General features: G+C 37.0%; 4 protein-coding genes and 1 non-coding gene across 5 annotated transcripts; 3 read left to right on the forward strand and 2 right to left on the reverse strand.

Moving 5' to 3' along the window:
- The first annotated feature begins 17008 nt into the window (after positions 1 to 17008).
- On the forward strand, positions 17009 to 17081 carry TRNAE-CUC. Its single transcript has one exon. It is a non-coding gene; the product is annotated as a tRNA-Glu (tRNA).
- A 304-nt stretch (positions 17082 to 17385) lies between these two features.
- LOC109193655 (auxin-responsive protein SAUR68-like) lies at positions 17386 to 17802 on the reverse strand. The gene has a single exon (XM_019344509.1). The coding sequence runs from the start codon at positions 17800 to 17802 to the stop codon at positions 17386 to 17388; it is 417 nt and encodes a 138-aa protein (XP_019200054.1).
- A 650-nt stretch (positions 17803 to 18452) lies between these two features.
- Positions 18453 to 18937, forward strand: LOC109193684 (auxin-responsive protein SAUR21-like). The gene has a single exon (XM_019344536.1). The coding sequence runs from the start codon at positions 18480 to 18482 to the stop codon at positions 18768 to 18770; it is 291 nt and encodes a 96-aa protein (XP_019200081.1). The 5' UTR covers positions 18453 to 18479; the 3' UTR covers positions 18771 to 18937.
- Positions 18938 to 34744: 15807 nt separating this feature from the next.
- On the reverse strand, positions 34745 to 43145 carry LOC109193648 (auxin-responsive protein SAUR68-like). Its single transcript, XM_019344502.1, has 2 exons — positions 42750 to 43145; positions 34745 to 34939 (listed from the first exon to the last, which is right to left on the reverse strand). The coding sequence occupies exons 1-2, from the start codon at positions 43074 to 43076 to the stop codon at positions 34850 to 34852; spliced, it is 417 nt and encodes a 138-aa protein (XP_019200047.1). The 5' UTR covers positions 43077 to 43145; the 3' UTR covers positions 34745 to 34849.
- A 580-nt stretch (positions 43146 to 43725) lies between these two features.
- LOC109193650 (auxin-responsive protein SAUR21-like) lies at positions 43726 to 44263 on the forward strand. The gene has a single exon (XM_019344503.1). It carries the CDS (start codon positions 43754 to 43756, stop codon positions 44042 to 44044), a length of 291 nt encoding a protein of 96 aa, XP_019200048.1. The 5' UTR covers positions 43726 to 43753; the 3' UTR covers positions 44045 to 44263.
- Positions 44264 to 72089: the final 27826 nt, after the last annotated feature.

Genomic DNA, 72089 nt, shown 5'->3' on the forward strand with positions numbered 1-72089 from the left:
AAAGGATAAGCTAGCCGTTGTCAGAGCTTCATCTCCATGTAAATGGTTTCCCAAACTTCATCTGATATTCCTCTGGTTTAACGTTGAGTGGGAATATCTGGGTGTAGAACGGCTTCTCTGATCAGCTCTGAAGTGGTCCTTGTATCTTTGGGATTTTAAAAAATATTCTTTAATTTAATCCCATACTAGTTAAACTAGTATTTTTCCTTGTGAGAATATTTTCATTCTCACGTCTGGGAGTTCTCAGACTTCAAACTGGCTCCCAATTTCAATTCATTTGAACTAGCTCCCAAGTGCAATTGCATCTCAATTGCCACCCAAGTGAAATTGCTTCCCAATTTCCACTTGTAATTGGCGCCCTTGTAAAATTATTGATGGTGAGTTTCGAACTTGAGACATTTTGCATAATACATCAGGCATCTTCCACTTCATCCGTACAACTTATTGGTTAAATCTTCAATTACATTTGATGTACTCCTTTCTTTCCATAGATGCTTGATCTCCAAGTCAAATTCATGCAATCTTCCAAACTTAATTTTCTTTCACGAAAATTCTTCTGGGATATCTTCTTGAGTAGCATAGACGTGAATATCATATCATTCATCTTCTTCTTCAATTTGTCATTTTCTCCAGACAAATTCTTGATTTTATATCTTCTTCTTCTATTTTCATGCATCTTCCTCTGTTTTTCTCTTTTGCAATATAACTAATTTCCCGATCATGGTCTAAGATTCTACTAGACCTATAAATAAAATTGGGGGATCTACAAATACATATTTGGCATATCAAAACCATTACACTTTATTCCTAACAGGCCTTGAAAGGGTATGGTTTCTTACAATCCTATTCCGACTACTCCTTATTCACCTTTACTCAGGGTGGAATTCAGATAAATGTACTTGTTTATGTCGATGATCTCATCATTTCTGGGAATGATTCTACTGCTCTTAAGACATTTAAGGCTTATCTCAGCGATTGTTTTCATATGAAAGATCTCGGCACTCTAAAGTACTTTCTGGGTATTGAGGTTGCTCGTAGCGCTTCTGGACAATTTTTGTGTCAAAGGAAATATACTCTTGATATTATTTCTGAAGCAGGATTATTGGGGGCCAAACCGGTTAGTGTTCCTATTGAGCAAAACCACAAACTCGGCCTAGCTAGTGGCCTAATTTTCTCTAATCCTGCAGCTTATCGGCGTCTAGTTGGAAGACTTATCTACTTAGCCGTAACTCGACCGGATCTCGCATACTCTGTTCATGTGTTGTCTCAATTCATGCAAGAACCACATGATGAGCACTGGGAGGCAGCTTTGAGAGTTGTCCGTTATTTGAAAGGTACACCAGGTCAAGGGATTCTCCTACGAGCAGACACTGATCTAACGCTACAGGGATGGTGTGATTCGGATTGGGCCACATGTCCTATTACTCGGAGATCGCTTACGGGTTGGTTGGTTTTTCTTGGCCATTCTCCAATCTCGTGGAAAACAAAGAAACAAACTATTGTTTCTCGTTCTTCTGCAGAAGCAGAATACAGATCCATGGTAGCCGTTACTTGTGAACTCAAATGGTTAAAGGGCTTGTTGTTAAGGCTGGGGGTTCATCATCCCAAAACCATAAAGTTATTTTGTGACAGTCAGTCAGCCCTTCATATTGCAAAGAATCCAGTCTTTCATGAACGCACAAAACACATTGAAGTGGATTGTCATTTTGTTCGCGATGCAATTAAAGATGGTTTGATCTTCCCTTCATACATTCCTACCAATTCGCAATTAGCTGACATCTTCACAAAGGCTCTTGCGCAAAGGCAATTTGAATTTCTTCTTCGCAAGTTGGGCATTTCAGATCCGCATGCTCCAACTTGAGGGGGGTGTTGAGATATTTGATGATATTAATCATCTATATTAATAGTCATGTGTCTCTTGGGTTTTCCATATGTCTCTTGAGTTTCCCATGTGTCTCTTGGGTTTTCCATGTGTCTCTTTGTTTTCTCATTTGTATTTATTTTTCATCATCTTGTTAGCACTATATATACAAGTGCTTGTATTGAAGTTGACACAAGACACAATATATTAGTTCTTCCTCTTCTTGTTGTTTATTTGTATTCTACACTAACTCTCATTGTGACACAAACAAAGCAAACGAAACAAGTAACTATGTCCACTAATTACAAGCATCAAACAATATTATCACAATTGCAACACAAGTATTAAACCCAAATAATAATATATTAAAGAAACTGAGAGCTCAGGCACATAGGTTCATAAACACTTTTACCCAATAATCTCTAAAGAATTTAGCCAAACATGGCTAAATTATACATAGCAAATATTAATAAAGAAAAATACAAATTATCAAAAGAGTACAAGAATAAACCAGACGATTCTCTCGAACCTCCCTTGTCTTCTTCTTGCTTCTCAAGACAACTTGTGGCTCTTGATTTCTCCATGTCTTGTCTCCAAAGATCTCTAAATTCTGAATAATAGGGTTGAACCAAGACGGGATTTTATAGCGGGATTCCAACCGGGGCAAAATCGTAATTCCCTTATTTTATTTAAGAATTTGCCATCTCTATTTTTATCAATTAGGAGAATGCTACCTATAATTAATTTTTGAAACAGCACCACCTTTCATCAATTTGGAGATTTGCACCTTAATGATTATTGGAACCCGCGCCCTTTATTTTGGAGAAGAATGCCGCCTCTTATTTGATTTTGTTTTATGGGGTGCGCCAGGCCGAAGCAATAGTGCAATGCCAAGGCAACGCTCGAAGGCCCAGACAGCAAGCTGCCTTGACGGGCCTTCCCCCTAAAAAAAGTGAGTTAATATCATGTGTACTAATAGCCCACGTATCAGATATTAAACTGATAAGAACAGATAATACACTTGATTTTGGAGTCAGCGCCATTTTGATTTTGGAATGCAGCGCCTTTAATTTCCTTCGGCGCATTCTCGATGCGTCGAGCCCTGATGATCTCGAACGCGATTGCTTCTGTAAATTTAGGCTCTACGCTCGAGTCCTCTGGGCCCCGAACTTGTCCAAAATTACTCCAAACTCATTCTTGAACTCCCCATGCTCATAACTTTGACCTACAATGGTTCGAAAACACTAACAAACACCGTAAAACATTCAAAACGAGTGTGAACCACATCTAAATAATAAAATAAAGGATTTGTGCAATTAAATTACCAAAATCATGAGCTCAAGCCTAACAAATATAACTAAATCAATACTAAAAATATGCACAATTAGGCTCACATCAGTGCATTAAAGTGTTGTGATGAGATCCAGTTAAAAATTCCTGGAAGTGTGTATTAAAGTGTTGTGATGAGATCCGGTTGAGAATTCCCGGAAGTGTGTGTTGTGTGTTAAAGTGTTGTGAGGAGAACCGGATGAGGATTCCCAGAATGTTACTTGAAAAGAGTGTGTAATATTGAATTTATGCCTAGCACTAGTTTCACCATGTGTTCCATTGGTTCATAATTTATTGTTAAGTTGTCATACCACTCGATTTCCAATACTATGCATAATGTGATATTTTACCTTCTTGCTTGGTTTTGGTTTCTCCTTTAATGGCATGTCACTCTACCTATTCCTTGATCTATTAAGTGAAACTTGACTTCATATCTTGTTAGTTTGTAGTAAGTATGTATATTTGAGTATGAATTGCATAAGTGTTTGTATATGAATTACACTTGCATGTGAGCTTAATGCCTATAAATAAGTATTACTATTATAGATGTATATTTAAATGCATGTGAACCTATTTGTCCTCTATCAATGATCTTGATTGGCTTAACGTGTCATATGATAACAAACCATTTTTCCAATCTATATCTATATGTATTTTACAAGATGGAGTGATTTATGCTTACCGTTCGTGCTTACGGGTTATTTTGGTACACTTTTTATTTAACCCATTTCTGGTCTGACTGATGATTGTTGAACGCGTTTAGATGGAACTAGATTATTATAGATTTTGTTCAAGTTAGACATCGAATAGTTGGATGTGGGCCCTTTATGATGTATTATGATTATGTTAATTTAGTTAGTTTCCCGTGTAGTTGCCCTGTTGAGGGTAGCTACGGAGTAGCATCCCCTTTTGTTTTGGTTGTTGGGTAATTAGTATTCAATTGCCCTCTCTTTATTCTGCATTTTCCTACCTTTAATTAAAGGTGTTACAGTTGGTATCAGGGACAGGTTGATGTCCTAGGGTTGTTAAGGAATGAGTGAATGACAATATCAGCCAAGGAAAGTTGACTTGATAAACCCTTAAATTTGAAACCTTAAAGTTTAGGATTTCTTTAATGGCATGTTTTGTTCATGGAATAGGTCAGGATTGGAATAACACTCCTTGGAATAGACCTATTCCATTGTTTGGTATGGTCATTTTGTCATGGGAATAATATTCATAGGAATGAGCTATTACCTTTGCAAGTGGAACAACTATTCCTAGGGGGGCCTTGGTATTAGCTATTCCCATGCTCTTGGGAATAGCTTTTGTATTACAAATACCAAACATATCCTTTGCACATTATTTAATATTTATATTTAATAAATAGAATGTATTATATAAATGTATATATACATACATACATATATATATATATATATATATATATATATATATATATATATATATATATATATATATATATATATATATAGAGAGAGAGAGAGAGAGAGGCGAGTTCAGGTGCGGCAGTGTCGGCGATTTATTACGGTGCGGCAACACCAATAGTTCAACAAATATGCACCATCAAAGTTAGGAAAATACACCACACAAAACAGAGTAAACAGAGCCCTGCATCACCAAACACACACCATTATGTGTGAGTAAAAACACCATACGCTGTTCGGAAATACACCATTGGGGGTGGTGAGTTATATGGTGTATTTTTTTGAGTCTGTTGTGTATTTTGTGATGTTTTATTGCATTTCATTGTGGTGTGTTTTTATTACACTGTTGGTGTATTATGGAATTCCGCCGCACCGCCGCACGGGAAGACCCCGCCGCATTTGAACTTTATTCTATATATATATATATATATATATATATATATATATATATATAATTATAATTTTTATCTATCAATCTATCAATAAATATATATTTAAATAAATTATATGTATATATATAAATACACAAACACACACGCACACACATTTTGCAACATTTACAATTGACATTTTGGGGAAAGAAAAGTCTTACCCCAAAACGCCATTGACATTTATATATATTTAAAAAAATTAACTGTATAAGGCTCCTTAATTATGGAGCCTTGGTTCCTAAATTTAGTTGCCTGCCCATCCACTTGCCCAGAGGATGGGCATTGCAATTGAAATTATGGAGCCTTGAGGCTCCTTTTTTAGGAGCATCAAGGCTCCATTCCCCACTTCTCCGATTGATGTGGGATAAGTGGAAAAATAAATATAAATTTAAATATGTATTTTTTATAATAATAATAAGAATTATAATAATAATAATAATAATAATAATAATAATAATAATAATATTAATAATTTTTATTATTATTATTATTATTATTGTTGTTGTTGTTGTTGTTGTTGTTGTTGTTGTTACGTTGTTGTTGTTGTTGTTGTTGTTTTTATTATTCTCTCGCTCACACACATAGGCATATACATGTACATAAATATATAGATAAATAAATATATTGTTATTATTAATTATTATTATTGATGTTGTTATATATATATATATATATATATATATATATATATATATATATATATATATATATTAACAATCATATAAGAACCCATCTTTAGGTAGGAACCTAGGAACCAATCTATACCCTTTATTTTATTTAATCTACGGCTCATGTTTAATCATTTTTAATAGTTTTTTTTCTCACATTGAATTATATTTTGGGCTAGAAGGGTTATTTTAGGTACTTCAGATGGTGTACGTGGGAGGAAGATGAGCATTTATCGCTGGGTGGACTCTTTTGTTGACGTCAAGATTCCTCACGCCCAGATTCCGATTTGCTTCTGCTTTCCCTCGTCTCTACTTCAGTTCTCCGTCTCAGATGGTCGACGGTGATGATAGGAACCCCAAACGTCCCCTTCCGGCGACGAGGTTTGAGTTTAGTACTGGTTACGATATGAGAGTACACAACGACGAAACGAACATACCCCATATTCTTGTCGACATTGGCGGCTCCGCGAAGACGTGGAATTATCGTCGGCATTATTGTGAAGCCTAGTAGAAACCAAATGTGACGCGCGGATTCTTCTGGCTCGATGAACGGCTGCCGGAAAATGGATCGTGGCCGGAAACTTCCCCGCGGTTCCAAGTTTCCCAGGACACATCCAGGTATATATATGGTTCAAGATTGTAGATTATTCTGGATTTTTGGTTTGTTGTGTGTGCACATGAACTGCAACGGCAGAATTCGTTGAATTTGTGTTCTTTTACGCGCAGAGATGTTCCGGGCGGTGCATGTTTACCGGGTAACCGGAGGGAGTGAAGAAACAGAGGAGAAAGAATACCTACTCAGCAATCGGAAATATAAAAGTTTTGGGAAATATGTGCTGTATTTTTTTTTTTCTTCCTTCTAATACGACGAAGGCTCACCCAAGTTGTCGAGGAAGCTAAAGAGCAATTGATTCTGTACATGTTGAGGCTGAAAGTGCAGCAAATGATTAAGGGTGAATGGCAAGGCTTCTAAGTCAACTACTCTTCAAGTTCACATTTCAAGGATGTTTGCTTTTGCGCTATACAAACTTTTGAATGCTTTTTAACTTCTATATTTATTCGAGAAATTCCGCTTTCATTTATGCTGGTAATTTTTGTAAGTTTGTGTAGCTCAAAGACACACGTCGTAATCATACTTGTCTGTTTTTTCACTCTCTTTATGGTTTGGAATTATTTGTTTATTTTGTATTTTAGTATTTGCATTTCCTAGTGTTATAAAATATATAGAATCATGTTGAAGTGTAAGATATTTTTTTCAGGTGTTTTTCTGTTTGTATATGGTTAAGGAGGATATTATATATATATATATATATATATATATATATATATATATATATATATATATATATATATATATATATATATATATTTTGTAATTTTTCACAACAAATGTGCACACCCTTGTCCGAAAATGCACATTTAGTTATTCTTACTTGCACAAACTGTTCTTATCTAAGTGAAAAAATGTGCGCAATATATTTATCACAAGTGGACACAGTTCACAACAAATATGCACACGCTTATGAACAAGTTCCTACCTCACATCCGTAGCGCAATTGAATACCATTATGCGATTGAATAATGCTAGATACCTGAGCTAGTTTGAACAAGTTGATTAGTACTTTTGTTTAGTTCATTTGAGCTAGTTTGAGCAAGTTGATCAGTACTTTTGTTTAGTTCATTTAGACACAGTTATGTTTTATGTTTATGTTGTTTGAGAGTTAATTCTTGGGTGTGTTGTCTCTTTTTTTTTTTAATCTTTTTTTTTTTATATGACGCTTCCTTAAAAACGTTTAGAGGGGTATTGGTGCATGCACATTTGTATATGTGTGCATGTACACATTCCTTAACTCAAGTGCACACGGTATTTCGTATAACAAGTTTCTTTGAGCATGATGGCACAACTTTGTTAACCCAAGTGCACACGGTATTTCGTATAATAGTTTTATGAAACATGATGGCACAAACTCGTTTACACAAGTGCACACGATAATTCGTATAACAGTTTTCTTGAACATGTTGGCACAAGCTCGTTAACCCAAGTGCACATGGTATTTCGTATAACAATTTTCTTGAGCATCATGGCACAAACTCGTTTATCCAAGTGCACACCCTAATCTATCTACCCAAGTGCATACAGTTCAACTCAAGTGCTCACTATCCTATTTTATGTCTTTCATACACACACTAATCATGCACATTATGGCACACACAGTGTAACCCAGGTTCACATCCCACACACTCATTCTGTACGTTATCGCACACAAATTTTTACGCAAGTGCACACCGAAGTCTATAACATCATCCTGGTTTCTGTGAATTCAATCTCAGTATTTTGGCACATTATGGCACATGCAGTTCCACCTAAGTGCACGTTAACTTGTTTTACGCCTGTTCATGGACACACTAATTTTATACATTATGGCACACATGGTGTGACCCATGTGCAGACCAACTTTTTTTACGCCTTTTTGTGCACACACTAATTCTGCACAGAATGGCACACACGGTGTAACCCAAGTACACACCATAGTCCACATCATTCTAGTTTATGAGATTTCATTTTTTCAGTAGCGCTGCACATTTTGGCACACATAGATAAACCTAGGTGCACACCAATTCTTCTTTCTATTAATAGGTTATAAACTTATAACTTATAGTCATGAAAACTTACCCATCTTCTACTAATTAAAATGCCATCTTCGTTCTATTTGCACAAAACTTGGAAATTAGGTATATGGTCAAAGATGCAAGGGATCTAATTCACTTTGCAGTTACTTCGTTTGCGTGTGATTCCCTTCACGGAAGTGCATACACCCAGATGAACTCCCGTATGAGCCGTCATGACCTGTGAAGCATTGAGTGTATATGGTAAAGCAATGTGGCACACACATCCCGCTCAAAATGCACACACACAACGTTTCTGTGGCCATCGTGACACACTTGTTATGTCGTATGTGCACACAAAGAAAACACGTCTACGGAGAATGGAGTGTGTGCAAGTTCAGATCGATTCTTTGTAGTCATGCATTTCTGCTTGTGCACATACCTTTAGTCGTTAGGGGGTACACTTAGGTTGGGCTAACTGTGCCGTACTATCCACCTAAAATACTGGACACATGAATACACAACCACTATATGGGTGTTAAAAATAGTGTGCTGCAAATTTTGATACACTGTGTGCCATAATGTATTGGTCAGTGTGCATAAATGCTAAACCCAAAACAACAGGGCATGAGGTTGTGCACTTAAGTAATGCGGTGTGTGCCATAGTGTGTGTATTAGAAGATGGTAAACATCAATATGGATGGATTCAGGAAACATGTAAAAGATAATTGTGTGCACTTGTGGTATCTTGTCTGTGCCGCAGCGTTCAGGGGAGTTTGCGACAATGACATACTACTAACGATATGATAGGGAAAATTTGAATTCATCAAAACTGTAAAAACAGGGGTGTAGGACATCTCTTCATGCAGTGCCTCTCACCAATTTGATGATGATCAACTCATATAATGGCAAGGTACAACCCAGTTCGTTACCATGAATAAGTTCAATTCAACACATAGTTCAGATATTATTATTACCTCCGTCCTCTTCACTTGCCATCTTACAACAACAAGGTTTTACTGTCGGCGGTTTATTGTGTGTATTCCAATGCACACGGACGCCAAAAGTTCGAAATCGGCGGTGGCGGTGGTTCTCCTGCACAGTGTTGGCGGACGCAGACTTGGAGTCAAATTGGATTCCTTGTTAATCTTTTCTTCCTAGATTCTAGGAATCAATTCAAATATAATATTATTCTATAATTTGTCTCCAAACAAAATTACACTAGTATCCTTTTTAATTAATTATGAAAGAGATCCAAATATAAATATTTACTTTATCTACACCGTTGATTGAGTGAATACGTAGGGCTTGGATTGGTTCTTATGTTCTTACCTAACGAAGGGTTCCTACTTGAAGATTCCCCTATATATATATATATATATATATATATATATATATATATATATATATATATATATATATATATATATAATATTCAGTATATCATAATCATATTCATTATTATTATTATTATTATTATTATTATTATTATTATTATTATTATTGTTGTTGTTGTTGTTGTTGTTGTTATTATTTTATATTAGGGTATTTATGTCTTTAAGACCTATTCTATTTCTATTCTTTTAACCAACCAAACACTGGAATACAATTACTAATGTTTATTCTTTCAACGAATCAAGCAATAATAGAATACAATTCTTACTCTATTCTTTACATATTCCATTCCTTGTGGAATATCATTCTTATTCCCTCCAAATTCATTACGTGAACCAAACATACTGTAAGTGTTTTAGAATCTCTTTAAAGTTCTAATTTCTTTAGGAATATGCGGTAAGACTGTGAGTTACTTGCGCGTGCTTGTTGTATTATGTGTTTTGCTTTATTCTCTTGATCTGTGGCTTTTGCACCCTCACAGTGTGCACCTATTTAGTAAGATCCTATATGTTGGAAAAGAGTTCGATTCTTGATTTGTTTTGTTGCCTCCCGTGCATTTTTGACTATTTGTTTATACTATTCGGGTCTAGAGCTATGTCGTATAAGTCCGTTGATTCGTTGTGAAGAACTAATTTAGATATTCCTTTGAATTATTGTTGAAATCTATGTCATAAATACTTTGTATGTCTTTCGTAACAATTCTTAGGAGTATTCTATTGACTTGCATGCTAGTAATGTTGTTTCTTTGATGCTAGTATGATCTCTTCTGATATCCTTTGCTTGATTCTTATTGAATTGTTGACTTGAGCTTATCTATTCGTTGTAACCTTTCTTTGGAATCCTTTGATATTGAGCAATCGCTTTGAGATTATATCCTTGTTGTATCTTTCCTTGGAATCCATTAATATTGTGCTATTGCCTTGATATTATTCATTGTTAAATATCTTTTTTTGTGGAATCTATTTCACTGCATTTGCTTCTTGAGATTCCTTTGGTGAATTGAATTCCTTGTTTTCTTTTGAGGTGGAATCGCTCATTTTCCTTCGTAGAATCAAATGTCTTTTGTTGAGAAATTATCCCTATCATTTCAAACTTTGTTCTTATTTTCCTCTCGAAATGATTTTGTACAGGGTGGCAACCTTATTTTCTAAGTTGTAACCTTGATAATCTCCGCATTCTTCTTGATCTATGTCACCCTTGAGTTTAAATTTAAACCCTTGATGCGTAGTATATTTGCAAACAAATAATACTCCGAGTACGAGTTATCGATCCACAGGGAAGTGGTTGTATCAAGCACTAGTTACTAATTTATTCATCAGAGCTAATCCTAACAATTGTTTAGATGATTGATTTGCATAAAATAAATAAAATAAAGCAGAGATTTAGGATTTTAAAACAATTAGAGAGAAGATGAGATTCCTGGGATTCAAGTGTCTAATCACCTAGTGCCAAATCTTAAGGACAAAATTAAAATCTGGGTTTAACAACTGTGAGGATGCAATGTGGTATAGAGCTACTCTCGTAGTCACTAACACTAGTGAATTTCCACTCTCGTGGCTTAAACACCCAATAAAACAAAATCAAGCATCATAAATCCCTAACTACTACCATCTCTCGATGCGCAATAATCAAGAATTAAATCTCCCAAATAAATTACCCTTTCTCAAGGTGCAACAATTAGGTGCAATTGTGTGTGCCCAAAATTATGCCCAACTCTCTTTGTGAGACAAGCAAAGCAAACGAAACAAGTAACTATGGCCACTAATTACAAGCATCAAACAATATTATCACAATTGCAACACCAGCTAACCCAAATAATAATATATTAAAGAAACTGAGAGCTCAAGAACATAGGTTCATAAACACTTTTACCCAAGAGTCTCTAAAGAATTTAGCCAAGCATGGCTAAATTATACATAGCAAATAATAATAAAGAAAATACAAATTATCAAAGGAGTACAAGAATGAACCAGACGATTCTCTCGAATCTCCCTAGTGTTGTTCTTGCTTCCCAAGACAACTTGTGGCTTTTGATTTCTCCCTGTCTTGTCTCCAAAGATCTCTGAATTTTGAATTCTGAATTCTGAATTCTGAATTCTTATAGGGTTGAGGAATGTGGAATTTTATAGTAGAAGTCAAATCGAGATGAAATTGGAATTTTCTTTATTTTATTTTAGAAGTTGTCGTCTCTAATCTAAATTGAAGTTAGAATATATTTGTTGCTTCTTGATTTTGGAATGGAGAATGCCACAATTGATTTTGGAAAGTGAAATGCAACCTTTAACTTTGGAAATTGCACCGCCTTCCAATTGTTGCTGCCCCCTTTCGTAAATCTGTCTTGTGCCCTTTGATTATTTTTTTTAGCGCATCGTCATTCGTAAAACAGCACCTTCGACGGTCTTGTGCAATTAGCGTCGCTCGACGCGTCGAGACCTCCTGTGCGCGAAATTAATTGTTTCGGGAAAATTTTGACGCGCTGAGTCTCCTGGTCCCGAACTTGTCCAAAATTGCTCCAAACTCATCCTTGAACTCCTCTTGCTCATACCTTTAACCTAAAATGGTTCAAAAACACTAACAAACACCGTAAAACATTCAAAACGAGTGTGAACCACAACTAAAAAATAAAATAAAAGATTATGCAATTAAATTATCACAATCATGATCCTAAGCCTAACAATTACAGATAAATCAATACTAAAAATGTGCATTATTAGGTGCACATCAACCCTTCAAGTGTGTATTCTTAAAAGTTTTATTCAACTCACCCCTACTTTGGTTCAACTAACTCTTCTTCCCTACCCCAGTCTAAACTTCGGGGACGAAGCATGTTTTTAAGGTCGGTTGAATGTAACAACCCAAAAATTCTTCTTCCCAATTAAGCATATTTCATAAATAACTGGTCAAAATCTTTTCCCAATATTTTGTTTCTAAGTTGACTAGTGAATTTTTATAAATAGAGTATTTATTAAAAAAAAAAAAACCCTTATGGTGAGTAAATAAATACAAAGGTCTATTCATGTGCCTTAGTTTTTGAGAATCAATTTGGAAAAAATATTCTTTTATTCAAAAGTCAATCTAAGAGGAACCTGGGAACCTGATAGCCAAGTTTTGTTTCAAAACATGATTTTAAAATACTCCTATCTGCTTTCTAAATTTTTTAAATTGTATTACAATCCAAGTTTAACCCAACTTTTGACCCAAAATTATAAACCAAAGTTCAAAACCTAAATTCCCAATTTTGCCCCCCAAGTTGGCGTGAATGAGTTGATGCATGGCGTAGGGATTTGTGCCCTAGGTATACAATCATACTATTCCATTGTCTTAGCTCTCAATCCCTCTCATTTCATTTTGGTTTCTCCTGAGAAAACTAAGAGAGCAAGAAGCAACCCAAGTGTAAGACTCCTTCTCTTCCATTTCCAAGACTTTCCATCCCCTTTTCTCCCCTCCTTAGCTAGAATAGATGTAGTATTGCATATTTCTTGTGCTTGTGAATGATACGTTGGGTGTATTTGTTGGGTTCTGTTGTTTATGGGAGATTAAGAGGGGGAGAAGACAATCATTCTTGAGGTGTGGAGGACGGATCATAGCTTTTGGAAGCATCAAGCTTGATGTATAACCCATGGACATCCAAAATATACTATTTTTCCTTTATTTTTCTGATAAATGCATGTTTGAATGTTATTGATGATGTGTGAGCTTTAGAAGTGATTTAATCTCTTGTTTAATGTGAGAAACATGATGGAGGATGTTGTATTGTTGATGTTTTGCTTGGTTGGCATGTTTAGAGGTGTTGTATCTGGTTGAAAGTGTACAAAATGCCCAAGTGTGGAACAGAACAAGGGAGACGATGCTACTACCTCGTCTCTGCCACGAAGGTGTGCAGGCTTGCTTCGGGTCTTGGGAAACCCGCCGGCTGGCCCTCTTGCTCAGTGGCAGGATTGGGTGGCACGAACTTTGCGGTCTGCCACTTCAATCCAGGCTGCGCGGTTGGTGCAGCGGGTCTCTTGAGACCTGCGGCCTAGGGCCTGCTAATTTATCGCGGGTCCGCCACTTGTGTTTTGCAGGTTTTCGTAACTCGTCGGGCTCGGGGACTTATTCTAAAGTGTAATGTGGTACGTGTTATGTGAACAAAATTATTTTCCACAATTAACACATGATTGTCCTATGTGTTGGTTATGAGACTTTGCATATGATCCACATTGTTTTTGACTAAACTTTAAATCCCATATGCCTATCTCGTATCTCCTATTTTCTCAAACTACATTTAGGCGAAGTATGCCACTTGTGTGTTTGATGTGAGGAAAGTCTTTATATATTGGAGGCGATGCTTGATCTTTGGTTACTTAAAAAGAATGATGAAATGAGATGCGGTTGAGAATTCCTGAAAGTGCGTGTTAAAGTAATGTGATGAGATCCGGTTGAGAATTCCCGTAAGTTTGTGTTAAAATGTCGTGATGAGATTCGGTTGAGAATTTCCGGGAGTGTGTGTTAAAGTGTTGTGATGAGATCCGATTGAGAATTCCCTGAAGTGTGTTTTAAAGGTTTGTAATGAGATCCGGTTGAGAATTCCCGGAAGTGTGTATTAAAGTCTTGTGATGAGATCCTGTTGACAATTCCCGGAAGTGTGTGTTCAAGTTTTGTGATGAGATTCGGTTGAGAATTCCTTGAAGGTTACTTGAAAAGAGTGTGTAATATTGAATTCATGCCTAACACAAGTTTCACCATGTGTTCCATTGGTTCATAATTTATTGTTAAGTTGTCATGCCACTTGATTGCCAATGTCATGCATAATGTGAACTTTTACCTTCTTGCTTGGTTTTGGTTACTCCTTTTATGGCATGTCATTCTACCTATTCCTTCATCTATTAAGCCAAACTTGACTTCATATCTTGTTAGTGTGTAGTAAGTACGCAAATTATGTTGTGGACTCGTGTCAACTATGCATTGTGGACACGAGTCTAAAACGAGTCGTTTTCAGGGAAAACGACGACATTCCAATTTTTTTAAAAAAAATTTGATTTTGTCTGGGTCGTTAAGGTATTAACGGCGTTATTCGTTTGTGCAATTATGAATGTACAGTTATGAAATTATGAATATACAGTTATGGAACTATGAATGTACACTTATGGAATTATGAACACAGAGCTCTGACATTATGAACTTTACAATTATGAACATATAGTGATAGAATTATGAACATAGAGCTCTAAAATTGTGAACATAGAGCTCCGAAAAGTATGAATGTACAGTTATTGAATTATGAATGTACAATTACGGAATTATGATGTACAGTTATGGAATTATGAATGTACAATTATGGAATTATGAACACAGAGCTATGACATTATGAACTTACAATTATGAACATATAGTGATAAAATTATGAACATAGAGCTCTAAAATTGTGAACATAGAGCTTCGAAAATTATGAATTTACAGTTATTGAATTATGAATATACAGTTACGGAATTATGAATGTACAATTATGGAATTATGAATGTATAATTATGGAATTATGAACACAGAGCTCTAACATTATGAACTTACAATCATAACATATTGTGATAAAATTATGAACATATGCTCCTATAACGAAGCGGTCTCAAAAATAAAATAAAATTGTGGAAGATAACGGTGCCACTTACGGCACCGTTCCATGTCCACAATGTATGCTGGACACTGGTCCATAGCATAACGATTGTAGTAAGTATGTATATTTGAGTGTGAATGGCATAAGTGTTTGTATATGAATTACATTTGCATGTGAGCTTAATGCCTATAAATAAGTTTTACTATTATAGATGTATATTTAAATACATGTGAACCTATTTGTCCTCTATCTATGATCTTGATTGGCTTAACATGTCATACGATACCAAACCATTTTTCCAATCTATATCAATATGTATTTTACAGGATGGAGTGGTTAATACTTAGCGTTCGTGCTTACGGGTTACGTTATTTTTGTACACTTTTTATTTAACCCATTTTAGGCCTGACTGATGATTGCTTAACGAGTTTAGATGGAACTAGATTAGCGTAGATTTTGTTCAAGTTAGACATCGAATAGTTGGATGTGGGCCCTTTATGATGTATTATGATGATGTTAATTTAGTTAGTTTCCCGTGTAGTTGCTTTGTTGAGGGTAGCTACGGAGTAGCATCCCCTTTTGTTTTGGTTGTTGGGTAATTAGTATTCAATTGCCTTTTTTTTCCGCATTTTCCTACCTTTAATTCATGTTTAGAACTAGGCTCAATTGTATAAAAATTGGAGGTGTTACAGTTGGTCTCAGAGCCAGGTTGATGTTCTAGGGTGGTTAAGGAATGACAATATCAACCAAGGAAAGTTGACTTGATAAACCCTTAAATTTGAAACCTTAAGGTTTAGAATTTCTTTAATGGCATGTTTGGTTCATGGAATAGGTCAGGATTGGAATAACATTCCTTGGAATAGACCTATTCCATTGTTTGGTATGTTCATTTTGTCATGGGAATAATATTCCTAGGAATGAGCTATTACCTTTGCAAGGGGAACAACCATTCCTAGGGGGGGTCTTGGTATTAGCTATTCCCATGCTCTTGGGAATAGCTTTTGTATTACAAATACCAAAAATATCATTTGCACATTATTTAATATTTATATTTAATAAATATAATGTATTATATATATATATATATATATATATATATATATATATATATATATATATATATATATATATATATATATATAATTAATTAATTAATTAATTAATTATAATTTTTATCTATTAATCTATCAATAAATATATATTTAAATAAATTATATAGACACACACACCGACATTTTGCAACATTTACAATTGACATTTCGGGGAAAGAAAAGTCTTACCCCAAAACGCCATTGACATATATATATATATATATATATATATATATATATATATATATATATATATATATATATATATATATATATATTTAAGTATGATAGAAATAGAAGTTAAGAAGATAATATATACAATTGAGATTTAAAAAGGTTATAAATTTTTATCTTTTTTTTTTTTTTAAAATCTTTCAAGTTCATCTATATTTCTGAGATGGGTTGATTGCCAACCTCAACCAATCTTGTGCATGCAAGAGCCTCAACGATTTTTGGAGTTAGAGAATTCCTAAAGGCATCTAGTACGTACTCATTGATACTAAATGCTGATTGAGATGCAATTGTAAATATATGCAAGGAAATTTGGCTTAGGGTCAAGGAAACACGAAACAAGGATCACCAAAGAGTTGGTCAGAGTATATTGACAAATCCGTTGTAGTCTAGTTGGTTAGGATACTCGGCTCTCACCTGAGAGACTCGGGTTCGATTCCCGGCAACGGAATTGTTGTTTTATATATCCTCAGTTTTGCCACTTTTAGCCAGCTTGATGAGCTTCTGTAGACTGAATTGCAGTGGTTGATGATCAACATGCATATGAAAAGACAACAGCTAGGTGTATTATTGCAGCAAACTGAAGATTAAGAAGTAAGAAGAATATTATAGCAGTGAATTTTGTAATAAGAATACTGAACATACATATGGGATATCAAGTATTGCTGTATTGGATTTATATATGTACATTTCACATCATGTATAGAGCTACAACTAATATATATCCTCATTTACAAAATTTATTGAGATTAATATCAGCAAACTAGCAATTCCTGATTTCGGAGTAACGGAGGAGCTGATGAACACCGATGAGAAGTAAGTGAAACAAGCAGTGCATTCTCAAGTTGTCTAGATAAACCTCGGCTAAGAAGTGAAATGATGTAGTCCATGAAGACTGCATCACATGGTAGTGTAATTGGCCCATCGCTTGGAAGTCCAAATTCTTCTTCAGACATACTTAAGAGTTGCCTAATGATATGATTCTCGAGATATGATAGAGGGACAACAAACCGCTTCTGATCAGCAGTGTAGATAGTGAAATGACCCGCAGAAGAAATACTGCAGCTATCTGAATCATCATATAGACTTGGAAATGAAATCCTCTTTCTTCGGATGGCAGCAAATTTCTGCCATCTTCTGGCCAGCTTAATGAGCCTCTTTGAACTGATCATGATATTAACTTAGAAATTAAATAGAGATCGATCAGAGAGATTGAATGGAAGAGATCGAATAAGATTTAATTTTGTAGAAAGCTTGGAAATTGGGTAGAATTGAATGAATTGAATTTCAGTGTTTGATGAATTATAAGGAAGTGATGTATTTAAAGTGATGAGGAGGCTAAGACAGTCTTTAAGCTGTTGAGGAGGCAAAACCACATGATTGACACTGATGAGGAACGTAACCACATGGTTGTATGGGGCCTTTTAGCTTCAACCAGAAATATATATATATATATATATAAATGAGGAACCACATACATGGTTATGCTTACCAAATTAAATGGCCAAATTCCATTTAATTTCTTCTCTCATTTGGCTAGTTTTCTTGGAATGACACAAGTAGTTGAGCTTTCTCTATATGTTCAATTTCATTGATGCATGTGGGGAATGATGTTCAAAGGCAGGTCTTTATCAACAAAGTTGTATGTATAATTTCATGATGACAAAAATGTGTGGTAATGTTTCTTATCTTTCTAGCTGGCTGCCCATCCATCTAAATTATTTCTCTTAAATTAGCCACTCAATCCACCTCCCAAACCATCTATATAAACACATATAGATCGAATTGAATTGGTATTCACCCCACTCAAATAATTGCTTAAAGAAGAAATTAAACATCCCAGAATATAATGGCGATTAGTATGACTCGCATTCTCCGTGCTAAGCAGGGCCTCAGAAGGTCTTCTTCAAGAACAAACAGAGAAAGTGAGGTTCCTAAGGGGCACTTTGCAGTTTATGTTGGTGAGAGCGAGAAGAAGCGTTTTGTCATTCCAGTTTCCTACTTGAAGGACCCTTCTTTCCAAGACTTGCTGTGCCAAGCTGAGGACGAATTCGGATTTGATCATCCAATGGGTGGACTCACAATACCTTGCTTGGAGGATACGTTTCTTGACATCATCTCTAGCTCCAGTAGATCTTGAGATCGAGACTACAAACAGCTTAATTAGCTAGATTAATTAGTGGAGACAAATTTTTGTAGAAAAGATCATATCAGATCGAGTTTTATTGTACAGTTACTTGTTTCCCTTAGCTTTTTGGTTGTCTCCCCAGGATAATTCTTGACAAAAATACAAACACATTATTTTAATTAGCAGATCGAGAAAATTTTAATTTTGCACAACATCAGAGATTTCTTGTAACATTTATTTCTGTCCATCGATCTTCAGATTATTTCCCTTAGAAATGATTATGGTATAGTAATACCTTAGGAGATAGAGAGAAATTGAATGGAAAAGAACTAGATCTGTAGAATCCTTAGATCTTGATGCATAAGAAAGTGATCTATTATTGAAAGTGATAAGGCTAAGACAACCAGAATTGAATTGAGGCAATAGGCAATGCCTCGTGCTGCCTAAATTGAAAGTGATCTATTATTTGGTTTTGACCCATAGTTGAACCCTCTCATTCATTTCCTTTCATATTTTCAAGTTTGGATTCCATCATTTCACATTCCATTTCACAGAGTAATAGATAAGTTTCTACTTCTTTCTATCTCTTTCATTTATGATATTCATGGATTATACTTATGTTTATGCTTAATATGTGTGGGTAATTAATTTATGGACTTGGGTATATATTCATTTACTAATAATTTTTCTTTCTAATCATGCATATGCATTCATCAAATGATCATACAGTTGATAGTACAACCCAATGTGCTCGATGGATACCCTTGATCGGGGACCCCAGTCCGGTATGCCCCAGGGCAGTCGGGTGGTTATGCTTGGTACACTTAGCGGAATGAGGAGGAGGGGCCTCAATGGACTGAGGAGTGAGGACCGCATGCATACCCCTCGTTCGGCTCGTCAGTCGGCTCGGTTTTGCAACCAGACTAGGTAGTCGGGGTGTCCCTGACCGAGTGCGTATATCAAAGGCGAGCAGGACGGATTCAGCGGAGATTCTTTCCTTGGGCAACAATGAATTTCCTTGGGCAACAATCCCTCTCATTTCATTTTGGTTTCTCCTGAGAAAGCTAAGAGCGCAACAAGCAACTCAAGTATAAGACTCCTTCTTCTCTTCTATTCCAAGACTTTCCATACCCTTCACTCCTCTCCTTAGCTAGAATAGATGTAGTATTGAATATTTTTTGTGCTTTTGAATGATAAATTGTGTGTATTTGTTGGTTATGGCCGGGAGTTTAAGAGGTGTAGAAGACAACCATTCTTGAGGTGTAGAGGAAGAATCCTAGCTTTTGGAAGCATCAAGCTTGAGGCATAACCCATGGATATCCATAATATACTATTTTTCCTCTAGTTGTCTAATAAATGCATGTTTGAATGTTAATCATGATGTGTGAGCTTTAGAAGTGATTTAATCTCTTGTTTGATGTGGGAAATGTGTTGGAGGATGTTGTATTGTTGATGTTTTTCTTGGTTGGCATGTTTGGAGGTGTTGTATTAGGTTCAAAGTGGACAAAATGCCCAAGTGTGGAACAAAAAAAGGGATACGAGGCTACTGCCTCGTCTCTGCCACGAAGGCGTGCGGCCCTGGCCAGCGGTCCTGGGAGACCCGCCGGCTGGCCTGCATGCGCAGTGGCAGGTCCTGAGCAGCTTGCCACTTCAATCCAGGCTGCGCGGTTGGTGCAGCGGTTCTCTTGAGACCCGCTGCCCAGCCCACAGCCTAGGACTGTATATTTCTCGCGGGTCCTTCACTTATGTTTTGCGGGTTTTCGTTACTCGTAGGGCTCGGGTACTTGTTCTAAAGTGCTATGTGGTACGTCTTACGTGTACAAAATTATTTTCCTCAATTAAAGCATAATTTACCTATGTGTTGGTTATGAGACTTTGCATATGATCCACATTGTTTTTTACTAAACTTTATATCCCACATGCCTATCATGTATCCCATATTTTCTCAAACTTCGTTTAGGCGTAGTATGCCACTTGTGTGTTTGATGTGAGGAAAATCGTTATATATTGGAGGAGGTGCTTGATCTTCGGTTGCTTGAAAAGAATGCTGAAATGAGATCCAGTTGAGAATTCCTGGAAGTGTGTTTTAACGTGTTGTGATGAGATCCGATTGAGAATTGCCAGAAGTGTGTGTTAAATTGTTGTGATTAGATCCGATTGAAAATTCCCGGAAGTGTGTATTAAAGTGTTGTGATGAGATCCGGTTGAGAATTCCCGGAAGTGTGTGTTAAAGTGTTGTGATGAGATCCGGTTGAAAATTCCCAGAATGTTACTTGAAAAGAGTGTGTAATATTGAATTTATGCCAAGCACTAGTTTCACCATGTGTTCCATTGGTTCATAATTTATTGTTAAGTTGTCATACCACTCGATTTCCAATACTATGCATAACGTGATATTTTTCCTCTTTGCTTGGTTTTGGTTTCTCCTTTGATGGCATGTCACTCTACTTATTCCTTGATCCATTAAGCCAAACTTGACTTCATATCTTGTTAGTGTGTAGTAAGTATGTATATTTGATTATGAATTGCATAAGTGTTTGTATATGAATAACACTTGCATGTGAGCTTAATGCCTATAAATAAGTATTACTATTACAGATGTATATTTAAATACATGTGAACCTATTTGTCCACTATCTATGATCTTGATTGACTTTGTAATTTTGCATTTCTTCATTTTACGTAAAATATCAGAAATAGTTGGCTGACTTAGAATACTGAATGATTCAGTTAAGCGCCTACTCAGTAATGATAGATCATGAAGAGAACATCAGAGAAATAAAAACAAACACACAGAACGAACACTCACAATGTTTACCCAGTTCGATACGGTGTGTATCTACGTCTGGGGGACGATCACATAGGCGTCGAATCCACTAAATCATAATCCAATGTACAAAGGTAGATATACAATAATCTTACCCAAGTGCCCCACACAAGGTACAAACCCAGTCTACATACACAGGTTTAGTGGATTGTTGAAGATGGAGAGCCATGCATACAGAAGTCCAATGAAATCCCTTCACTTGGAGAGCCCACTCTGATGCAGTCCACTTCAGTGACGCTCTATAAGGTTGTTCCCACAACAGTGTGATCTTAGTGTCCTTTCGTTTAAGCAGCAGTAACTCTTCTCAAGTTCATCATCTTAATCACCGTGAACATGTTGTATTGAGAAGGTGCATGACAATCAAGGATCTAGTCTCATAAAGCTGATATGGAGTGTTTCTTCTTCTTATTCGGCGTAACCCTAGTCCCCTTCAAGAACTGGTACTTATCGATCCTTCAATAAACACTCTCCATAGATATCTTTGATTGTAGAAAGTAGGACTATAAAAGAGGAATGTAATCTTAGCAGATTAGGTCCATTACCTTCTTTGAAGATACGCTGATCGTCTTTCCATACTGGGCTGATAATACCGCGTGAACCTCTTAAGGAAACAGCTTCCCTAAGTCAGATCTTCAGTGTCAGTTCTTCTGTTGTTGCTTCTGATTGATCAGATATCTGTAGAACCAACCGGACAAACTCTAAACCTATCTTAGTATGCCATAATAATATTGCCAATTATAATATGGGGTTTTTGAACATAAAAACACTAACAAACTCCCTCTTTGGCTATTATTTGACAAAACAACTCAACTATATAAAAAGAACTAAGATAGGTTATTAAAAAGAAGCAACCCATGTCCGATCTGAATAATAAAAAAAAAAAACAAAGCAGTCTTAGATAAAAAACAGCAGTCTAAGATCAAAAACAACATCAAAACATAACGCCCAGCCAGGGCCAGAAGGTACTCAATCACAAAAACTCCCCCTGAGTTCATACTACTCCCCCTTTTTGCCAATGGTAGCCAAAGATCAAGCATTTGTGGGAGAGTCACTGTCAGTCTTCTCAGGATCCGCAGCAGCAGCAATATCAGTCAGGCTTAGCCGGAGAAGAACAGTAGCCAGCTCAGTACGCGCACCTGTCAGTTGCTTGGCAATGATACCGTGCACCGTCTCAAGATCAGCAACTCGCGCCTTCAATTGTTCGGAAAGCTTCATATCTTTAGCATGAGGAGACTCATCATTCACAGCATTAGGTTCCGAATTGGATGGGGCAGTCACAGGAACGACATCCTTAATATGATCTCCAGAAAGGAGACGTTTATCAACAGTATAGAGCAGCGTCGGACTGATCACTTCACTGGGCATAGGCTTAAGACCCTGAGAGGTAAGGATGCCAAAAATCAGATTTGGAAACGGTAGTCTTACCTTCTGTACCTGGGGATGAATCAGAGTTAGAACATGATAATAAATCCATTTGCCCAGATCAAACTGCATTTTAGTTCCAATTCTAAATAAGAACCCTGCCAGAAGCTTGCCAACTGTGTTGAAATGAGCTGATGGAAGCCAGTTGTGCAGAGCCAGGGGATGTAGGATGACATATCTGGACGTGAGATGCGAGCTCAGCAAATAGTCCTTATCTCCTGTAGGCCAAGATGTAGTCTGTCCACCGGTAAGAGTTTTGGCCACCAAGTCCCATTTAGTAACAACTTCTTCTTGCACTGCAGGCAAGCCATAGTACTTATTTATCACATCTGGCCCAAAATCATACCACTTCCCTCTGATGAAGATCTGCATCGGTCGTGGCCCTGTGAGACTGTCAATCTCATCACTGAGATTGCAATAGAATTCATATGTGAGCAGCTTGGAGTAAGGACAAACATCTGTAACAGTTTTCAAAAGACCAACTTCATTCAGCAAGGACAGAATGTCACAAACGGAGTCCAGTTGATTCTCATCCACAGTTCTTTGAACAATAAGCTCCCTTCTGACCATAGTGGCCCATTTGGTCTGTGCAGCAGGGGATACAAACTGAGGTTTGTAAACAGTTGTGTCAAATCCTTCAACAGGTGGAACCTCAGTAGTTACACTTCGACCTCTTGACCTTGTGGTCGGTTTCCCTTTTCTGACTGAGGAGGCTGGTGCAGATGTAGCTTGAGCAGCAGTAGGTCCTTGTTGCTTATCAGATGAACATGAACACAGAGTCTTGAACACTTGACGGATAGGTGGGTCTCCTTCAGGCTTAACAGTCTCACTCGACTTTCTCTTCTTCGCAGGCTGATCCACATCAGCATTATCACCACTGGTTTCAACAACAACCTTTGTTGGAACATTCTTCCTTTTCGTCCGTCTTGTTTCTCTGGTTGGTGATTGGACTGGTGTCACACAGTGGCTAGAATCAGAAACATTTGCAGACGAGCTCCCAACAATATTCGATATCTCTCGAATTTTGAAATTCGTGGAGTCAGGATGTGCAGTTGCCTCAATAGTTGGTTCAGCAGGTGAAGGTGCTTGGGATCCATACACCTCAGCCAGTATCTTATCATCTTCGCTGGAGGATTCTGAAGGATGTATTACTCGATAAGGTTGAGGGATTGAAGCAGATGGTAGCCCAGCAAAATGTCGCACATGTTCCAGGCTCTCTCCTAAAGATGTTGCAGTGTAAATAGGGATTCCACCTGTTTTCTCAGACTTGTGGGGACTTGATAAATCAACAGTTTCAACAGTTGCAGGTAAGGCAGGAGGATCAACAGCAGGGCAAGATTCTTTAGAGACATTAACAGTCCCAGACGGAGGCAGAGCAATATTCTCAGAAGCATAAACAACTAGACTTAGTGGATTTGGCTCATTATAGGACTTTGTTTTCTCATCAGACACATGCAACGCATCAGATTTTTCACCAGCAAAATCAATCACAGGCAAAGATAGAGGATCAACAATCACAGAGGACTTCTCGGAATCCAAAGCAGATAGATTTTCAGGCATAACAGACACATACAATGGAATAGAAGAATCAACAGGTCTATCAGGAGAAATTTCAATAGGGGTTTCAGAATCATTTACCCGTTGTCGAAGAATCTCCTGTCTGTATGTCGCTTCTCTCTGAGCAGCTTCGAGATACAGAGCTTGGGACTCCTCTCGTCGTCGAGCTTCTTCAACAGATTCTAGGGCACGTTGAGTAAAAAATTGAAGGAATGCCCCGGCCCGATTTCCATCCGAGGGTTCTGGAATAGACACTGGAGAGACATCATCACTGGCTTCGGCGACCAACACAAGAAGTTCAGTTACATCATTTGCCGACCATTCAGCATAAAACTCCGGATAGTTGGACATAACAGTCACCAGAATCTCATCGCGAAGCAGAGGATCAAGCTTGAGCTTCTTCTTCATAGCCAACTGTAGAAGCGTCTGAATGTGTTTAAGGGCTGCCACCGGAGGGTGTACCTTGCTTCCGAGTTTGATGATGATGTTTCTTACGGGGTCCGCCATTGAAGATTATGAGCAAGGAGAAGAAAAGATCACTGGGGACAGATATGCAAGAGGGATAGAGAGTTGAGAGCTGAGGTGAGTTCTTTTCTTCTTGACCCGGTATCATATAGGCTTAAGGGTGATGAACCCTAATTAATGCGGCTTGTCAAATACCATGCAGACGTGATTGATTGACACAACGATATAGCTTCTTTTTAGGAACGAAACAAATCCCAAGGAAATTTGAATTTTGAAAAGGTATTGAGATCTTTTAAGATATCTTCTGAGAAGAATAAGCTTAGATAATCTTCTTAACATAAAAAGAGAGGAGTCTTTAAGGAAAGTCAAAGTCATAACACTGACCCGTAATAAACCAACTCCTCTCTGATGGACCAACTGCTTTAGTCAATCAATTCTGCAAATTCCCAGAGCAGATCTGAGAATTTCAAAACGATTAGCATCCAGTGGCTTAGTCAGAATGTCCGCCAGTTGTTTGTCAGTCTGAATGTATTCCAACTCAATTTCCTTGGATTCAACCAGGTCTCTGATGTAGTGATGCCTGATGTCAATATGCTTCGTTCTGGAATGTTAAACAGGATTCTTGGAGATGTTAATAGCACTGACATTGTCACAAAAGAGTGTCATTGTTCCTTGTGTAAGACCATAATCCAGAAACATCTGTTTCATCCAAACCAACTGAGTACAGCAACCACCTGCGGCTATGTATTCTGCCTCTGCAGTGCTTAGTGAGATAGAGTTCTGTTTCTTACTTAACCATGATACTAAGTTCTTTCCAACAAAGAAGCATCCTCCAGAAGTACTTTTCCGATCATCAATATTCCCTGCCCAATTAGCATCACAATATGCAACCAGATTCAGTTCACTGTCCTTGGAATACCAAAGTCCATACTGTATCGTTCCTTTCACGTATTTCAGACTGCGTTTTGCAGCTATCAGATGTGATTCTTTTGGGTCAGATTGATACCTTGCACAGATTCCAACACTGAACATTATGTCTGGTCGACTGGCTGTTAGATACAACAGACTGCCTATCAAGCTACGATAGACTGTGTTATCCACTGATATACCAGTTTCATCTTTCGATACTTTTGTAGAAGTGGAGATAGGTGTTCTGGATGGTTTACATGATTCCAGATCAAACTTTTTGACAAGATTCTTAGCATACTTCTCTTGTGAAATAAAGTATCCTTCAGAACTTTGCTTGACTTGTAGACCTAGGAAATATGTCAGTTGACCAACCATGGACATTTCAAACTCTTCCTCCATGACTTTTTCCAACTCATCAGTGTATTTCTGCAAGGTTGATCCAAACACAATGTCATCAACATAGATTTGAGCTATGGTTACATGACTTCCAGTCGTTTTGACAAACAGAGTTTTGTCAACACTTCCGCGTTTATACCCGTGCTGGAGCAAATACTGTGTCAGGCGTTCATACCAGGCTCGTGGGGCTTGTTTAAGGCCATAGAGAGTTTTTCGAAGCTTATAGACATAAGAAGGACGTTCTGGATCTTCAAAACCTTTAGGTTGACCCACATAGATATCTTCATGGAGATACCCATTCAGAAACGCTGTCTTGACATCCATCTGATATAGTGTAAATCCCAAAATGCATGCGACAGCCAGCAAGATTCTGATTGACTCGAGTCTAGCTACAGGAGCAAAAGTCTCGTCATAGTCAATCCCTTCAATCTGTGTATAACCTTGAGCCACCAACCGAGCTTTGTTTCTGGCTATATTCCCTGCTTCATCAGTTTTATTTTTAAAGATCCACTTCGTTCCTATTACGTTAACACCATCAGGTCTTGGTACAAGATTCCAGACATGATTCCGCTCAAACTGATGTAGCTCCCCCTGCATTGCATTTATCCACAGATCATCCTGTAGAGCTTCTTTGACATTTTTGGGTTCTATCTTTGAGGTATAGCAGTAAGATCCAGCTATTTCTGTCAGATTATTTCTTATTCTGCTCCTTGTTTTCATTCCATCTGAAGGATCTCCAATAATGTTATCTGATGGATGGTTTTTCTGAGTTCTGGTGGGTTTATCTTTACCAACATCATTCATGAGATTTATCTCTTGTTCCGAACTTTCTTGATCTTCATCTGATGATTCTTGTGGTTTGAGCTGACTGTTGTTGTTACTTGCATCTGAATCACTTAGATGATACTCTATCACAGTTGAGTCTACTGGTTCTTCTGGATTGTCATCGACAACCACGTTTACTGACTCCATCACAGACTGAGTCCTCTTGTTGTAGACTCTGTTGGCACGACTGTTCGGAGAGTATCCAAGAAAGATGCTCTCATCACTTTTGGGTTCGAACTTCCCTCTTTGTTCTCTGTCAGCCAGCACATAGCACTTTGTCCCAAACACATGAAAGTATTTCAGATTTGGCTTCTTTCCCTTCCAGATCTCATATGGAGTTTTTGTAGTTCCTGGTCGAAGATAGACCTTATTGATAGTATGACACGCTGTGTGAACTGCTTCAGCCCAGAAACGTTGTGGCAAATGTGAGGCATGTAGCATAACTCTAGCCATTTCCTGTAACGTTGGATTCTTTCTTTCCACTACTCCATTCTGTTGAGCAGTTTTAGGAGCTGAGAACTCATGTGAGATAGCATGCTCGGAGCAGAAGTCTGAATATAGTGAGTTCTTAAATTCCTTTCCATGATCACTCCTCAATCTCTGGATTTTTATAATAGGCTCATCCTTTTCCTTCTGAACTCTTATGCACAGAGTCTTAAAGGCCTTGAAAGCTTCTGTCTTTTCTCTCAGAAAGTATACCCAGCTGTATCGAGAGAAATCGTCTACACACACAAATATATATTTCTTTCATCCAATGCTTTCAGTCTGTGTTGGCCCCATGAGATCTATATGGACAAGATCTAGACATTTCTCAGTAGTGATACCTCTTACTGCTTTGTGTGGAGTTCTGATTTGTTTCCCAATAGCACATGCGCCACAAATTTTCTCTGGATCAATTCTGATCTTCGGTACACCTTTTACTGCTTCCAGTTTTATCAACTTATCCATATCTCTGAAATTTATGTGACCTAGTCTTCTATGCAAGAGTTTTGATTCATCAGATTTGGATAGGTGACAAGCAGTTTCATTTGTCAAAACATAACAGTTGTCTGAAGACCGAGTTCCTTCCACGACAAGTTGATTTGCTTTGTCACTCACTCTGCAGCAGTTACGATCGAAGCATACATTCCAATTTTGATCACACAACTGACTGATGCTAATAAGATTCGCTTTCAACCCACTGACTAGCAAGACTTCTTCTAATTGAGGTAAACCTGGTACATTTAGGATACCTTTCCCAACGATTTTACCCTTTTGTCCATCTCCAAATATTACAGCTCCACTGCTAGGTTGAACAGCCATCAGACACTTAATGTTTCCTGTCATATGTCTGGAACACCCACTGTCGAAATACCATCTAGCATCAGTTGTAGATGCAGTCAGAACAATGGTGGGATAGCAAATAACTTCTGACTTTCTGACCCAAACCTGTCTAGTGAATGGTGTAATAGTCTTATTCTGATATTTTTCCTTCCTTTGATCTCTGTAGAAAAAATAGCACTCGGGACGTGTATGACCTTTTGTCTGACAGTAGTGACAAATGGGAGTATAATATCTAACTTTGACAATCTTATTTTTGAACCTCGAATAATGAGATTGATGAGTTGATCTGTCCAGGTCAGTGTTAGTACCGTATCTCCTTTCATTGGTTTGTACTGACTGAGATGACTGTCCTTGTTCATACCTGTGATTGGCTGTGGTCTTAGACATTCCCTCTTTGATGAACTTTGGTGCGTTATTCGAAGATTCTCCTTGTTCAAATCCTAGACCCTTTTTATCATTAGGGTTTCTGCCAGAGTCTAGAATCTTATCTAAGGTAGATGTGGTGTCCATCATCTGTATATTTTTCTTCAAGCTCTCCAACTCCTTGATTAATTTACCTTCTCTGGACCGTATCTGAGTGATGAGATCTTCTTTTATGACCAGTTCAACATTCAATTTCTTTAGAAGATCATCTCTTTGCTTTAGATCGTCATTTAGATTCTTATTTACTTTCACAAGTTGTTCCCAGCTAGCGACAAGTTTTGCAAATTCTGCCTCAAGTTGAATATGTCTCTCTTCAAAATCATCTGTTGATATGTATGATTATGTGAAGTTTCCTCCTCATCATCACTAAGAGTAGCTACAGACATAGCCTTTTTCCTTTTAAGATATGTTGCACATTCAGCCTGTATGTGACTGTATCCTTCACATTCCCTACGCTGCACTGACCGATTGAGGGGTTTTCCTGTGTCTGTGGCACTGTTTCTGTTTTGTCTCGATCGCCCAGTCTGAGATTGATTGTTCTGTGAGAAGGGTGCTGTTTCAACCTTTTGATATGAGGGGTTGTTGCCTTTGTATTGTGTTCTTGTAGACTGACCTTGACCCTTTCTGTTGAAACCTTTTAGGATTTTCTTGAAGTTTTTGGTTAGGAGAGCTAGGGTTTCATCATCTATGTCGTCTGTGTCAGATTCTCGATCAGGTTCAGCCACAAAAGCTACAGACTTTCCTTTCTTGTTGCTTCCAATATCATCATCAGCAAGAACTTCCAGTTCATATGTGTGCAAGCTTCCCATGAGTTCTCCGACAGTCTTCTTTTCCCAACCTGTGTGTTCCTGAATAGCCGTTACTTTCATTCAAAAAAGTTTAGGTAAGGATCTGAGAATCTTTTTGACCACTCTCTCATCAGTGAATGGTTCCCCAAGAATTGAGGCTCGGTTCATCAAGTTCTGAACCCTACTGTGGAAGGTAGAAATGGTTTCGTCTTCAGTCATTCTGAGAGCTTCAAATTCTGACAGAACCATTTGCAACTTTGACTGTTTGACATCACTGGTTCCTTCAAATCTGGTTTCAAGAATCTCCCATACCCGTTTAGCATCTTTTACCCCTGTAACAAGCGTAAAAACAGATTGATGTAGTGATCCAACAATTGAGTTCAGTGCTTTGTTGTTCAGATCAGAGGCATTCATTTCATCGTCTGTCCACGTCTCCATGGGTTTTTCTTCAGCAACTCCTTGTGCATTCGGAGTAGTAGGTCGACTCCACCCAGTTAGGATGGTGCGATAAACCCTGGTTCCTTGTGCTTGAAGATATATCTACATACGAGCCTTCCAAAAAGAGTAGTTGTGACCATCTAGTTCTGGTGGATTCATACTTGCGTCCACCCTGAAACCAACAACCAGCCAACGAACACACAGACAGACTTCCACAAAAACAGAGGGATTGCAAAACTAAGATAGCCCTTCGGATCAAGTCACTATGTAGACTTAAAAGCTCTGATACCACATGTAATTTTGCATTTCCTCATTTTACGTAAAATATCAGAAATAGTTGGCTGACTTAGAATACTGAATGATTCAGTTAAGCGCCTACTCAGTAATGATAGATCATGAAGAGAACATCAGAGAAATAAAAACAAACACACAGAACGAACACTCACAATGTTTACCCAGTTCGATACGGTGTGTATCTACGTCTGGGGGACGATCACATAGGCGTCCAATCCACTAAATCATAATCTAATGTACAAAGGTAGATATACAATAATCTTACCCAAGTGCCCCACACAAGGTACAAACCCAGTCTACACAGGTTTAGTGGATTGTTGAAGATGGAGAGCCATGCATACAGAAGTCCAATGAAATCCCTTCACTTGGAGAGCCCACTCTGATGCAGTCCACTTCAGTGACGCTCTATAAGGTTGTTCCCACAACAGTGTGATCTTAGTGTCCTTTCGTTTAAGCAGCAGTAACTCTTCTCAAGTTCATCATCTTAATCACCGTGAACATGTTGTATTGAGAAGGTGCATGACAATCAAGGATCTAGTCTCATAAAGCTGATATGGAGTGTTTCTTCTTCTTATTCGGCGTAACCCTAGTTCCCTTCAAGAACCGGTACTTATAGATCCTTCAATAAACACTCTCCATAGATGTCTTTGATTGTAGAAGGTAGGACTATAAAAGAGGAATGTAATCTTAGCAGATTAGGTCCATTACCTTCTTTGAAGATACGCTGATCGTCTTTCCATACTGGGCTGATAATACCGCGTGAGCCTCTTAAGGAAACAGCTTCCCTAAGTCAGATCTTCAGTGTCAGTTCTTCTGTTGTTGCTTCTGATTGATCAGATATCTGTAGAACCAACCGGACAAACTCTAAACCTATCTTAGTATGCCATAATAATATTGTCAATTATAATATGGGGTTTTTGAACATAAAAACACTAACAGGCATAACGTGTCTCATAAATCAAAACATACAAATTACTCTTACTCTCTCTTGCACAACCTTTCAAACCACCAACCAACGCACTGCAAACTCTCCATGTGTTCCTTGCCACCGTTCACCTCATCCTCTTCTCCACCAAAAGTTTCCATCTCAATGCATTCATCTTCCTCTCTAAGGTCCTCATCCTCTTTTTCATTCCCATCAACCTCATGACCTTAATTGGGAAAAAGCATCTTGAACATCTTCATTAAATGAATCTTAAAGTGGCTCTTGAATTGTCAAATCTTGCCATTGAGCCGTCACGCGATCAATTTGAGCTTGTTTCTCCAGAATTTGAAAGTACAATTGCATTAACTTGTTAGTATGTATGGACTTTACCTCAATTGTTGGGTCAAGTGGTTGGCATTCTTGTTGAAACTCTTGGTATTGAGGCCCTTGAACTCGCCCTGGATATTTGTAATTGGGATCCATGATAAAGCAATTTTCTGCCTCATGAGGTCCACCACATTTCATGCACCATAAGGGTTGTGGAGTAGGTGGTGTGTATCTTTGGTAAGTGGCTTGACTCATGTTGGCACAAAATCCTTGAGTAGGTTGTTGAGGAATATGGTTGGTGGGGTTGAGCATGTAACAATTTTCCGCAAAGTGATTCCCAGCACAAAACGAGCACCATTGAGGTTGTGATGTGAATGTTTGATATGAACTTTCTTGAAAATATCCTTGTCTTGAGTTGGAAAAATTTGAGAAAGGGAATTGTTGTTCCATTCCTCCATATCCTGGGATTCAAATATTTAATCACCTAGTGCCAAATCTTAATGACAATATTAAAATCTAGGTTTAACAAGTGTGAGGATGCAAGGTGGTATAGAGCTACTCTCGTAGTCACTAAAACTAGTGAATTTCCACTCTCGTGGCTTAAACACCCAATAAAACAAGATCAAGCATCATAAATTCTTAACTACTACCATCTCTCGATGCGCAATAATCAAGAATTAAGCTCCCTAACAAAATTACCCTTTCTCAAGGTGAAATTGTGTGTGCCCTAAATTATGCCCAACTCTCGTTGTGACACAAAGATAGCAAACGAAACAAGTAACTGTGGCCACTAATTACAAGCATCAAACAATAAAATCACAATTGCAACACAAGCATTAAACCCAAATAGTAATATATTAAAAAATCTAAGAGCTCAGGCACATAGGTTCATAAACACTTTTACCCAGATTCTCTAAAGAATTTAGCCAAGCATGGCTAAATTATACATAGCAAAGATTAATAAAAAAAATAAAAATTATCAAAAGAGTACAAGAATGAACCAGACGATTCTCTCGAATCTCCCTAGTCTTCTTCTTTCTTCCCAAGACAACTTGTGGCTCTTGATTTGTCCCTGTCTTGTCTCCAAAGATCTCTGAATTCTCTTTGGGGTTGAGGAAGGTGGGATTTTATAGTAGGTACAAAGCTGGGGCGAAATTGGAATTTCCTATTTAATTTTGGAAAATGACGAATGTTGAATTCGGAAAATTCCTCAAACTAATTTCCATTATTTCATGGCATGGGGGTTAGCACCTCCAAATTTGGTAAGCATCACCTTTAATTTTGCTGAATGCCATATATTTTAATAAGAAAGAGACCAGCGCCTTAAATTTGCATTAGGAAACAATTTGCTGCTGCATCATTCTTGATTTCAATTTCAGTGCCCCCGCTCGATGGCTCGACGCGTCGAGACCTCCTGATCTCAGTTAAAATACTAGCAGGAAATTTTGGATGTAATAAAATGAACAGTTTTGGCAAGGGTTGCAATAAAAAGACTATTTTGCCTTTTAATTTTACAGGTGAGACGGGATATCTTAATGGAAGGACTACGACAGGTTGATTTCTAAACTCGGAGGATCACGAATGCTCAATTTGAACGTTTAGGACTAAAGGTGGCGAAACCACCAAACTCGGAGGACCTTGGCTGGTATTTACTCTAAAAATAAAGTGAGATAGGGTTAGTGATATACCAATTAACATTCATGATATTCAAAGATAAAGGGTCAAATTGATTACTGATTTCAATAATTTAGACTCGAATTTGAAATAAGCTAATAAGCACTTTCTTGATTTGTCCATTTCTATCTCTAGCTTACTATATAAAAGAAGACTAGCTTTCCATTTAGGGTAGTATCTTCATTAACTTGATTCAAGAGCGACTCCAATATAGAAAAGAAGATTGAATCTTTCTATCCGATATGAATACATTGGGCATGAATTCAAGATGCAAATTGAATAGGAATGAACCTCATACAAACTAATGGCGGTTAAAGGATTTGTAATATACTCTTTGTGGGTACCGGTGATCGTCTCCTCGGTTGTTAGGTTCAGTTTTCATCGTCGCTTGAGTCAAACTCCTTCATTGATTATTTTTATTTCATGTAGCTTGGCCCAATGCCTTCCACTTCACAAGCTCGGCTCGTCAAAAATCTGATCTCGCTAGGGTGGTGGCCCTGAGGCTCATCTCCTGATAGTCAACGGGAGAACCTTATCAATCAATGTCGTAGTGAGTCACATACATCAAATTTGAGTTTTTAAACTCAATGGCATCAACATTAAAAATATAATGTTGCCAAGTCATTTAGTCTTTTTCCAGCCAAGGACTAAGGGACATAACTCATAAGTATAAAGTCATACAACACAATATTAGCCTCAAATATCAAATCAAATACTTAAAATAACTGAAATACTAAATAATAGAAAAAGAATGTAGGAAATAACTCAAATAAGTATGTTAGAAATAGAAGTTAAGAAGATAATATATACAATTGAGATTTAAAAAGGATATAAATTTTTATCTTTTTTTTTTTCAAATCTTTCAAGTTCATCTATATTTCTGAGATGGGTTGATTGCCAACCTCAACCAATCTTGTAAATGCAAGAGCCTCAACGATTTTTGGAGTTAGAGAATTCCTAAAGGCATCTAGCTAGTACGTACTCATTGATACTAAATGCTGATTGAGATGCAATTGTAAATATATGCAAGGAAATTTGGCTTTGGGTCAAGGAAACACGAAACAAGGATCACCAAAGAGTTGGTCAGAGTATATTGACAAATTCGTTGTAGTCTAGTTGGCTAGGATACTCGGCTCTCTCCCGAGAGACCCGGGTGCAATTCCCGGCAACGGGCAGAATTGTTGTTTTATCCTCAGTTTTGCCACTTCTAGCCAGCTTGATGAGCTTCTGTAGAATCCTTAGATGTTGGGAAGACTGAATTGCAGTGGTTGATGATCAACATGCATATGAAAAGACAACAGCTAGGTGTATTATTGCAGCAAACTGAAGATTAAGAAGTAAGAAGAATATTATAGCAGTGAATTTTGTAATAAGAATACTGAACATACATATGGGATATCAAGTATTGCTGTATTGGATTTATATATGTACATTTCACATCATGTATAGAGCTACAACTAATATATATCCTCATTTACAAAATTTATTGAGATTAATATCAGCAAACTAGCAATTCCTGATTTCGGAGTAACGGAGGAGCTGATGAACACCGATGAGAAGTAAGTGAAACAAGCAGTGCATTCTCAAGTTGTAATACCCACAACCTTATAAATAAAATATATATATATATATATATATATATATATATATATATATATATATATATATAAATATATATATATATGTTTAGTAAATGAGGTCAACAAGTCAAAGCTTATTAAAATTTGATATTAGATAAAATTACTAAATTACCCTTCTCTACCCTTAAAGATTAAGGAATCTCTTGGTCTTGGATAAAGATCTCTTTTAAAAGAAGATAAGGAGAATTGACTAGAGAGATAGGGGAAGGAAAAATCTTGAAGCTTTGATCTCCATCTTCTTCAAGTTTAGGTCTCAGGTCTCAAGTTATTGGGAGTATTCTAGGTGAGTTTGATCTCCATTTTTTCACTCTTTTTGAGTTGGGTTTATCATTTGACCCCTAAGATTAATGTTTGAAAATATTAGGGATTTTGACAAGGAGTATTTGGGCGAGTTTAATAGCTAAGATTTGGATGTTTTTAGGTAAGTGGTTAATTCTTCTCTCCTTATTTTGCAAAACCCATATATTATCTATTTTGGAATCTCTACTACTTTGAATACCCATTTTAGGGTTAGTATGAGTTAAAAATATTTTGGACTATAATATGTTTTTTTGGGTTTGAAAAGCTAAGCTAAAGTCTGGACTGGAATTCTTATGTATTTTGGAGTTTGGACTAAAATTGTGTTTGGGTTTGTTGGAACTGTGTTTTCGGAATGAAGATTAAGCTAAAATTCTGTCTGAGATTATCACTGTGGGTACTGATGGTATATGGCTGCTGTGCTTGTGGTGGTTGGTCGTGGGTTCGATTCTGCCTGCAGTATGCCTTATGTTTGTTTTCTATATGCATTATAGAACTTATAAAGGAAAATTATTTGTTTAAAGTGAGATTCGAACTCTTAACCTCATGTATATTAATTTAAGTTCTTTCCACCTAAGCCATTTCAATCCCTTTGAAATTATTTTGGTTTAATAAACTATTATATAATTTTTAAAGAGTTATGTACTAAGAAAAAATTATTATTTTGAGAATGATTTATACCTTGCATATTTCTTAGTTTAATAAACTTATTATCTATTTTGGAAATATGTACTTTGTTATGTGATTTTAAGGAAATGATTTTTGCTACATCGGGCTATTTGATTATAAGAACTATTTTGATTATTTCATCAAACTCATGAGGCAACCTACATTTTTGTTGTTTGTTTTGTTTGGCTTGGAACGTTCCTAATTGCTCATTCTGAATCGTCGAGCTTGACTCATTCCGAATCGTCGAGTCTTTTGAATTATTTGTTGGAACGTTCCATCCGGCTCATTCCGAATCGTCGAGCCTGACTCATTTCGAATCGTCGAGTCTTTTTGGGACCATTATACTGATAATGGCATGTGCGGCCACTGAATATAATGGTGGTTGTAGGTTGCCAATGGGTCATATGGTAAAGGAATGATTGGTGCTTTTGAAAGTATTGTATTATGAAATAATATTGATGCCCATGTAGCTAAAGTTTTTCGTTTTGGGAATTTGTGTATAGTATGATGGAAGTATGTTATGATTTTGATATAATTTAAGGATTGAGTTTTACATCTAGTTATTACTCTAAAGCTTTTTGTATTATATTGGGGCTACTTGATCCGGGGTTGAGAGGAGTATCACTTACTGGGCATTAGCTCATTATTTGTATTTTTCTCATGTTTCAGAGTAGTTAAGGACATGTGAATAGCACGAGCACAAGTGGTGGGGTCTCGAAGGTGACTTTTGAAACTTGGAGACTTAGTCCTAGTTTTGGAGCTTATCATGGATTTTTGTTTATTTAGACTTTCCCTTTGACCCTTTGTATTTTTGGTAGACCATTGTGCTTGGTTTTGGTGCTTGTGATGCATTTTGGATATACTACTCTTAATTATAAATATCTAATAGTGGATTTGATGAGTTTTTGGGAAGAACAAGTCGATTATATTTTGTAATTTTGGGTTGTGGAATTATTGTATATTCAAGAGTTATTATGAAGATTCTGAGAGGTATGTATGGTTAGGCTTCGTATTGTTACAGGTCTTCACGTAACGATACGGCCGTGTCATGTCCTAAAAGTGGGGCGTGACAGAGTGGTATCAGAGCCTAGGTTTAAATCCTTAGTTGGTCAAGAAGTTAAGTTTGATTTTTTGTAAGATTAGGCTTTAACCTAGCGGATGATAAGTTTAGGCTTTGGGCAAATTTTGGATGTGGTTTCCTAAACATTTTCGCTAATGTGGTCATACTTTCTCTATTTTGAATTTAAGGAGTATTGCTTTACAAGGATCAGAGGGGGTGTTCCTAAATGTGGTTGAGCTCATCGAGTTAGGCTGTTGTTAAATGTGTCGCCTATTCGAAATGTAGTTGTAGATGTTTTTGTGTTGTGTGATTCAAGTTCTTCGCATTATTTTATTTATGAGAAGTTGCAAAGGATTTATATTTGCAAGCTAAGAAGTTGAGTGATCATTTGTATGTTAATAACCGTATGGGGAAGATGGTGGTGACAGATACTTGGTTTCAAGATTGTCATCTACAAATTAATGGGAGTGATGTGTCAATTGATTTAATTCAGCTCGATATGCAGGATTTAGATGTGATATTAGGAATGGATTGGCTATCCAGAAACTATGCCACATTGATTGCGCTCGTTGGAATGTGGTGTTTCAAATTCCTGGACAATCTATCTTTACTATTGGGACACTTTCCTAGGAGTGGAGTGTTGGTTTCGGAAGTGCCATTGAAAGTAATTTCTGCATTGAAAGCAATTTCTGCATTGAAAGCTAAGAAAGAATTGAGAAAAGGGTGTAGCGGTTTCTTGACTTATGTAATGGATACCCACCAGAAAGAAGTTGAGTTTGATGATATCCCAGTTGTTAAGGAATTTTCGGATGTGTTCCTAGAGCATTTACCTGGATTACCTCCAAATAGAGAAATTGAGTTTGAAATAGAGGTTCCCGAAACTACTCCAATCTCAAAGGCCCCTTATCGCATGTCACCGTCTGAGCTACGTGAGTTAAATGTGCAATTGCAAGAATAGCCTGATATGAGATTTATTAGACCTAGTGTATCTTTTTGGGGCGCACTAGTGTTATTTGTGAAGAAAAAGGATGGTAGCTTGCGATTGTGTATTGACTATTGGAAATTGAATAAAGTTATTGTCAAGAATAAGTATCCTCTACCTCACATAGATGATTTATTTGACCAATTCAAGGTGCTAAATACCTTTCAAAAATTGATTTGAGATTAGGGTACCATCAATGGAAGGTTAATGCTAGTGATGTACCCAAGACTACTTTTAGGACCCGGTAGGGCCATTATAATTTTTTTTGTGACGTCGTTCGGGCTAACAAATACTCCTGCTATTCTTTATGGATTTAATGAATAGGGTCCTCAAGTCATTTCTGGACAAATTTGTTGTGGTATTTATTGTTGACATTTTGCTATATTCAAAGAGTGAGGAAGAGCATGCTCAACATCTAAGTACCATCTTGCACACTTTGAAGGAAAATGAATTGCATGCCAAGCTAAGTAAGTGTGAATTTTGTAAGAAGATATCTTTTCTTTGTCATGTAATTTATGGAGACGGGATTTCTGTAGACCCAACTAAGGTTGAAGCAATAACACATTGGCCGAGACACACTAATGTTACAAAAGTAAGGAGTTTTTTGGGTTTAGCAGGTTAATAACTATGCCATTATATTGATTCGGTTAGCTCGGAAGGGTATAGAGTTTAATTGGGATGAGTAGTGTGAGAAGAACTTTCAAGAATTAAAGGAAAGATTGGTTAGTGCACCTATCTTAACCATACTATATGGGGAATAAGGATTTGTTATTTATAGTGATGCATCAAGAAGAGGATTAGGATGCGTGTTGATGCAAAATGATAAGGTGGTAGCCTATGCCTCTTGACAATTGAAGTCCCATGAAGTTAACTACCCCACTCATGACTTAGAACTAGCAGTTGTGGTATTTGATTTAAAAATTTGGAGGTACCTGTATGGAGCATCTTGGCAAATATTTACGGACTATAAGAGTTTGAAGTACCTCTTTACCCAAAAGGAATTAAACATGAGACAACGACGATGGTTGGAGCTAATAAAAGAATATGACCTTACTACTAATTATCATCCATGTACAGCTAACATGGTAGGCTGGTGCTTTAAGTCGTAAGTTTTCCACGGTTAATGTGATAGTGGTGACTACTCAAACCCAATTGTTGAAAGATTTTCAAGATTTAGAAGTTGAGGTTATTTTGCAAAATAAGCAAGGAGGGATATTGGCAACTATGATTACAAAATCGATATTGTTAGATCGCATCAAAGCGGCCCAAGTTTTAGATCCTGAGCTGATTAAGATTCGGGAAAAAAAAAATTCAAGTGGGTGACCCAAGAGAGTTCGGTATTCATGATGATGGATCCCTATATTTCAAGTCCCGACTATGCATTCCAAATGATGTTGAGATAAAGAAGGATATTTTAAAGGAGGCCTATTAGTCTCACTTCTCGGTACTTCCAGGTGCTACCAAAATGTATAAAGATATGAAAAAATAATTTCTGGTAGAGCAGTATGAATCGAGAAATTGCTGACTTGGTTGCTAGATGCATGATATGTCAATAAGTCAAAGCTGAACACCAAAGACCTGTAGGATTATTGAAATCCCTAGAGATACCTCAATGAAATTGGGAACATATATCTTTGGATTTTGCGATTGGATTACCGAACAGTCAGCATGGGGAAAATACAATTTGGGTTATTGTGGATCGACTAACTAAGGTTGCACACTTTTTACCCATTAGGAAGACAACTTCATTGAATGACCTAGCTGAGTTGTATGTGGATGAAATTGTAAAGTTACATGGTGTACCTGTTAGTATAATATCTGACTGGAACTCTATATTTATGTCAAAATTTTGGAGAAGCTTACAATGAACCATGGGGACTGAATTAAAATTAAGCACTGCATATTATCCACAAATAGATGGGCAAACAGAGAGGACTATTCTGACCTTGGAAGATGTGCTTCAAGCTTGTGTCTTGGATTTCAAAGGTAGTTGAAGTAAATACTTAACTTTGATTGAGGTTGCACATAACAATAACTACCAATCGAGTATAGGAATGACACATTTTGAAGCTTTATTTGGAAGGAAATGTAGATATCCTTTATATTGGAATGAAGTTGTAGAAAGAAAGATCTTAGGGCTAGAACTTGTACAATGCACAGTTGAGAAGATTCAATTAATTAAGAAAAGAATTAAAGCCTTGCAAGACAGAAAAAAGAGCTGGGCTTACTTGAAAAGAAGAGAATTGGAATTCAAAGTTGGGGATTTGGTGTATTTAAAGGTTTCACCAACCCGAAGAGTAATGACATTTGGAGAGAAAGGGAAATTAAGTCCACGTTACATTGGACCATTTGAGATTTTGAGTAGAATTGATAGTTTGGCATATGAGCTAGCCCTACAACTAGCTAGAGTTCATAATGTATTCCATGTATCAATGCTACGAAGGTACATTGCAGGTCCGAGTCATGTGGTGGAGTATCAACCATTGCAAGTTAGAGATGACTTAACTTATGAAGAAGTACATCCTCGCATCATTGACCAAAAGGAACAATTGTTGAGGTCCCGATTAATCCCCTTGTTAAAGTGCAATGGTAACATCATACTCCAAGAGAAGAAACATGAGAAAAAGAAGATGATATGAGGATAGATATCCAGAACTCTTCAAGTTTGAAGGTATGCAAGTTTCGAGGACGAAACTTATTTTAACGAGGAGAGATTGTAATACCCACAACCTTATAAATAAAATATATATATGTTTAGTAAATGAGGTCAACAAGTCAAAGCTTATTAAAATTTGATATTAGATAAAATTACTAAATTACCCTTCTCTACCCTTAAAGATTAAGGAATCTCTTGGTCTTGGATAAAGATCTCTTTTAAAAGAAGATAAGGAGAATTGACTAGAGAGATAGGGGAAGGAAAAATCTTGAAGCTTTGATCTCCATCTTCTTCAAGTTTAGGTCTCAGGTCTCAAGTTATTGGGAGTATTCTAGGTGAGTTTGATCTCCATTTTTTCACTCTTTTTGAGTTGGGTTTATCATTTGACCCCTAAGATTAATGTTTGAAAATATTAGGGATTTTGACAAGGAGTATTTGGGCGAGTTTAATAGCTAAGATTTGGATGTTTTTAGGTAAGTGGTTAATTCTTCTCTCCTTATTTTGCAAAACCCATATATTATCTATTTTGGAATCTCTACTACTTTGAATACCCATTTTAGGGTTAGTATGAGTAAAAAATATTTTGGACTATAATATGTTTTTTTGGGTTTGAAAAGCTAAGCTAAAGTCTGGACTGGAATTCTTATGTATTTTGGAGTTTGGACTAAAATTGTGTTTGGGTTTGTTGGAACTGTGTTTTCGGAATGAAGATTAAGCTAAAATTCTGTCTGAGATTATCACTATGGGTACTGATGGTATATGGCTGCTGTGCTTGTGGTGGTTGGTCGTGGGTTCGATTCTGCCTGCAGTATGCCTTATGTTTGTTTTCTATATGCATTATAGAACTTATAAAGCAAAATTATTTGTTTAAAGTGAGATTCAAACTCCTAACCTCATGTATATTAATTTAAGTTCTTTCCACCTAAGCCATTTCAATCCCTTTGAAATTACTTTGGTTTAATAAACTATTATATAATTTTTAAAGAGTTATGTACTAAGAAAAAATTATTATTTTGAGAATGATTTATACCTTGCATATTTCTTAGTTTAATAAACTTATTATCTATTTTGGAAATATGTACTTTGTTATGTGATTTTAAGGAAATGATTTTTGCTACATCGGGCTATTTGATTATAAGAACTATTTTGATTATTTCATCAAACTCATGAGGCAACCTACATTTTTGTTGTTTGTTTTGTTTGGCTTGGAACGTTCCTAATTGCTCATTCTGAATCGTCGAGCTTGACTCATTCCGAATCGTCGAGTCTTTTGAATTATTTGTTGGAACGTTCCATCCGGCTCATTCCGAATCGTCAAGCCTGACTCATTCCGAATCGTCGAGTCTTTTTGGGACCATTATACTGATAATGGCATGTGCGGCCACTGAATATAATGGTGGTTGTAGGTTGCCAATGGGTCATATGGTAAAGGAATGATTGGTGCTTTTGAAAGTATTGTATTATGAAATAATATTGATGCCCATGTAGCTAAAGTTTTTCGTTTTGGGAATTTGTGTATAGTATGATGGAAGTATGTTATGATTTTGATATAATTTAAGGATTGAGTTTTGCATCTAGTTATTACTCTAAAGCTTTTTGTATTATATTGGGGCTACTTGATCCGGGGTTGAGAGGAGTATCACTTACTGGGCATTAGCTCATTATTTGTATTTTTCTCATGTTTCAGAGTAGTTAAGGACATGTGAATAGCACGAGCACAAGTGGTGGGGTCTCGAAGGTGACTTTTGAAACTTGGAGACTTAGTCCTAGTTTTGGAGCTTATCATGGATTTTTGTTTATTTAGACTTTCCCTTTGACCCTTTGTATTTTTGGTAGACCATTGTGCTTGGTTTTGGTGCTTGTGATGCATTTTGGACATACTACTCTTAATTATAAATATCTAATAGTGGATTTGATGAGTTTTTGGGAAGAACAAGTCGATTATATTTTGTAATTTTGGGTTGTGGAATTATTGTATATTCAAGAGTTATTATGAAGATTCTGAGAGGTATGTATGGTTAGGCTTAGTATTGTTACAGGTCTTCACGTAACGATACGGCCGTGTCATGTCCTAAAAGTGGGGCGTGACACAAGTTGTCTAGATAAACCTCGGCTAAGAAGTGAAATGATGTAGTCCATGAAGACTGCATCACATGGTAGTGTAATTGGCCCATCGCTTGGAAGTCCAAATTCTTCTTCAGACATACTTAAGAGTTGCCTAATGATATGATTCTCGAGATATGATAGAGGGACAACAAACCGCTTCTGATCAGCAGTGTAGATAGTGAAATGACCCGCAGAAGAAATACTGCAGCTATCTGAATCATCATATAGACTTGGAAATGAAATCCTCTTTCTTCGGATGGCAGCAAATTTCTGCCATCTTCTGGCCAGCTTAATGAGCCTCTTTGAACTGATCATGATATTAACTTAGAAATTAAATAGAGATCGATCAGAGAGATTGAATGGAAGAGATCGAATAAGATTTAATTTTGTAGAAAGCTTGGAAATTGGGTAGAATTGAATGAATTGAATTTCAGTGTTTGATGAATTATAAGGAAGTGATGTATTTAAAGTGATGAGGAGGCTAAGACAGTCTTTAAGCTGTTGAGGAGGCAAAACCACATGATTGACACTGATGAGGAACGTAACCACATGGTTGTATGGGGCCTTTTAGCTTCAACCAGAAATATATATATATATATATATAAATGAGGAACCACATACATGGTTATGCTTACCAAATTAAATGGCCAAATTCCATTTAATTTCTTCTCTCATTTGGCTAGTTTTCTTGGAATGACACAAGTAGTTGAGCTTTCTCTATATGTTCAATTTCATTGATGCATGTGGGGAATGATGTTCAAAGGCAGGTCTTTATCAACAAAGTTGTATGTATAATTTCATGATGACAAAAATGTGTGGTAATGTTTCTTATCTTTCTAGCTGGCTGCCCATCCATCTAAATTATTTCTCTTAAATTAGCCACTCAATCCACCTCCCAAACCATCTATATAAACACATATAGATCGAATTGAATTGGTATTCACCCCACTCAAATAATTGCTTAAAGAAGAAATTAAACATCCCAGAATATAATGGCGATTAGTATGACTCGCATTCTCCGTGCTAAGCAGGGCCTCAGAAGGTCTTCTTCAAGAACAAACAGAGAAAGTGAGGTTCCTAAGGGGCACTTTGCAGTTTATGTTGGTGAGAGCGAGAAGAAGCGTTTTGTCATTCCAGTTTCCTACTTGAAGGACCCTTCTTTCCAAGACTTGCTGTGCCAAGCTGAGGACGAATTCGGATTTGATCATCCAATGGGTGGACTCACAATACCTTGCTTGGAGGATACGTTTCTTGACATCATCTCTAGCTCCAGTAGATCTTGAGATCGAGACTACAAACAGCTTAATTAGCTAGATTAATTAGTGGAGACAAATTTTTGTAGAAAAGATCATATCAGATCGAGTTTTATTGTACAGTTACTTGTTTCCCTTAGCTTTTTGGTTGTCTCCCCAGGATAATTATTGACAAAAATACAAACACATTATTTTAATTAGCAGATCGAGAAAATTTTAATTTTGCACAACATCAGAGATTTCTTGTAACATTTATTTCTGTCCATCGATCTTCAGATTATTTCCCTTAGAAATGATTATGGTATAGTAATACCTTAGGAGATAGAGAGAAATTGAATGGAAAAGAACTAGATCTGTAGAATCCTTAGATCTTGATGCATAAGAAAGTGATCTATTATTGAAAGTGATAAGGCTAAGACAACCAGAATTGAATTGAGGCAATAGGCAATGCCTCGTGCTGCCTAAATTGAAAGTGATCTATTATTTGGTTTTGACCCATAGTTGAACCCTCTCATTCATTTCCTTTCATATTTTCAAGTTTGGATTCCATCATTTCACATTCCATTTTACAGGGTAATAGATAAGTTTCTACTTCTTTCTATCTCATTCGTTTATGATATTCATGGATTATACTTATGTTTATGCTTAATATGTGTGGGTAATTAATTTATGCACCTGGGTATATATTCATTTACTAATAATTTTTCTTTCTAAACATGCATTTGCATTCATCAAATGATCCTACTGTTGATAGTACAACCCAATGTGCTCGATGGATACCCCTGATCGGGGACCCCAGTCCGGTATGCCCCAGGGCAGTCGGGTGGTTATGATTGGTAAACTTAGTAGTGAGGACCGCATGCATACCCCTCGTTCGGCACCTTAGTCGGCTCGGTTGTGCGACCAGACTAGGCAGTCGGGGTGTCCCTGACCGAGTGCGTATCTCAAAGGCGGTTAGGACGGATTCAGTGGAGACTCTTTCCTTGGGCAATAATGAATTTCCTTGACCGACCAGACTATATAGTTCATTCATTCTGGATATATAGTTCATTCATTCTGGATATATAGTTCAAATTATGCACAACACAACGCCGTTAACGGCAATCGAAACTGATTTTTTTTTTTAAGTCGGACGCGTCGTTTTTAATCAAAACGACGCCGTTTTTGCAACCGTGTGCACCATGCATTGTGCACACTGTCGCACGACATAATTTCCGATTGTAAAGGGTTCTGGATTCAATGCATACATTGTTACTCTATTCCACTTTTTCCTCAAATACTCTCTTGTTCACTTAGAACTTTTACGCTAGTGTTGGCCTGCTGTCCGATTGCCTTAAGCTAGCCGTAAAACCTACAGTATTGATACTATCCAATGTAGTAATACTACTGCCAAAAAGAGGGGTGTCACTCATATGAAAAAAGACACAGTTCAATTTGATGGATTGGATCCTGTTGGGTCAAACAACATCACATTTAAAAGTTATGTTGCACTGTTGGGACGGAGCAAAGTTTTTATCACAATAGAGTCAATGTCTTAAGGTCCCAGTAGAGACTAAGGACCTTATTTGGCAAGATATCCTCGTAATTATTTTTATTATTTAGATTTATAAAAAATATATAATTGCATTTCTTATTGATAAATAATTTTGTCTCGAAGAGTACTTATAATATTTCCAACAAAACCGAAATGAATGACTGTTGGGTGAAATATGCGGGTCAAAGGTGAAAAGACTTTAAAACAAAATTGACCACCACGTATGTATACGGTACTAACAAGGTTGCAAAATACGTTAGGTGCCCGATTTTTATTTTTTATTTTTAATTTTTTTTTATAAAAAATTAATTAATAATTTTAAAAATTCACTAATAAAATATAGGGTTCCTCTACTTTTTTCTTACAAACTATTTACGTAAGTGGTTGTAAAATGGTTCAAAATATTGTTGAAACCATCTAAATACATAAAAAAAACTAAAATTAACACCAAAAGACGCACTATTTTGAGAAATTGGTAGGCCAAACTGCCTATGGCTGTTTGTTTCACATAGATCTCAAAAAAATACGCGAGTTTTAAAAAAAAAAATTGTCCAAAACAGATAACCGAGTCAAAAGTTATGCCTTGCCACACTTTCTACAACTTGTTTTCAAAAAATAAAAATAAAAAATCGCCGGTTCAGCCTGCTAGGCGGCCGCCTGGCCACGGAGGAGGCCAATTCCGGCCTTCCTCCCCGTGGCCGGGCGGCGCCTAGGCGCAATTTTTGCAACATTGGGTACTAACGCAAATAAGGACCCATGTGATAAATACCCGTATCTTGACCAAGAGACATGAGAAAAGTTTGTTGAGCTTCATACATGTCCATAATATGAGGTATCATTATTTTTCTATCAATTTTTAACTCAATATATTAATTATATTTTACTAATTAATGTTTTCTTTTTATGTAGACAAAAAGAAAAAAAAAAAAAAAACATCAAAGAGATATAAGCTAAGGATCTCGATTCACATGGTTTATCTGAAGGAGGCTATAATAGGTTGGAGAATATTATGATGGAAGAGAAGTTGAAAGAACAACAAGAAGCTACAAATTAAATTCAAATCAATCATATATATTTACCCATCCAGCTCGTATACGTAGACATGAAAAGTGGAAAAAGCAAAAATGAATAAGTTCGGAAATTAAATTTCCCCACCGAAGCGACTAGAATGGTCGTGGAAAAAATTGTAAGTAAATATGTTATAATTTTCTACATTAATAGTTATGTTGAATAAATTGGATAAAATATAATTGTAATAAATTATTAAATATTGTTATGTGAGTTAGGATTCTCTCGGGTTGCAAGCTTCTCAAAGAGAATTCGTCGACGACGTCGAGTTAGGAAGACAAGATATATTGTCTGTTGCGCTAGGTACAAATGACTATCCCAGACGTGTTAGAGGCATGGGAAGAAGATATAGCATAAAAATCATCTTTGGCCATGCAAAACGTAACGTCACCAAAGCCACACGTCTATAGAAGAAGTTCAACAAATTAAATGACTCATTTTGTCATTAATTGTGGCTTTAAAGAAACAAAAAGGCGAGTTTCATGCAACCATGGCTGAGATGATGAAGCAATTTAGTAGTTTGTTACTCATATTCACCAAGCTGCACAATCAAGGTAGGAAGATAACATATGTGTGGATGTTGAGCCACAATCTCACATTGAAAAAGCTAGTTCCCCGGACTCTTTGCTGAATTACCAGCTGTAAGTAATCGTTTATAGTTAATCGCATTATTATTTGTTAAAAATATTTTCTATGATTCTTAATTAAAAATTCATGCAGTTAGGAGCACGATGTAACAACCCAAAAATTCGTCTTCCCAATTAATCCTATTTCATAAATAACTAGTCAAAATATTTTTCCAATATTTTGTTTCTAAGTTGACTATTGCCTTTTTATAAACAGAGTGTTTATTCAAAAACACTTATGGTGAATAAATAAATACAAAGGTATATTTGAACGCGTTGGAGTGGGTTACTAGCATCATTCGCTGAACATATATATTTGGCTTTCAGGCATAGATGATTAGCTACCGGAGCGCGCTAGAGGACCTCGGCTTTGATAGTTAGTCTTTCCTTTCGGCCTGCGCGCCTTGATGATGTAATGAGAATGTTTAAAGGATAGTTAGTTAGAATAGCCTGTGCATCTGAGTTCTCCAGCTCAGATGTGGCATAACACCCCAGACCTTATGTTTAGAATACCCCATTTGGGATTTATTTAATGGAATTGCTTTCATATTATAAGATTGAAAAGTTTTAAAATTTTCGGGGTGTTATATGCGTGGTTGGTGCAGCGGTTCTCTTGAGACCCGCCGCCCAGCCCATGGCCTAGGCGGTTTATTACTCGTAGGGCTCGGGTACTTGTTCTAAAGTGCTATGTGGTACGTCTTACGTGTACAAAATTATTTTCCTCAATTAAAGCATAATTTACCTATGTGTTGGTTATGAGACTTTGCATATGATCCACATTGATTTTTACTAAATTTTATATCCCACATGCCTATCATGTATCCCATATTTTCTCAAACTTCGTTTAGGCGTAGTATGCCACTTGTATGTTTGATGTGAGGAAAATCTTTATATATTGGAGGAGGTGCTTGATCTTTGGTTACTTGAAAAGAATGCTGAAATGAGATCCGGGTGAGAATTCTCGGAAGGTTATTTGAACTGTTGTGATGAAATGAGATCCGGTTGAGAATTCCCGGAAGTGTGTGTTAAAGTGTTGTGATGAGATCCGGTTGAGAATTCCCAGAAGTGTGTGTTAACGTGTTGTGATGAGATCCGATTGAGAATTGCTGAAAGTGTGTGTTAAATTGTTGTGATGAGATCCGGTTGAAAATTCCCGGAAGTGTGTGTTAAAGTGTTGTGATGAGATCCGGTTGAGAATTCCCGGAAGTGTGTGTTAAAGTGTTGTGATGAGATCCGGTTGAAAATTCCCAGAATGTTACTTGAAAAGAGTGTGTAATATTGAATTTATGCCTAGCACTAGTTTCACCATGTTTTCCATTGGTTCATAATTTATTGTTAAGTTGTCATACCACTCGATTTCCAACACTATGCATAACGTGATATTTTACCTCTTTGCTTGGTTTTGGTTTCTCCTTTGATGGCATGTCACTCTACTTATTCCTTGATCCATTAAGCCAAACTTGACTTCATATCTTGTTAGTGTGTAGTAAGTATGTATATTTGAGTATGAATTGCATAAGTGTTTGTATATGAATTACACTTGCATGTGAGCTTAATGCCTATAAATAAGTATTACTATTATAGATGTATATTTAAATACATGTGAACCTATTTGTCCTCTATCTATGATCTTGATTGGCTTAACGTGTCTCACAAATCAAAACATACAAATTTCTCCTACTCTCTCTTGCACAACCTTTCAAACCAACAACCAACTCACTGCAAAACAACAAGGTTCAAGAATCAAATTAGCTTGGCACATAAGACCCATTCTCAAGCCAATAACTAAGCACCAAGAATTTAAAGTATGTGAGGATCAAGTGTGCACAGGTACTCAGTTGAGATTATGCAAGACACGGCTCATGAATGAGATCCCATAGGCTTGCCCTTCATACTCCCCTAGATCAAATCTAAGAATGCATGCTAAGATCAACTTGGACTTTATTTAGCTTGTAATGGGGCTACGGGTGATGGCTAAAAAAAAGTGGTATGGAAAAATTAATCAAAAAGAGAGAATGCCACAATTATCTATCTTTTAAAAATATGGAAGAGATGAGACAATTACAATTTCAAGGAGCAAATTTCTTTTAAGAACTTAGCAACTCTTTGGTAAAGTGGGAGTCCAAACTCAAAAACTTTTAATCTTTTTTTTTTTCTTTTCTTTTCTCTTATTTTCTTTGGATTTCTTTTGAATATAGCAAGACAATTTTAATCCAAACTTTCATGACCCCCACACTTGAACATTTGTAACATCAGTGGCTTCTTGGCACAACTCCATAAAAACTCTTCTTACAGAAATAATAAAGATAAAAATTCAATTCTCTCAAGGGTGGAAGGGAAAATATTTGGTCAAGGGCTAAGGGTTATAAATGGGGGTAAATCAAAGAAAAACAATCACAATGAGGGAATAAGTGCTTAGCACTTATTTAAACAAACAAAAGGCACAATGGGGACACAAAGGATAAAAACATATGTATGGACAGGTTTAAAGGCTATGGCTAAACAAAAATGGTCTAAATCACTTCAAAACATGCAAAACTTAGACTTCATTTAGGGAGTAATGAGGCAAGTTCTAGCAAAACACCCATGACCGGAATCTCACATAAGCATTCACTAGCAATGCATAACACACAAGATCAAGAATTAATCCAATTATTAAGTGGTTTACAAAGCTATTGGCAAGGGAATAGATCAATTATGTGTTACACCTCAAATTATTAATCACAAATTGAGATGCAGCAAGTACCACTAAAACCAACCACAAACCAACAAGAGAGAGTAATTGTAACTGCATGCTGAGACAAGTGACTTATTCACCAAAAATAGCATATCAGTCATCCAAGCAAAAGCAAAAAATTTTAAATTATCCCCAAATTAATGACTCCTCCCCCACACTTAAAAATTTGCGTCGTCCCTGATGCAAAATAAAAGAAATGGAGAACAAGAGAAGAGAGAAAACTGAAAAGCAATAAAATAATCACGAACTAGAAATCAATAAAACTAAATAAAACGAATCTAGAAAGAAGTAAATAGGAAAGCAATAAAAGATAACATGTAAGGAACCACATTCGCCCGAATCAAGAATTGTGCCTCAAACTAATTTCCATTATTTCATGGCATGGGGGTTAGCACCTCTAAATTTGGTAAGCATCACCTTTAATTTTGCTGAATTCCATATATTTTAATAAGAAAGAGACTAACGCCTTTAATTTGTATTAGGAAACAATTTGCTGCTGCGTCATTCTCGATTTCAATTTCAGCGCCCTCGCTCGACGCGTCAAGCTATGGCTCGACGCGTCGAGACCTCCTGATCTCAGATAAAATACTTGCTGGAAATTTTGGAGGCTCGACGCGTCGAGAATGCTGTGTACACGCCATTCGGTCAACTTTTACTCCAAATTTGTCCTAAGACTTCCCTTGCTCATAACTTTGACCTACAATGGTTCAAAAATACTAACAAACACCGTAAAACATTCAAAACAAGTTTGCAAATGAACCATTAGTTCTAAATGCTATTATTGTAATTATAATTAAGGAAATATAAACTGTAATTAAGAAATAAAATTACAAATTTGACTAAATGTGTATTCATAAATATTTAGGAATTTTCTTAAATATGTACATATACTTATGTAATATATTAATTATGTTATACATTTAATATATTTTGCAATGCACCTTGTACTCAAATGACAACTATGTGGCTATCCTTGATAGAAGATCATAGGATCGAACTCCGATGGTGGGGAATTAACATCTTTTTCCAAACAAAGTTGAACAAGTAAATTGCTAAGAATTATCATGGCCATCTTAAATTCTTAAGTTAATAAATACTTAAAAATGTAAGAAACACAAAAACATACATAAAAATAATGTGAGATAGAGTTAGTGATATACCAATTAACATTCATGGCATTCAAAGATAAAGGGTCAAATTGATTACCGATTTCAATAACTTAGACTCGAATTTGAAATAAGCTAATAAGCACTTTGTTGATTTGCCTATTTCTATCTCTAGCTTACTATATAAAAGAAGACTAGCTTTCCATTTAGGGTAGTATCTTCATTAACTTGATTCAAGAGCGACTCCAATACAGAAAAGAAGATTGAATCTTTCTATCCGATATGAATACATTGGGCATGAATTCAAGATGCAAATTGAATAGGAATGAACCCCTTAAAAACTAATGGCGGTTAAAGGATTTGTAATATATTCTTCGTGCCTAGGCGCGATTTTTGCAACATTGGGTACTAACTCAAATATGGACCCATCTGATAAATACTCGTATCTTGACCAAGAGACATGAGAAAAGTTTGTTGAGCTTCATACATGTCCATAATATGAGGTATCATTATTTTTCTATCAATTATTAACTCAATATATTAATTATATTTTACTAATTGATGTTTTCTTTTTAGGGAAAATTGTAAAAAATACCCCTCTATAATTTTTCAATTATCAATGTCACCCCTGAATTATGAGTGGTGTAAATGTTGCCCCTCAATTATCAAAACGGTGCACATATAGCCCCTCCCGTAACGGACATGTGGTTCCCTGTTAGTGTACGACACCGTTAAGTCGGAGTAAATATGTAATTTAGTTGTTTTTTCCCTCCCTCGATTCGATGTACCAGTAATGGACAGCGGTGGGGAACCACAGGTCCGTTACGGGAGGGGCTATATGTGCACCATTTTGATAATTGAGGGGCAATATTTACACCACTTATAATTCAGGGGTGACATTGATAATTGGCATATTATAGAGGTGCATTTTTTACATTTTTCCCTTCTTTTTATGTAGGCAAAAAGAAAAAAAAAACATCAAAGAGATATAAGCTAAGGATCTCGATCCACATGGTTTACCTCGAGGAGGCTATAATAGGTTGGAGAATATTATGATGGAAGAGAAGTTGAAAGAACAACAAGAAGCTACAAATTAAATTCAGATCCATCATATGTATTTACTCATCCAACTCGTATACGTAGACATGAAAAGTGAAAGAAGAAAGAATGAATAAGTTGGGAAATTTCCCCACAGAAGCGACTAGAATGGTCGTGGAAAAAATTGTAAGTAAATATGTTATAATTTTCTACATTAATAGTTATGTTGAATAAATTGGACAAAATATAATTGTAATCATTATTAAATATTGTTAGGTGAGTTAGGATTCTCTCGGGTTGCAAGCTTCTCAAAGTGAATTCGTTGAGTTAGGAAGACAAGATATATTGTCTGTTGCGCTAGGTACAAATGACTATCCCAAACGTGTTAGAGGCATGGGAAGAATATATAGCATAAAAATCATCTTTGGCCATGCAAATGTAACGTCACCAAAGCCACATGTCTATAGAAGATGTTCAACAAATTAAATGACTGATTTTGTCATTAATTGTGGCTTTAAAGAAACAAAAAGGCGAGTTTCATGCAACCATGGCTGAGATGATGAAGTAATTTAGTAGTGTGTAGACTCATTTTTTAAAGAGAAAGTTTAATTCATTATATCGGTAGCAAGAATGTCAACAAGAAAAGCAGGTGGCTCATCCAACCACTCACTGCAACCTGACACAGAAAAGGCCTCCCTAGCAACAGCGTGGGCAGCACAATTCGCAGATCGCTTAACATGACAGAACTGCACATCCTCAATCTCAGATGCCAAGCTCTTTACATCATCAACTAAATTGCCAAAAACAGAAATAAATGAATCTGAAGTTAAAGCATCATAAACAATCTTACAATCAGTTTCCACATCTACAGCTCCCAAACCAGTGCCCTTTAGCCAACTCATCGCCTCTCGTATAGAAAGCACCTCTGCCTCCCGAACAGTATACAACCCGGGCACTCTGACATTTTTAGCAGCAAGGAAATTACCTCCATCATCCCGCAAGACCCATCCAAACCCCATTGCATATTCACCAAGCTGTACAATCAAGGTAGGAAGATAACATATGTGTGAATGTTGAGCCACAATCTCACATTGAAAAAGCTAGTTCCCCGGACTCTTTGCTCAATTACCAGCTCTAAGTAATCGTTTATAGTTAATCGCATTATTATTTGTTAAAAATATTTTATATGATTCTTAATTAATAATTCATGCAGTTAGGAGCACGATGTAACAACCCAAAAATTAGTCTTCCCAATTAATCCTATTTCATAAATAACTAGTCAAAATATTTTCCAAATATTTTGTTTCTAAGTAGACTATTGCCTTTTTATAAACAGAGTATTTATTCAAAAACAATTATGGTGAATAAATAAATACAAAGGTCTATTCTTGTGCCTTAGTTTTCGAGACTCAATTTGGAAAAAAATATTCTTTTATTCAAAAGTCAACACAAAAGTCAATGAGAGAAACCTGTGAACCTGATAGCCAAGTTTTCTTTAAAAACTTGATTTCAAAATACTCCTATCATCTTTCTAAAATTATTATATTGTATTATAGTCCAAGTTTAACAAAACATGTGACCCAAAATTATAAGGTAAAGTTCAAAATCCAAATTCCCAATTTTACTCCCCCAAGTTATGCATAGCCTAGGGCTTTGTGCCCTAGGTATAAAATCATACTATTCCATTGTCTTGCCTCTCAATCTCTCTCATTTCATTTTTGTTTCTCCTGAGAAAGCTAAGAGCGCAAGAAGCAACTCAAGTATAAGACTCCTTCTTCTTCTCTTCCATTTCCAAGAGTTTCCATACACTTCTCTCCTCTCCTTAGCTAGAATAGATGTAGTATTGAATATTTCATGTGCTTGTGAATGATACATTGTGTGTATTTGTTGGTTATTGGAATTTAAGAGGTGTAGAAGACAACTATTCTTGAGGTGTAGAGGAAGCTAAGGATCCTAGCTTTTGGAAGCATCAAGCTTGAGGCATAACCCATGCATATCCAAAATATACTATTTTTCCTCTATTTGTCTTATAAATGCATGTTTGAATGTTATTGATGATGTGTGAGCTTTAGAAGTGATTTAATCTCTTGTTTGATGTGGGAAATGTGTTGGAGGATGTTGTATTGTTGATGTTTTTCTTGGTTGGCGTGTTTGGAGGTGTTGTATCAGGTTCAAAGTGGACAAAATGCCCAGGTGTGGAACATAAAAAGGGATACGAGGCTACTGCCTCGTCTCTGCCTCGAAGGCGTGCGGGCCTGGCCGCGGGTCCTGGGTGACCCGCCGGCTGGCCTGCGGGCGCAGTGGCTGGATTGGGTGGCGGGTCCTAAGCAGCTTGCCACTTCAATCCAGACTGCGCAGTTGGTTCAGCGGGTCTATTGAGACCCGCCGCCCAGCCCACGGCTTAGGTGTAACACCCCAGATTTTCATGAAACTTTTAAAACTTATATAATAAAGGTAATACTATTAGTAATATCGAAATAGAGCATTACTAAACATAAGAGTTGGGGTGTTGTGCCACATCTGAGCTGGAGAACTCAGATGCACAGGCTACACTAACTGATTATCCTCAAACAATATCATTACATCATCAAGGCATGTAGGCCGAAAGGAAAGACTAACTATGTAAGCCCAGGTCCTCTAGCGCGCTCCGGTAGCTAATCATCTGTGCCTGAAAGCCAAATATATCTGTTCAGCGAATAATGCTGGTAACCCACTCCAACGCGTTAAAATACAATATAGGTATATATATATATATATATATATATATATATATATATATATATATATATATATATATATATATATATATATATATATATATATATATATATATATAGGAAAACCATTTTGATGCCGGAAGATATATACTTAGGAGACTCTAGCTTTTAAAACCGAGAATAGACTCAACAAGTAGGGACAATCACATTCAACAGTTATAATCATGCATATAAAGATACTAGCATATATCCAAAGGTCACAAGATTTATTTCACGTCATTCATATCATTATCCAATCATTATCTCAACACATAAGCACACTTTGGTGACGCCACAGGACCAATCGCTTGCCCATACATGAGGGTCAGCGCATATAGCGCTAACATGGCCCCGCAGCACCCTGCCTCATACCGCAGCATGAAGGGGTTGACCAAAGCCAACCGATGAACCGCAGCTCATCAAACTGTTGGCAAGCCCAACGGTGGACCACAGCCCTACACACCGTTGGCGAGCGCAATCGGTGGACTGTGTCCCAAAAAGTTTGTCACTGACCGCAGCCAGGATTATGAACCACAGCTCTTGTAAAACCGTTGGCGAGCCCAACGGTGGACTGCAGCCCTACACACTGTTGGCGAGCCCAATCGGTAGACCGCAGCCCATGTAAAACCGTTGGCGAGCCGAACGGTGGACTGCAGCCCTACACACCGTTGGCGAGCCCAATCGGTGGACTGCAGCCCACGTAAAACCAATTTCACCGCAAAACAATTTTTGGGAGTCATGCACATATAACACATAGCAAGCATATGTAATCCACATAAACACTTAGGGAAAGGGGAGAAAACATATAATGAAACTTATGCGTGGTCATCCACATACTAGGAATAATCCTAAGGGGTTCATACATCTTTCACCTATGTCAACGGGGTACCAATCCAACTAGCATACAATACACAAGACTCTTTTATCCTACGAATGGTACCCAAAACATCAAACTAGACTTAGGCACGATAAACAGAGTCCGTTGGGACACCACGAGGGTCGGGGAAACATCAAACGGGGAAGCCAACATCCCGAGGTGGGGAAAAACAAGCGGGTGGCCGGCGGGTGGAGGACCACCTGCCGGCTACCCGCCGCCGGCGATAAACCGGGCAGCGGGTGCCCGGCGGGCAGTCGTCTACCTGCTGCCGGCGACGCCAAAATGGGCAGCGGGTAGGTGGCGGGTTCCCCTACCCCCCACTGACTCCTTTTTAATATTTGGGTCCCGAGATCTTTTGTGGAACCCGAAACCGTGCTTGGACACTTTTAAACACGAACGATGACACCACACAGTCAAATAATGGATAAAAACCAAGAGTCATATTGAACATAACCTAACATGACTTCTAAACATAATCAACACCCGAACATGCGAAATCCCACCCAAATATATCAAGAACATCACAATACGAAATTCCCAATTTGACCTAGAGCTCTAATCATATTTAAATCATAAAATCATACTTTATCTTTAAAATCGCGAAAATCTAGATTTATCAAGAACAACACACAATTATCAAGAACCTCTTATAATCATCAAGATTATTAACATCAACACATAAGATCATCTCATCAATATCAAGATCATATCATAAAAATTCTACAAGATAGCCTCTATCACAAAATTGACTAGTGCTCAACAAATTAAATTTTAATCCTTCAACGAAAGAAACATCTTCAATCTTCAATCCATTTTTCTTGATCGTGCCAACTCCTTTTGTGATTCCATAATTTTGATTTCCTCCGAATATTACTTTTGGTCCATCGATTTCTTTGAAATTCACTAGATATGATTTATTTCTAGTCATGTGGCGTGAGCAACCACTATCGATGTACCAAACATCCTGCAAAAAAGATTAATTAAATTTAGGTACCCATACTTGCTTGGGTCCTTTACTGTTAGTGATTTTTGGTAACCAAACCCACCTTGATCTTATTGAATTAAGATGAGGCGATTTGTAACCATTAGAGACACGATAGTCATAACTCACATTAGAAAATATTTTTGGCGCCGGGTTTTGAAAATTATGTTTATATTTTGGCACCTGGGAAGAGAATGGTTGCTTTGGTATATAAAAAGCATTACATCTATAACACAACCAATCCTTTTGAGTGGGATAAAATCTCCCAACTTTATTTCTAGAAAAGCTTCCCTCTTTTCTATGAAATCTTTTTGCACTTGACTCTTTGGCATATCTTTGCTTGATGAATTTTTGTTGCTTTGCCGTGTAATCGAATTGTTTCGACCTTTCAACATTCAACTTTGCTTTTATTTGATAGCCAAGTCCTTGTCTCATCGTGCTATTCTGACTTTTAACAAATTTTACCACTTGAACTTTATTGTTTAAAGTAATAGTAGAATTAGTCAGATTTTGAGGGGTTTGAGAACATGTGGAGTTATAACCGATTCCGGTTCTATCTCCTGATGGCTTTTGCATGCTCACCATTTTATCTATTATTTTAGACGAATTAGTGAACGTAGCAATGGTTGCCCGAAGGTTATGTTCTCTAACCTCTCTTGCTTTACACTCTTCTTGAAGATGAATATTTTCATTCTTCAATTTACTCACTTCAAGTAAAGCATCTTGCAATTTTTTATTCATTTCTTCTTTTTCAAGAATTAGAATATTATTGCGCTTCTTGAGTTGAGGATGAGTGAGCATAATCTCTTGACATTCTCGCATTAGATTTTCAATTGATTCACGAGAAAAAGAAGAATTAACAGAATTGAAAGAATTAGATGTTACCTCTTCTTCCTCTGCTCCAAGAGCCATAAAACAATCTTCACTAGAACTCAACTCAATTGACTTGCATACTAGCGCCGTATCATCATCCGAACATGAACTTTCATCGCTTGATGATGAATCTTCCGAATCATCATTTTCGTTTGGTTCATTGCTAACGAGAGCTTTTCTTTTGTCGCGCTTGAACCTTTTGCTTTCGGATTTGTTCGGCGTAGATTCAACATTTTTTCCTTGATACTTGCTAACGATCGGATATGGACAATTTATTTTAAAATGTCCGGGTTTGCGGCAATTGTAGCACAAATTGCTATTTTCTTCGACTTTTTCTTCTTATGGGGTGCGAGAGACGAATTTTCCACGAGCAGAATTTTTGTTGTCTCCTTTTCGCATAAACCTTTTAAATCTTTTAACAAAAAGAGCAAACTGTTCGTCAGTTATAAAATCAACATTATTTTCTACTGACCTGGAGGTTGACGGTTGTTCGGCCATTAGAGCAGCATTTCGAGCTTCATGAAAATCATCATCTTTGGCCTTCATTTAGAACTCATATGCTTTTAGATCACTAAATAATTTGTCTGTAGACAACATTCTTAGATCTCGGTGATCGCGCATAGCCGTAACCTTCATATCCCATGCAGATGGTAAGCCTCGTAGGATTTTGATATTAATTTCTTTTTGGCTAATATTTTTGCCAAGATCACTAATCTCTCCAAGAACTTTGATCATTCGAGCTTCCATGTCTGCAACACTTTCATTTGAGAGCATTTTGAAATCTTCAAACTTCTTCATGGCGATTGTGAGCTTATTGTCTTTTTCTTGTTCATCTCCTTCGCCAATCTTGATGAGAGTTTCCCATATTTCTTTAGCAGTAGCACACTTTCGGATCTTTGGAAATATTGTATCATCTACAGCTTTGAATAGAATATCCTTGGCAATATTGTCAAGATTATTCCGCGTTCTATCATCCGATGTCCATTCCGGTTTTGGCTTTTGTACGTACTGTGGAGCATTCGGAGATATAACAAATGCCGTATTGACTTTTAATATTTCTATAGGGCCAGTGGAAATAACTTCCCACATTTCATCATGTAAAGCCGAGAAGTGTACCTACATACGAACTTTCCAATCATCAAATTTATCAAGTGAGAATAATAGATTTTGAGCTAAATCTGTCTTCATAATCATCACGAGAGAGATATGAAAGATTAATCCAATTCACACACTTTGTAGAATGGATCAGCCTAGCAGTCAAAAACAGTTAACCCAGTTGGGCAACGTGTTTTAATACCAAAGGTTGGTATAAACTGACTCAAATAGGCTACAGGCTCTGATACCAATTGTTGGTCCCAAAAGAGGTAAGATGAAAGTCTACAGGGGGGGGGGGGGTGAATAGACTTTCAAACTTTTTCACACAGCACAACAATTGCTAAGCAAGAGATAAACCAAAACTCTTAACTAGATTGTTAGAGTATGGTGCACAGCGACAATAAATAAACATAAAGTGTGTGTGAGATTGTGTGAGCAGTATATCTCGTGTAGAGCAAATATGTAAAGAGCAGTAAGTAAAGAAAGCAGTAAAGAACACAAGACAATTATAGTGGTTCGCGAGGTGGTGTAATCCTCCTACTCCACTTGCTCTTATCTCCAAGAGCAATTCACTATATCTACCACTCCTTGGTTCCAAGATACAATGAATTTCCTTGATCTAGTGCTTTGATCACAAAGCCCGCACTAATTACGCCCAGTGACACCACACTGCTGCTTCGGGTTTCACGTCGCCGCGCTACTATCCCAGGATTTAACGACTCCGCGTTACTTTCCCCCCGTCTTCCACACTCCGGTAGAAACGTATCCCGTGATCTAGTGCTTTGATCACAAAGCCCGCACTAATCACGCCCAGTGCCTCCGACACTGCTGCTTTGGATCTCACAGCTCCGTGTGACAATCCAGGATTTCACAGCTCCGTGCTACTTTCCTTCCTTCTCTTGTTTTGCTCCAAAACAAGTGTTATCTTACTTCCAAATTCTGAGACTCTGTAGATGATCTTCAATGATGCGCAGGTCCCTTTGATGAAGATAAACACTCTGGAATGATTTCTCTTGATAGCTCTGAGTGTTTTCTCTCTTTGAATATATCAAGTAAAGCACTTGATATTTTTGCTCTGTTTAAGAACTCTCAGAATATTTTTCTCTTGAAGCTCTCTGAGTTCTTTTTCTTTTCTCACTTCTCACTTGAAGATTTTTGGTATGCTCTGTACCAAATGAGATTTTTTGCTCTATGCTCTTTTAAGCTTAATTGCTCTATTCGATCTCCTTGATGAGTTCGAATTTTCTGCTCTCTTGTTCGTGAGTTTGTTGTCTGCTCTATCTTCAAGTCTTCATATCTTCATCATTTTATAGCTGGTAATGAGAATCTGTCCGTTGGAAAGAGACGCTCTCATTTTTGAAATATTGTATCTTTTTGTCAGAGATCTTATCTTATCTTCTGCAAAGATGTCAGAAAGGATAAGCTAGCCGTTGTTAGAGCTTCATCTCCATATAAATGGTTTCCCAAACTTCATCGGTATTGAATTTCATGTCTTTGTTGACTTTGACTTCGAAATTGGCTCCCAGACTTCTCCTGGTATTGAATTTCATCTCAATTCAATTTGATCTCCATGATTTCAATTTCTCTGAAACTGGCTCCCAATTTCAATTCATTCGAACTAGCTCCCAAGTGCAATTGCATCTCAATTGCCACCCAAGTGAATTTCAATTCATTCGAACTAGCTCCCAAGTGCAATTGCATCTCAATTGCCACCCAAGTGAAATTGCTTCCCAATTTCCACTTGTAATTGGCGCCCAAAGCCAAACTAGCGCCCAACTCCATAAGATTTAATTAATTTTGGCTTCTCAAATTTTACCTTGTAAAATTGTTGATGGTGAGTTTCGAACTTGAGTCATTGTCCTTAGGTTTGAAACCCACTCTCTTAGCCCTTTACACCTAATCGTTCCCAAAAACCCAGCACACATAGACATATAATTATACAGTTTCCCCGCAGAATACTTTCTCTATAGGACCACCGTACTACCTTTGACTCGTTACCCCCGCAATGATTTCTAAGCTTCGGGGACGAAGCTTCTCGTAAGGGGGGGGGAGAGTGTAACACCCTGTGTTACGGCCTTCAATCCCGGATTAATTATTTAATTAATCCCGTTAATAATAATTAAATATGATTTAATTCAGTTAGGTTTCCCTTTAATTAATTAATGAGGTCCACCATGAACCGTGGACCCTTGCCTAAATGAGAGTCTTAGGCCTATTAGGAATAAAGGAAGTAGGTCTTTTACTATTCAGATTATGATTAGGATTCTCTTTAATTAATTAATATGGTCCACTATGGACCCTGGACCCTTATCCCTAAAACAAGTCCTTAGTCCTATAAGGAATAGAATTAGTAAACCCATACCATTCAGGCCCTAATTAGGAGTCTTAAATATATAAATAGGGATATGGAAGGCACCTAGATCTTTCACCACAATAATCTCTCACCACACAAGAAGTTCCAAGAATCCCCTTAGGAGAAATCAAGAAAGAAGAAAGCTTAAAGAAAGACCCTTCATAGCCAAGGAATTAATTAAGGCTAAGAGGTAACCCATGTCTTAACAAAACCTATTTTCATAGCTATGTTTCCCTTCTTAGGATTTCCCCCATATTCTTGTGTGATTGATGATTCGTTATAATAATCTTGATAATTGGTATTATGATTCCATGGGTGATCTTGATGTTCTTCAGAGGTTCTTGATGATTAAATGGAGTTCTTGATGTTCTTGATGATTATGTGATGTTCTTGATGATTATATGATGTTCTTGATGTTTATGTGTTATTTCCTACCGAATCTTGATATTAAAAGATGAATCGTGTTCTTGTTGATTTAAAAGGGATTAGAACCCTAGGTTGTATCGTGAAGCTCTTGTGGTATTAATTCTTGGTATATTGGGCGGGAATTCACATGTTTGGGTGTTGATTATGTTTAGAATAGCATGATAGGATATGTGCCGTATGTTTCTTGATTTTGATCCGTTAATTATCCACGTGTTGTTATTAATCGCGTTTGAAAGTGTCTGAGCATGGTTCCGGGTTCCACGAAGGTTCGCGGGGCATTTTGTGATGAAAAGAGTCAGTGAGGGGTAGGTGGGGGTAGGGGACCCGCCACCTACCCGCGGCCTTTTTGGGCATCGCCGGCAGCGGGCGGGCAGCTGCCTGGAATAGTTGCCGCCGGTGGGTGAACCCTCACCCACCGGCTACCCGCTGGTTTACACACTACCTCGGGTTTCCGGCTTCCCCGTTTTATGTCCCCCGACCCCCGTGGTGTCCCAACAGACTCCGTCTATCGTGCCTATGTCTAGTTTGGTATTTCGGGTACCATTCGTAGGTTGTATGAGTCTTATATATCGCATGTTAGTTGAATTGGTATCCCGTTGACCTAGGTGAAGGAAGTATGAACCCCTTAGGATTATTCTTAGTATGTGAAGGATCACGCATAGGTTTTGTTATATGTTTTCTCCCCCTTCCCAATGTATTAATGTGGGTTGCCCTTTAAACCTAATCGTTCCCAAAAACCCAGCACACATAGACATACAATTATACAGTTTCCCCGCAGAATACTTTCTCTATAGGACCACCGTACTACCTTTGACTCGTTACCCCCGCAATGATTTCTAAGCTTCGGGGACGATGGTTCTCGTAAGGGGGGGAGAGTGTAACACCCCGTGTTACGGCCTTCAATCCCGGATTAATTATTTAATTAATCCCGTTAATAATAATTAAATATGATTTAATTCGGTTAGGTTTCCCTTTAATTAATTAATATGGTCCACTATGGACCATGGACCCTTATCCCTAAAACAAGTCCTTAGTCCTATAAGGAATAGAATTAGTAAACCCATACCATTCAGGCCCTAATTAGGAGTCTTAAATATATAAATAGGGATATGGAAGGCACCTAGATCTTTCACCACAATAATCTCTCACCACACAAGAAGTTCCAAGAATCCCCTTAGAAGAAATCAAGAAAGAAGAAAGCTTAAAGAAAGACCCTTCATAGCCAAGGAATTAATTAAGGCTAAGAGGTAACCCATGTCTCAACAAAACCTATTTTCATAGCTATGATTCCCCTCTTAGGATTTCCCCATATTATTGTATATTGATGATTTGTGATATTATTATTGATGATTGATGGGATGATTCCATGGGTGATCTTGGTGATGAAAGGTTCTTGATGATTATGGTGTTCTTGATGATTATGTGACGTTCTTGATGATTATATGATGTTCTTGATGATTGTAGGATGTTCTTGACGTTTATGTGATATTCTTACCGAATCTTGATGTTGGAAGATGAATTGTGTCCTTGTTGATTTAAAAATGATTAGAACCCTAGGTTGTATCGTATGGAACAATTCTTGGTATATTGGGTTAGAATTCGCACGATTGGGTGTTGATTATGTTTAGAAAAACATGATAGGTTATGTGCCATATGTTTCTCGATCTTTGTTCCGTTAATTGTCTACGTGTGTTATCAATTGCGTTAGAAAGTGTCTAACCATGGTTTCGGGTTCCACAAAGGTTCCCGGGGCGTTTTTGGTGAAAAAGAGTCAGTGGGGGGTAGGTGGGGGTTGGGGACCCGCCACCTACCCGCGGCCTTCTTGGGCAACGCCGGCAGCGGGCAGCCGGCGGGCGGGCAGCTGCCCGCCGGGCACACGCTGCCCGGAATAGCTGCCGCCGGCGGGCAGCCGGCGGGTGAACCCTCACCCACCGGCTACCCGCTGGTTTACACCCTAATTTGGGATTTCGGCTTCCCCGTTTGATGTTCCCCCGACCCCCGTGGTGTCCCAACGGACTCCGTCTATCGTGCCTATGTCTAGTTTGATATTTCGGGTACCGTTCATAGGTTGTATGAGTCTTATATATTGCATGCTAGTTGAATTGGTATCCCGTTGACCTCGGTATAAGAAGTATGAACCCCTTAGGAGTATTCTTAGTTGTGGATGACCACGCATAGGTTTCGTTATACGTTTTCCCCCTTCCCAATGTGCTAATATTGGTTGCATGTGCTTGCTATGTGTTACGTGTGCATTCACCCCGATTTGGTTGAGATCAATCGGGCTATACGGGCAGTCGGATGGGCTGAGAACCATACCAGCTGTTAACCAAGCTGGTAAAGACCGGTAAGGTATATAAATACTATATAGGACAAAGGTCCACTATACGGGCAATCGGATGGGCTGAGAACCAAACCGGCTGTTAACCAGGCTGGTAAAGACCGGTCAGGTATACAAATATTATATAGGACAAAGGTCCACTATACGGGCAGTTGAATGGGTTGAGAACCATCCCAACTGTTAACCAGGCTGGTAAAGACCGGTCAGGTATATAAATATTATATAGAACTGCGGTTCATCAGTCGGTTGCGATCGACTCCTCCGTATTGTGAGACGGGGCAGGGTGCTGCGGGGCCGTGTCAGAGCTATATGCGCTGACCCTCATGTATGGGCATGCGAATGAGATTTCACCAATTGGGTATTTACTATTCTCATTACCAATTGCATTACACGTGGAGTTGAAGTTGGATTCTACGATGACACCATGTTTGGGCGACCCATGGTTCCTTACCCAAGTCTTCATATCTTCATCATTTTTTAGATGGTAATGAGAATCTGTCCGTTGGAAAGAGACGCTCTCATTTTTGAAATCTTGTATCTTTTTGTCAGAGATCTTATCTTATCTTCTGCAAAGATGTCAGAAAGGATAAGCTAGCCGTTGTTAGAGCTTCATCTCCATATAAATGGTTTCCCAAACTTCATCTGATATTCCTCTGGTTTAACGTTGAGTGGGAATATCTGGGTGTAGAACGACTTCTCTGATCAGCTCTGAAGTGGTCCTTGTATCTTTGGGATTTTAAAAAATATTCTTTAATTTAATCCCATACTAGTTAAACTAGTATTTTTCCTTGTGAGAATATTTTCACTGTAAGTTCATCTTAATCTTCTTCATTCTCACGTCTGGGTGTTCTCAGACTTCAAACTGGCTTTGAACTTCCACCCAATTTGAATTTCTCCTTTGTAATTGACACGCAATTGCAATTGACTTGTAATTGGCACCCAATTTGAATTTCTCCTTTGTAATTGGCTCCCAATGGACTTTGACTTGTAATTCGCTCCCAATCTACTCCTGGTGCTTTCAATTGCTTCCCAATTTGAATTGTTGACTTTGACTTCGAAATTGGCAAATTGTTGACTTTGACTTCTGGTGCTTTCAATTGCTTCCCAATTTGAATTGTTGACTTTGACTTCGAAATTGGCTCCCAGACTCCTCCTGGTATTGAATTTCATGTCTTTGTTGACTTTGAGTTCGAAATTGGCTCCCAGATTTCTCCTGGTATTGAATTTCATGTCTTTGTTGACTTTGAGTTCGAAATTGGCTCCCAGATTTCTCCTGGTATTGAATTTCATCTCAATTCAATTTGATCTCCATGATTTCAATTTCTCTGAAACTGGCTCCCAATTTCAATTCATTCGAACTAGCTCCCAAGTGCAATTGAGATCTAGCTCCCAAGTGCAATTGCATCTCAATTGCCACCCAATTCCCAATTTCAATTCATTCGAACTAGCTCCCAAGTGCAATTGCATCTCAATTGCCACCCAAGTGAATTTCAATTCATTCGAACTAGCTCCCAAGTGCAATTGCATCTCAATTGCCACCCAATTTCCACTTGTAATTGGCGCCCAACTCCATAAGCTTTAATTAATTTTGGCTTCTCAAATTTTACCTTGTAAAATTATTGATGGTGAGTTTTGAACTTGAGACATTTCGCATAATACATCAGGCATCTTCCACTTCATCCGTACAACTTATTGGTTAAATCTCCAATCACATTTGATGTACTCTTTTCTTTCCATAGATGCTTGATCTCCAAGTCAAATTCATGCAATCTTCCAAACTTAATTTTCTTTCACGAAAATTCTTCTGGGATATCTTATTGAGTAGCATAGACGTGAATATCATATCATTCATCTTCTTCTTCAATTTGTCATTTTCTCCAGACAAATTCTTGATTTTATATCTTCTTCTTCTATTTTCATGCATCTTCCTCTGTTTTTCTCTTTTGCAATATAAATAATTTCCCGATCATGGTCTAAGACTCTACTAGACCTATAAATAAAATTGGGGGATCTACAAATACATATTTGGCATATCAAAACCATTACACTTTATTCCTAACAGGCCTTGAAAGGGTATGGTTTCTTACAATCCTATTCCGACTACTCCTTATTCACCTTTACTCGGGGTGTAATTCAGATAAATGTACTTGTTTATGTCGATGATCTCATCATTTCTGGGAATGATTCTACTGCTCTTAAGACATTTAAGGCTTATCTCAACGATTGTTTTCATATGAAAGATCTCGGCACTCTAAAGTACTTTCTGGGTATTGAGGTTGCTCGTAGCGCTTCTGGACTATTTTTGTGTCAAAGGAAATATACTCTTGATATTATTTCTGAAGCAGGATTGTTGGGGGCCAAACCAGTTAGTGTTCCTATTGACCAAAACCACAAACTCGGCCTAGCTAGTGGCCCAATTTTCTCTAATCCTGCAGCTTATCGGCGTCTAGTTGGAAGACTTATCTACTTAGCCGTAACTCAACCGGATCTCGCATACCCTGTTCATGTGTTGTCTCAATTCATGCAAGAACCACATGATGAGCACTGGGAGGCAGCTTTGAGAGTTGTCCGTTATTTGAAAGGTACACCAGGTCAAGGGATTCTCCTACGAGCAGACACTGATCTAACGCTACAGGGATGGTGTGATTCGGATTGGGCCGCATATCCTATTACTCGGAGATCGCTTACGGGTTGGTTGGTTTTTCTTGGCCATTCTCCAATCTCGTGGAAAACAAAGAAACAAACTACTGTTTCTCGTTCTTCTGCAGAAGCAGAATACAGATCCATGGTAGCCGTTACTTGTGAACTCAAATGGTTAAAGGGCTTGTTGTTAAGTCTGGGGGTTCATCATCCCAAAACCATAAAGATATTTTGTGACAGTCAGTCAACCCTTCATATTGCAAAGAATCCAGTCTTTCATGAATGCACAAAACACATTGAAGTGGATTTTCATTTTGTTCGCTATGCAATTAAAGATGGTTTGATCTTCCCTTCCTACATTCCTACCAATTCGCAATTAGCTGACATCTTCACAAAGGCTCTTGCGCAAAGCCAATTTGAATTTCTTCTTTGCAAGTTGGGCATTTCAGATCCGCATGCTCCAACTTGAGGGGGGTGTTGAGATATTTGATGATATTAATCATCTATATTAATAGTCATGTGTCTCTTGGGTTTTCCATATGTCTCTTGAGTTTCCCATGTGTCTCTTGGGTTTTCCATGTGTCTCTTTGTTTTCTCATTTGTATTTATTTTTTCATCATCTTGTTAGCACTATATATACAAGTGCTTGTATTGAAGTTGACACAAGACACAATATATTAGTTTTTCCTCTTCTTGTTGTTTATTTGTATTCTACACCAACTCTCGTTGTGACACAAACAAAGCAAACGAAACAAGTAACTATGTCCACTAATTACAAGCATCAAACAATATTATCACAATTGCAACACAAGTATTAAACCCAAATAATAATATATTAAAGAAACTGAGAGCTCAGGCACATAGGTTCATAAACACTTTTACCCAATAATCTCTAAAGAATTTAGCCAAGCATGGCTAAATTATACATAGCAAATATTAATAAAGAAAAATACAAATTATCAAAAGAGTACAAGAATAAACCAGACGATTCTCTCGAACCTCCCTTGTCTTCTTCTTGCTTCTCAAGACAACTTGTGGCTCTTGATTTCTCCATGTCTTGTCTCCAAAGATCTCTAAATTCTGAATAATAGGGTTGAACTAAGACGGGATTTTATAGCGGGATTCCAACCGGGGCAAAATCGTAATTCCCTTATTTTATTTAAGAATTTGCCATCTCTATTTTTATCAATTAGGAGAATGCTACCTATAATTAATTTTTGAAATAGCACCACCTTTCATCAATTTGGAGATTTGCACCTTAATGATTATTGGAACCCGCGCCCTTTATTTTGGAGAAGAATGACGCCTCTTATTTGATTTTGTTTTATGGGGTGCGCCAGGCCGAAGCAATAGTGCAATGCCAAGGCAACGCTCGAAGGCCCAGACAGCAAGCTGCCTTGACGGGCCTTCCCCCTAAAAAAAGTGAGTTAATATCATGTGTACTAGTAGCCCACGTATCAGATATTAAATTGATAAGAACAGATACTACACTTGATTTTGGAGTCAGCGCCATTTTGATTTTGGAATGCAGCGCCTTTAATTTCCTTCGGCGCATTCTCGACGCGTCGAGCCCTGATGATCTCGAACGTGATTGCTTCTGTAAATTTAGGCTCTACGCGTCGAGTCCTTTGGGCCCCGAACTTGTCCAAAATTACTCCAAACTCATTCTTGAACTCCCCATGCTCATAACTTTGACCTACAATGGTTCGAAAACACTAACAAACACCATAAAACATTCAAAACGAGTGTGAACCACATCTAAATAATAAAATAAAGGATTTGTGCAATTAAATTACCAAAATCATGAGCTCAAGCCTAACAAATATAACTAAATCAATACTAAAAATATGCACAATTAGGCTCACATCAGTGCGTTAAAGTGTTGTGATGAGATCCAGTTAAAAATTCCTGGAAGTGTGTATTAAAGTGTTGTGATGAGATCCGGTTGAGAATTCACGGAAGTGTGTGTTGTGTGTTAAAGTGTTGTGAGGAGAACCGGTTGAGGATTCCCAGAATGTTACTTGAAAAGAGTGTGTAATATTGAATTTATGCCTAGCACTAGTTTCACCATGTGTTCCATTGGTTCATAATTTATTGTTAAGTTGTCATACCACTCGATTTCCAATACTATGCATAATGTGATATTTTACCTTCTTGCTTGGTTTTGGTTTCTCCTTTAATGGCATGTCACTCTACCTATTCCTTGATCTATTAAGTGAAACTTGACTTCATATCTTGTTAGTTTGTAGTAAGTATGTATATTTGAGTATGAATTGCATAAGTGTTTGTATATGAATTACACTTGCATGTGAGCTTAATGCCTATAAATAAGTATTACTATTATAGATGTATATTTAAATGCATGTGAACCTATTTGTCCTCTATCAATGATCTTGATTGGCTTAACGTGTCATATGATAACAAACCATTTTTCCAATCTATATCTATATGTATTTTACAAGATGGAGTGATTTATGCTTACCGTTCGTGCTTACGAGTTATTTTGGTACAATTTTTATTTAACCCATTTATGGTCTGACTGATGATTGTTGTACGCGTTTAGATGGAACTAGATTATTATAGATTTTGTTCAAGTTAGACATCGAATAGTTGGATGTGGGCCCTTTATGATGTATTATGATTATGTTAATTTAGTTAGTTTCCCGTGTAGTTGCCCTGTTGAGGGTAGCTACGGAGTAGCATCCCCTTTTGTTTGGTTGTTGGGTAATTAGTATTCAATTTCCCTCTCTTTATTCCGCATTTTCCTACCTTTAATTAATGTTTAAAACTAGGCTCATGTGTATAAAAATTGGAGGTGTTACAGTTGGTATCAGGGACAAGTTGATGTCCTAGGGTTGTTAAGGAATGAGTGAATGACAATATCAGCCAAGGAAAGTTGACTTGATAAACCCTTAAATTTGAAACCTTAAAGTTTAGGATTTCTTTAATGGCATGTTTAGTTCATGGAATAGGTCAGGATTGGAATAGACCTATTCCATTGTTTGGTATGGTCATTTTGTCATGGGAATAATATTTATAGGAATGAGCTATTACCTTTGCAAGTGGAACAACTATTCCTAGGGGGGCCTTGGTATTAGCTATTCCCATGCTCTTGGGAATAGCTTTTGTATTACAAATACCAAAAATATCCTTTGCACATTATTTAATATTTATATTTAATAAATAGAATGTATTATATAAATGTATATATACATACATACATACATATATATATATATATATATATATATATATATATATATATATATATATAGAGGCGAGTTCAGGTGTGGCAGTGTCTTACGGTGCGGCGATTTATTACGGTGCGGCAACACCAATAGTTCAACAAATATGCACCATCAAAGTTAGGAAAATACACCACACAAAACAGAGTAAACAGAGCCCTGCATCACCAAACACACACCATTAGGTGTGAGTAAAAACACCATACACTGTTCAGAAATACACCATTGGGGGTGGTGAGTTATATGGTGTATTTTTTTGAGTCTGTTGTGTATTTTGTGATGTTTTATTGCATTTCATTGTGGTGTGTTTTTATTACACTGTTGGTGTATATTGTTAAAACTGTTGGTGTATTATGGAATTACGCCGCACCGCCGCACTGGAAGACCCCGCCGCATTTGAACTTTATTCTATATATATATATATATATATATATATATATATATATATATATATATATATATATATATATATATATATATATATATATATATATATATATATATAATTATAATTTTTATCTATCAATCTATCAATAAATATATATTTAAATAAATTATATGTATATATATAAATACACAAACACACACACACACACACACACATTTTGCAACATTTACAATTGACATTTTGGGGAAAGAAAAGTCTTACCCCAAAACGCCATTGACATTTATATATATTTAAAAAAATTAACTGTATAAGGCTCCTTAATTATGGAGCCTTGGTTCCTAAATTTAGCAGCCTGCCCATCCACTTGCCCAGAGGATGGGCATTGCAATTGAAATTATGGAGCCTTGAGGCTCCTTTTTTAGGAGCATCAAGGCTCCATTCCCCACTTCTCCGACAGATGTGGGATAAGTGGAAAAATAAATATAAATTTAAATATGTATTTTTTATAATAATAATAAGAATTATAATAATAATAATAATAATAATAATAATAATATTAATAATTGTTATTATTATTATTATTGTTGTTGTTGTTGTTGTTGTTGTTGTTACGTTGTTATTGTTGTTGTTGTTTTATTATTCTCTCGCTCACACACACAGGCATATACATGTACATAAATATATAGATAAATAAATATATTGTTATTATTAATTATTATTATTGATGTTGTTATATATATATATATATATATATATATATATATATATATATATATATATATATATATATATATATATATATATATATATATATATATATATATATACATATAATATTCAGTATATCATAATCATATTCATTATTATTATTATTATTATTATTATTATTATTATTATTATTATTATTATTATTGTTGTTGTTGTTGTTATTATTTTATATTAGGGTATTTATGTCTTTAAGACCTATTCTATTTCTATTCTTTTAACCAACCAAACACTGGAATACAATTACTAATGTTTATTCTTTCAACGAATCAAGCAATAATAGAATACAATTCTTACTCTATTCTTTACATATTTCATTCCTTGTGGAATATCATTCTTATTCCCTCCAAATTCATTACGTGAACCAAACATACTGTAAGTGTTTTAGAATCTCTTTAAGGTTCTAATTTCTTTAGGAATATGCGGTAAGACTGTGAGTTACTTGCGCGTGCTTGTTGTATTATGTGTTTTGCTTTATTCTCTTGATCTGTGGCTTTTGCACCCTCACAGTGTGCACCTATTTAGTAAGATCCTATATGTTGGAAAAGAGTTCGATTCTTGATTTGTTTTGTTGCCTCCCGTGCATTTTTGACTATTTGTTTATACTATTCGGGTCTAGAGCTATGTCGTATAAGTCCGTTGATTCGTTGTAAAGAACTAATTTAGATATTCCTTTGAATTATTGTTGAAATCTATGTCATAAATACTTTGTATGTCTTTCGTAACAATTCTAAGGAGTATTCTATTGACTTGCATGCTAGTAATGTTGTTTCTTTGATGCTAGTATGATCTCTTCTGATATCCTTTGCTTGATTCTTATTGAATTGTTGACTTGAGCTTATCTATTCGTTGTAACCTTTCTTTGGAATCCTTTGATATTGAGCTATCGCTTTGAGATTATATCCTTGTTGTATCTTTCCTTGGAATCCATTAATATTGAGCTATTGCCTTGATATTATTCATTGTTAAATATCTTTTTTTTTGTGGAATCTATTTCACTGCATTTGCTTTTTGTGCTTTTTGAGATTCCTTTGGTGAATTGAATTCCTTGTTTTCTTTTGAGGTGGAATCGCTCATTTTCCTTCGTAGAATCAAATGTCTTTTGTTGAGAAATTATCCCTATCATTTCAAACTTTGTTCTTATTTTCCTCTCGAAATGATTTTGTACAGGGTGGCAACCTTATTTTCTAAGTTGTAACCTTGATAATCTCCACATTCTTCTTGATCT

This window comes from Ipomoea nil, unplaced genomic scaffold (assembly GCF_001879475.1).
Source record: "Ipomoea nil cultivar Tokyo-kokei standard unplaced genomic scaffold, Asagao_1.1 scaffold1900, whole genome shotgun sequence".
Lineage (NCBI taxonomy): Eukaryota > Viridiplantae > Streptophyta > Magnoliopsida > Solanales > Convolvulaceae > Ipomoea > Ipomoea nil.

Bases quoted from the DNA above. Each gene is read 5' to 3' on its own strand.
- LOC109193648 (XM_019344502.1), bottom strand. From the start codon at position 43,076: ATGATCAGTTCAAAGAGGCTCATTAAGCTGGCCAGAAGATGGCAGAAA. The intron at 34,940-42,749 runs CTTGTGTCACGC...TGGGTATTACAA, and splicing joins GCCGAGGTTTATCTAGACAA to CTTGAGAATGCACTGCTTGT.
- LOC109193684 (XM_019344536.1), top strand. From the start codon at position 18,480: ATGGCGATTAGTATGACTCGCATTCTCCGTGCTAAGCAGGGCCTCAGA.
- LOC109193655 (XM_019344509.1), bottom strand. From the start codon at position 17,802: ATGATCAGTTCAAAGAGGCTCATTAAGCTGGCCAGAAGATGGCAGAAA.
- LOC109193650 (XM_019344503.1), top strand. From the start codon at position 43,754: ATGGCGATTAGTATGACTCGCATTCTCCGTGCTAAGCAGGGCCTCAGA.